Raw genomic sequence first — 72089 nt, 5'->3', positions numbered from 1 at the left:
TTTTTATTATAAATTAACATTTCCATAGATAATTGTAACAACTGTGCGGTAGCAAAGGTTTGGTTTCCAATTCTCAGTCTAATCAGAGCAAAAGGTTATAGTTTAGGAAAGTTGCATTTAAATTTAAACTTTGGAAGCTAGATTTTATAGCATCATCACCTTGCAAGCCAGCAAGTAGAAGCTCTCATAATATTTTTACATGCAAGTTCATACAATGCTTGCAATAAAACAAATAGATCAATTTAACCCCAAAAGTAGACCAGTTACCAATGAACAACAGCCACTATTTCTAAGATTTTAAAACTCAAGCATTAATCAAATATCCTCCCTAACTTGAACTTGGTAACAAATTAACTTGAACTTGGCCTAAAGCAAGAGGGCTTAAAACACGCATTAACTTAGCAATATGATATGCACTATCTATTCATTGCAACAGATTGGGAATAATAAGGATGAAAAACACGCATATCAACTTGATTAAGGCCTTAAGCCAAATAGAACTTCTTCTTAAAAATTATTAAAAGCAAAATATGAACAAGGTTTTTTAATAAGCTGTTAGCAAATCTCATGTTGGTTAAATAGTCAATCAATTTAGAAAATATCTTAAAATGATAAAATGGAACTAGTTTGCCCCCACTTTAAATATAGTAAGTGTTAAACAATCAAACACATTAATACCCTGATTTTATTCATAGTCCTTGCTTTAACCGGGTTTCAAGAATAATTCCAAAAGCATTTTTAGTAATACAACTCTTCATTGACGGACCTTCTCAATGGGTCCACGGCTCCCAAAACCTTTTTTTTTATTTTTAAATTTTATATATTAACAAGTTTTAAAGATTTTTAAAATTTTTGAGTTATATACAACATATATTAAAATTTATGAAAATTAAATTAGATATATTTTTATTTATTTTATAAAATGTAACATTTAATAATGTTAATAAATCAAATATAAAATCAAATATAATAAAGAATAAAAATATCTATTAATATATTTTTTATTTTCTTTTTGTTGTCTTTTGAGATTTCACATATTGTATTTACTTTTCACTTGTATCTTCTTCTGTTTTTAAGAAAAAAAAGTTAAACATAAACTCACTATTTTTGCTCTCATCTCTCATATATTTTTTCTATTCTTAAAAGAAAATCTTTCTTTCGTCTACCTTGATAGTGAAATATTAGTCCAATACTTAACATTATTTTTTTATTTATTTCACGAGTCTTTGTATATCATTTTTCATGAATATAGAAGAAAAAAATAATACATTTCATGTGTTTTTTCATAACTAATTTTTAATTGTGGATTGATACCAAAGTTTTCTTTTAGTAATTATTTCTCTTAATTTTTATTAGGTATTTTTATTAGGTTGTGATAAATTATTTTTAACTTTTTTTAAATAGGTGTATATTAATGAAAAATAAAAAAATAAATTTAATTTTTTTTAAAAGTAATAATAAAGAAGTATATCAACTCATCTTCTCTGTGGTCATCCTCTCCTAGTATGGTAATGATTGTGTTTGTAAAATACACTCAAACACTTAAATCAATCAAATATATCAACAAGTAATGTAATAATTAATGAATTAATCAAAATATGTTATTTATATTACTGTTAATAATAGACCCTAAATTATCATGATTAACTGTGAATTATTTTGAGTAGATGAGTTGCGTGATGTGGTTTTAATCGAAAATTGGAATAGGCCGAGTACATGAGGACGTAATAGTTCAATATATAATCGGCCAAGAACGGATCCCACACCGAGAGATATATACTTGGTATATTGAGTACCCTTTTATTTCATAACACACCACCACAAACAAATCCCTTTTTTCCTTTCCCATACTAATTTCTACCCTGTGCTCCCCCTTTGTGTTGTCATAGATTTTTCAATGTTCTTTAATTTTCAATATATTCAAAATTTACCCATTAGTAAAAAATTATGACCCCTAGATTAGGCTCGATCACGTTCAGCCAATTTCTTTGAACTATCTTGAAAAGAAATTGAATGAACTAATTCTCTTAGTTCAGTTTTTGAAATCAAAACATCTCTAATTTAAAATAAATTTGTAATTTGTGAAACTAAAAAAAAATATTTATTTTAAACCATTGAATTTAATTCCTGGTATTTAAGAGATGGAAGCTGGGATTAGAAGTTACTTGTCTTGGGGATTTGATTGTCACAGCAGAAGGCAAGAGGGAACTAAGATTTGAAGTATTTTAACCGTTGAATCTCACAAGTAATGATGATCGCTTCTTTGATTTCCAACACAAGAGATGATCCAAGGAAACACAATAACCACTTGAAGAATGTATCATTTGTGACAGTAGCCCAATCCAAATCACTGAAACCTTTAAGTTGTACACTTAGATTACTTGGAAAACACGGTCCTTGTTTATAAGTTATTTGGATTGAGGTGTAGCAGCTCAACGCGAACTTTGTCAACCCCGGCTTCACCTAGATCCAACCTGAACCACTTATTTAATTTGATCTCGGCCCAAACCTCTCTATCTTAACCAAAGATTGATTCACATACATTAGTTTATGGATTCACTTTGACCCATGAGACTTTTGTTCTTCTTTTGGTTCTCGGGATTTTTTTTGTGTGTGCTTCTTTTACCATGATCTATATAAGTCAGGATTATGTCATGTGGGTTAGACTAAATTGACAACTCTAATTATAATGATTAAAATTGGAAACGCGTAAAGATTGATTCGGAAATGGTCGAGAAAATGTACTTAAAAACTTTATTTAAATAATTTTTAGGAAATCTTTCAGTTTTTGAAATATATGTCATATAAAAATATATAAAAAAAAATTAGTTATTATTTAGATTTAGGAAATCAAGATTGTGATATTGTAAATATTTTATATACTTAAAAAATTTTATTCTATAAATAGAGTACATATGAATAAAAGGAAATAATAAGTTTGTCCATATAACATCTCTTATATATCCAAAATATATTTTAAAATCCCTAAAAATTTCAATAGTGGTATGAAGAGTCATTGTTCATAGGGAAAATAGAATGAAATTTCTCACAAGTCATTATTCTAATAATTGATAGTGAAAGTTATAATCTATGAGTTATGAGAATGTAGACTCACTACAAAAAAAAATCAATTTTCCAATGGCCAAAATCCATATGTAAAACCCCAAATCTGTATGTAATTTATCAATACCAACAGACTACATACAAAAAAATCAATATGTAACTATCGTATGTAATTTTATGTACAAAAGAATTATGTATGTAACGTTACATTGATAATTGTCATTATTATTGTTTTTATTATGTTTATTTTTATCTTTTATTGGTATTTTTATTACTTTTTTAAATAATTAAGATTTGGAAAAATGAGTATTTGGAATCTCATAAGATTAAAGAATATATCAAAGATTATCATTTAGTTACAATTTATTCAAGTACATTTTACAGGCCTAGTCAATTTCGCTCAATTTGTCAAGTTTGAGTTGTAGGATTTAGTACTTAAACATGTTTTCACGAGGATTTTGATAATCTTACATGTTTTCATGACTGTAAAACGTTTAATGTGATGGAGAGATGTTTGTGAATACATAAGAATAAAGTGAATGAAATCTAGTTTTGACAATTATAAATACTCTATGTTAAATTTTTTTTACGCACTAACTGTTTGATAAAATTAAAAAAAAAAAGAGTTTATTGTGTTCTTTTTTAATTTTGTTGTCTAATTAAGTTGTGAATGACGAGACTTTCCAATTCTGTTGGACTTTCCACTTTATTATTTGTACGATTTTACATACGTAACAAATTTCGTATGTAACGTTATATACAGAATATATATGTCGGTAATGTGACGTGGAAAATCATCCACATATAATGTTTTTACATACGAAATGTTAAATATATATCAATTAAGGGTATTTCTAATGAAAAAGTGCCATATTACATGTGGAAATATGATCTATATATAACAGATGAGTACATTACCTAAAGAATAAATTCCTATGGAATTTTGAACTTTACATAATGGAATATATATGAAATTGATTTGAACTTTACCCACAAATTAAATTTGTATGTAACCGTTTCCCATTGGGTTCATGTTTTCATGTTTTCCATCAGAGCTTGAGCTACTCTCTTCAATTTGGAAAAAAAAACCCTAGGATTTCAGAAATGAGAATTTTGAACCTGCAAATAACAAGATCGATCGGTCATGGGGAGAAACATGGGGAGAAACAATGAAAGGGGTTAATGTAACAATAAACACCAACAAAAACCTAAAATAAAACTTACTCCAAGCTCCAATTTCTCATTGGGTTCCCTCGTGAATGTCAGATGAGCTCCAATGAGAGAGAGATGCGAGAAAGGCAGTGAGCATTTACAATAACCTTCCAACCAACGAGAGGAGGAGAGCAACCTAAGTAAATAAGAAAAAGCTTCAAACCAACGAGAGAAATAGAAACATAAGCAAATGAGAGAGTTCGAACAAGAGAAGACACAAAAATAAGCACTGACTAGCAAAAATAATTTTAAAAATAATTTTTTTTAATATTTTATTTATATTTAAATTCTGTGTGAAAGATATGTCTTCATTTACATACATATATTAAATATCTGTGAAAGGAAAAAGTGAGGGTAGAAGTAGAGTGAAATTTGTAATATCCCATTTAATAGTTTTTACACTACTAAATAAAATATTATATCATGATAATCCAAAACAGATAGTAGGAAAGAGACTGATATATATAAAATACCAATACAGTCATCCAAAATAACTATATACGAACTAGTTATATTTACAGCCAATACTAGAAAAGGGTTAACAAAACACCCAAGGTTTAAATGGAACATGGAATAGAAACTACTACTAGATATCCACTGCCACAGATCAACTCCTATCCAGGAGGGGAGTATCTTCACCTGCACTTGTATCTGCTCACACCAGAATAGACGATCATTGCAAAAAGAGAAAAAACACAGAGGGAACAAACATAGGCAAGAAGGGTAAGCTAACTTAATTAAGAGAATTCATGTAGTTCAATAATAATTATAAATCAGAACTTATCACATCCGTCATAATTAATTAAGCTCCCATAACACAGTATAATATACATGACTCTATACTCAATATCCCGATTATGTAAGAGACATTGGAGCTCTTGGTGGCTTGCACATGTGACGGTTCCCAAACTCTACCGAGTTTGGACACAAGGGGTTATCACCCAACCGCTCACAGGGTAAGTCCCCTTCGCGTCTAAAATTGATCAAGTCCAAAGACTAGGACCTCCTACTACTCCTCACGACATAATTCATTTTGCTCTACCTAAACATGAATGATTATTGGAGTTTCAGGATACCAACCAAATTAGGAGTCTTCATGTCCTTACACATACACTAACTTATTCTCTAGCTCTAGAATTTCCCTTGAAATTCTAGTGCAACCACACCTTCTGATGATCTGATTTCATACAATTCCACCACATGTACTACCAGTCACAATAATCCAAGCATAGTATGAACAAACATCACCTTATATCATTTATTATAGCTTCCAATAATTAAAACAAAGGAATAATCAAAAATTCTGCAGAGGAACTCGCTCAAGCTAGACGGTCTCGCTTGGGCGAGAGGGTCATCCTCGCTTAGGTGGGTCACTATCGCCTGAGCGAGACTCAAACAGTGGGCAACTCTAAAACTGAGCGAATTCTCGCTCAGGCTAAGCTGTTTCGCTTAGACGAGAGCGTCTCTCGCTCAAGCGAAATCAGCTCACCTAAGCGAGACCTTGCGCAGTTGCAGGGGTGATGAAGGATTATCTTGTTTCCTTTTAGAGTTATGAATATGGTGAAGTTGTTTAAGAAAGATTTTTGAAAATTCCCGCTGGACATTAAGATAGCATGCTATCTAGATGTGAATGTTCATTTCTCAAGCTCATGAAAGGAAGAAGAGAGTTGGATTCAAGCTTAAACACACACGGCAATAACAACACTAAAGAGCAAAATGAAAGAAGAAACAATAAAAATGGAAAGCATAGAAGATGAAGAATGGAAGAAGCACGCCACTCATAGGGGTGGATCTAAGCCAACCAAGCCCTAGAGATGAGTGATGGTGCCGCCACTTGCAAGCAAGATAAGGCAAAGGTAAGTTCACTTCTAGGAAGGAGAGCTCACGAAAATTGGTGGTTGAATGCACAAAGTTTATAACAAAATGATCAACCCTTTTACAAGACAAGGAGCACCCTTTAAATAGGAGTTCATAGGGGTCCTTTAGCAAATACAAAAACATGAAAAATGATTAACTAGCAAACCCTAAACCTCTTGACCAAGTGAAGGGAGATGATTGGTGGAGGCATTCCCATGAGGATTCTATGCCAAAAGAGGAAGGAGACCAAGTGACCTTCTAAGACATAAACCACAAAGGCAAGAGGAGACAAGGTACATGTCTACTTTTGCTTTTGCTTTATGCTTTTTGCTTTCCTCTCTCTTCCACTTCATCCAAGTGCTCCAATCACCAAGTGCCGCCTAGCCATGCTCTACTTTCTCTTAATTACCTACAAAACAAGACAAACAAGGATTAGTATGTTGGTTTAAGTTAATCTAATCTTGGTCAAAGGTCAACTTTGGATCAAAGTCAACAAGTCAACCAAAATAAAACAACTAGAAACCAACTTAGGGAATTCAAACTAAAGTAATGCAAAACAAAGATAAAGGTGATGGAATAAAAGACTCCCCTCTAGACATGCTTCTAGTGATCCTTCTTGAGGGAGCTTCTAAGGAGGTGGTCATGCCTTCATCAAGGGGTGAGTTCCTGGTGTTTTCGCTCAGGCGAGAACTGCTCGCTTGGGCGAAAATATCAGGTTCCCAATCTGTTTCAACATGCAACAACACAAGGTTTTGCACAATCCACTCATACATTCAATCACATCGTTCAAGCTCTCATACAACACTCAATCATGCAATTCAAAACCATTAGAAAGACTTCTATGCAAAAAATTAAAGAAAATTGACTAGCTTCCTTACCTTTTGAAATCACCAAAAAGCAATACTGTTTTTAGCAATGGAACCCCTCAAATGCATAACCTAAGAAACTGGAATGTATGAACTTAGAGTGAGAATAAGGCTTTGGTTAGGTTTTAAAGAAGGAGATGCTCCAACATTCGGATTTGCAGAGAAACGAAAAAGAATTAAAGTGGACTTACGTGAATGGGAAGGAAGAACGACTTGAGGGAGAAGTTTTGTTCCAATCTCAGTGAGTGTTGCCGGCTGCAACAAGAAGAGAGGGTGGATCAGAATGGGAAATTCAGTTTTCTGGTTGGAGAGGAATGGAAATTTAAAGGTTGAGGCAGAGTGTGAGTATTTAAGAGAGTGTGGTTTTTGTGTGTGGGCAGTGGAGAGAAGGATGAGAAATAAATGGGTTTCACAAGATTAACCTATTCTCATTCTATATTGGATTTTATCCACCTCTATTGACCTTTATGCATGCAACCAATTAGAGAAGGAAAACTTATTAATGAAAATAAAACCATGCATGCATATATCATGCACTTAAAAGTAAAAGAGAAAAACCACAAAAAAATTGAAAGCATTATAACTTTAATATACTTGATAAGAAAAAAAACTATTAAATAGACAAAAGAAAACAGAAATAGAGAAGAAAAAGAAAATGAAAATCTGAAACCCAATGTTAACTATTTTTATATTTTAGCCTAGTTGAGATTAGGTTCCAATAATAAATTGTATCTACCACTTAATAATGTAAGGAGTAAAATGATAGTGCATCAGAATACATTAAATATTTTTTTAAGAAAGCATATCAAAATAAACTTATTGTATATATCTGATACAAGTGTACAAAGACTATATAGAAAGATAACATAAATAATTTTTTTATGTTAAAAACATGTCTGGACTCTTGTCATTAATATTTTGGTGACTCGGATAAATTTGCAATTATACAAATATTGTGTAAACAGATTAAATTATATATTTATATATTTGTACGGGTTTGTACAATGCTTTAATTAATTTGATATATATAGTTTTTTAAATCGAAAGATGTGTGACTAGGTGGAAAGTGAAACAAACAATATAAGATATCGAAAGAATGGGATGGTCACCCAAGGGGATAGATTAGTGTCAAATATATTAATGTTTTGACTTGTTAGTGTCAAGAAACAACATCTTACATTTTTTTTTCTCACTTGAAAATTTTACTGGAAATATGATTTTTGAAATGTCAATTTGTTTATGATTTAATAATAAAAATTGTCCTTCTACTTAAAAAATTAATAGTAATAAATGTCAACACTTGTATTCAGCATTTGGAAATCCATCTGGTCAGTGTTTGAAAAATTAAAATTTTCAATAAATAACTAGCATCCTTCGTTTTTGTCAAATAAATTTATATGGGATTTGATTAGTTTCATGGGATAGAAATTCTGCCTAAAGATGAAAATAAAAACAAAAAATATCTACTTAAATCATAAGATAGAAAAGCAATTCTTAAATTTCGGAATTATTTCTTATTGTTGCTAGTTCCTAAATTTTGGAGGTATCCTAATTATTAAATTTTGAGCTTTCCCTTCCTAATTCCTAAAATTGGGAGTATCTCTTACTCTTTCCACTTCCTACACCTCACAAGTATATATTTTTCTTTCTAATTTGTAAGTTTCAGAGATATTTATTATTTACATCTCTATACCTACAATATTGGAGTTGATGGATTGATATAAGTTTGAGTATTCTTCCTACACCTTAGATGTATTTATTGTTTACATCATTACACATTGTGCCTACAATATTGGAGTTGATGGGACTGATATTAGTTTAAATATTCTTCCTCTCTTAAACCTCAAAAATTTTTATTATTTACAACACTACAGTATTCTTGATAATACTGAAATTGATGAGACTTATATAAGTTTAAGTAATATATATATATATATATATATATATATATATATATATAATTGATAAGGAAAATAGAGAGAAATAAATAGTTTTTCTATCCTAATAAAGAAAGACAAAAAAAAATGTCAACCCTCGAAACAATTCTGAATTCTTCTATTCTTATATATAAATACTTCAGAGCAGGGTTCATTAGTTTGAAGATCTTAGAACGGCATTATATCAAAATATTACATATTTTTAGGAGGAACACATCATTACCAATGCACAAATGTAGAACTCCTCAACCCATAGTTTTATTTTCTATGACAGAACTATTATTGTGTTCTTTCTTCTTTTCAATTTAAAAGAAAATTTTTATCCTACCTAAATATCTAAAAAATATTTATGCAACTAAAAAGTTGTTTTTAATATGTTTTTGTATCTCATGCTTAATAAACTCAATTATAAAAAATCCTAATTAAAATAATATTTTAAAGTATAAAAACCAATTAAGAATCCAATGTTAAATGCTAAATGATGACATCAATATGAACTCATCAGAGACACTATTGGAGTGTGGAGCAAATATCAAGAACCTTGGGAGCCACCTTATTTCTAATCTATGGTTTCAAATATTTCCTATTCAATTTGTAAACCCTAGGTTCTCCATCATAGAGAGATGGCATCTGCCACCTTTTCACCTCCCAAAACCTATTAAGATTCTAGCCTTAACATTGTTCATCATGGAGAGATAAATATATTTATGCCGATGGTAGTAATCTATGTTTAATGTTTGTCGTGGTTTGATCACTCATGATTTGATTGTTGGTTCTTTAGGTGTTGGAAATATCTTTTGAACTTAGAACTGAAATTAAGTACTCTATGTATCTTTTGCTGTGCACTAACTTTTTGATAAAAATACAGAAAGAATTTCTTTGTATTTTTTGAATTTTATTGTCTAATTGAGTTGTGAATGGCGAAAGTTGTCTAATTTTATTAGACTTTCCACTCTTCCACTCTATTACTTGTTTCGTATGTAACTTACACAATATTTGTCTGTTGTCCGTCAGTAATGTGACGTAGAAAATCATCCAGAGATGATATTTTTACATACCAAAAGTTAAGTATGTATCGATTAAGGGTATTTTCAATGGAAGAGTGGCGTATGAAATTTGTCAATATCTTTACCTATGAAAATAAGATCTCTAACATATGAGGACATTACTTAAAGAATAAATTTGAATGAAATTTCAAACATCTTTACATACATAATGGAATTTGTATGGACTTTAAAAAATGAGAATTTTGAAGCTGCAAAGAATGAGATCGGTCAGTCATGGGAGAAACAATAAAAGGAGTCAATATAACAACAAACACAAAAATAAAAACTAAAAGAAAACTCACTCCAAACTCCAATTTGCTTCGCTCGACAGAGTCAAATGAACTTCGATGAACGAGAGAGCAAGACGGCGAGAAAGGCAATGAGCATTTATAATAATAACCTTCTAACCAACAAGAGAGGGAGAGAGCAACCTGAACAAATGAGAGAGCTTCAAACCAACAAGAGAGATTAAAAGTGAGCAAATGAGAAAGTTCAAATAAGAGAAGACACAAACAAACACCCACTAGCAAAAGCAATTTTAAAAATTCAATTCTTTTAATATTTTATTTATTTGTAAATTTTGTGTAAGGTATATCTTCATTTATATATAGATTTTAGGTATGTAAATTGTGTGAAAGGAAGAAGTGAGACCCAACAGAAGCAGAATGAGATTAACCTACCCTCATACCATGTTGGATTTTATCCATCTATTGACCTTTATGCATGCAACCAATCATAGAAGGAAAACTTACTAATGAAAATAAAACATGCATACATTAAAAGCAAAAGAGAAAAAGAGAAAAATCACAAAAAAATAGAAAGCATTATAATTTTAGTATACTTGATAAGAAAAAAAAAAAACTATTAACTAGACAAAAGAAAACAGAAATAGAGAAGAAAAAGAAAATGAAAATCTGAAACCCAATGTTAACTATTTTTATATTTTAGCCTAGTTGAGATTAGGTTCCAATAATAAATTGTATCTACCACTTAATAATGTAAGGAGTAAAATGATAGTGCATCAGAATACATTAAATATTTTTTTTAAGAAAGCATATCAAAATAAACTTATTGTATATATCTGATACAAGTGTACAAAGACTATATAGAAAGATAACATAAATAATTTTTTTATGTTAAAAACATGTCTGGACTCTTGTCACTAATATTTTGGTGACTCGGATAAATTTGCAATTATACAAATATTGCGTAAACAGATTAAATTATATATTTATATATTTGTACGGGTTTGTACAATGCTTTAATTAATTTGATATATATAGTTTTTTAAATCGAAAGATGTGTGACTAGGTGAAAAGTGAAACAAACAATATACGATATTAAAAGAATGGGATGGTCACCTAGGGGAATAGATTAGTGTCAAAATCAATTTCTTTTGTTTTTCTTCTTACACAGTAGCATACCAAAAAATACCAAATATTTTAATGTTTTGACGTGTTAGTGTCGAGAAATAACATCTTAAATTGTTTTTTTTCACTTGAAAATTTTACTGAAAATATGATTTTTGAAATGTCAATTTGTTTATGGTTTAATAATAAAAATGTTCCTAGTACTTAAAAAATTAATAGTGATAAATACAACACTTTTATTCAGCATTTGAAAATCCATCTAGTCAGTGTTTGAAAAATTTTCAATAAATAACTAGCGTTGTTCATTTGTTTTCTTTTTTAAAATAAATTTATAAGTGCCATGGGAGGATAGAAATTCTGCCTAAAGATAATAAAAACAAAAAAACTATCTACCTAAATCATAAGATAAAAAACCTAAATCCTACGAATATCCACTGCTAGAAGTCATAAATCATAAGATAAAAAACCTAAATCCTACGGATATCCACTGCTAGAAGTCATGACACATTGGTATCATGGGAAACTTAAGAGGAAATAAAAGTGATTAGCATGTTCAAGCATGTTTCACACAGAAGGATCAACAATGTTTAGTTTTAAATTTTTGTACATAAATCGTTAAATCATGCTGTTGTTCATCAAGTTAACAGGTTCATACTGTCATCCCATAAAATTTAGTTAACAAAAACCATTTCTAAATTCGAAACAATCAAAATTCCAAGCAAGTTCAGCATCTTCATAACTCCTGACAGTCCTTCATTTGTGCATCATTGCAAGTGACTCAGCTGCACGGAACAAAACTTGGAGTCATCAGAACATTTCCATTTAAAATAGATCAATATAAGATAAACAAAACAACTACACATGCAAATAAAACATACTAGGAGAGAAATAAAATAAGTAGCTACTTCCACTTATAATTATAAATTAACATTTTCATAGGTAGTTGTCAAAATGTAATTGTAATCCGGAAAGTGTCATCCCTCTATCTGTCAATCTCAGTCTCGTGCAAAACAAAAGGTCTTAGTTTAGGAAAGTTGCATTTAATTTTTACATCATATGTGCCAATGCTAGCAATTTGACAATTTAGAAGTCAATGATCTATTTCTTACTCAATACATAACAGAAAATTATGACATGGCCAGGGTTATGTAACTAACCACTTCCCTAATGATAAAAAACATAACTGTTGTCATAACATGATAAGAACCTTGGAGAACCTTGCAATTAGATCATAACATTCCTCCATGTACTGCAGCTCCTACCACCTCCTATGATGACTGTGCACTAACACCCTTGACTAATATCATACAAAGCCAGAAGTTGAAGCTCTCATAGTATTTGATAAGAACCTTGACAGTACCACACGACAAAAGCTAGTGGTTATAGCTGGAGAGTTCAAGGTCTTACAAACTCCACACTTAATCTTGTATTTCTAACATGGAACTCAAATCTCCATACCTTGCAATTGAATCCTAACACTGGACTCAAATCCTCCATTCCTTGCAATTGAATCCTAAGAGCATCTCCAATAGTGAAACTAATTTTGGCTTCTTAATACACTTTTGTGATCCCTCAATGTCATATAAGATTTAAGAACTTTGTCTATTTTTTACTCCAGTATAAGAACCTAACATGGATTCCTAATTCACCTTACGTGGGTTCCACTTTTCTGTTTTACTGTTTGATCAAGAACCAGTTTTTATGGGTTCTTGTAGAAAAAACTAGCTCTCCACTTGGCATCTCATTAAGCCTAAAAGACACATTAACAATGCAACTTTTTAAGTTGAGGCCATATTTTTACACGACTAAAAGTAAGTAAAAATTGCAGTGCTTGCAAAACAAATAGATCCATTTAACTCCCAAAAGTATACAGCTACCTATGAACTACAGCCACTGTTTATAAAATCTGAAAACAATATAAATTTTACATTCCATGTGCTGAGCATTAATCAAATATCCTCCTGAATTTGGTAATGGCAGAAATTTCATATAGGACATTATGCTAGTGTCTTCATAATGGCTTCTAAGGAAGGAGACTTCAAATACACATTAACTTAGCAATATGATTTAAGTCATATTAACAAGTTTGTGCAGGTAGATATACAAATAGATATGAATAGCATATAGCTCCAAAAAAAAAACCAATCAATCAAGCCCTCAAAGAGTTATCAATGTGCTACATCCTTTCTGACTTCCGACTTCTGTTCATAAAGTTGAAAACTTCCTTCTACTACTCTCCCAAAAGCTAGAATAAAACCAGAAACATTAACAATTAAATCAATGGTTGCAGAGAACAAATGACAAATTACTGGTTTGTAAGTGTGCCCTCTCGGTTTAGGCTGAACCTCATGTTAGTTTTATTATTCTTATTCGGTCTTTTTAGTGTTGTCTCGGGTTGTGTATCCTCTCAGATTTAGACTGTCGTCATACATCTTCAATACAATGACTTATCACCATATGTTGGACCTGTTCTACAATACCTCTTGGGACCTTGGTCCACGAGAGAGTATTTTAACTATTATCTAAAACATTTGATAGTTAATAATATAAGATTGAAAATAACAAGAGGGTCCAATAATTCAAATAACTGTGAACCTAATCAAAGTTGAAAGACCCTCTGATCGCAAAAAATCAGGAGAGAACACACTTTTGAATGGACTGATCATAGGAAACCTTGAGGTCATTCTCTAAAAGGTTTGCTCACTTTCATCTAAACCATTGAGGCTTGTAGCTCTATATAATCCACCCATACCAAGATGCAACAAAAATAACATCCCAACTAACTGTGGAATCATGTAGACTATGACTTGAGGAGTACACCATATTAAATGTATAGACAGATTATGCTACTAAATCAGCCGCAATAAAGTAACATCTCAAATATTCCCATACTATATACACAATACCTGTTATACCAAAAAATCTTAATATTATTTACATTTAAAGGCCAAGAGACACATTATTCATTGTCCCATCAGATCTGGGCAGTAGGGACGAAAAATATGCAATATCTAATTATGTTTACTTGTGAAACATGGATATCAAGCTTGGACCACATATCAACTTGATTAAGGTATCAGGCCAGTAGAACACTAGTTATGAAAATTTAGTAATCAAGTGTATACTAATAAGCTGTGAACAAATCTCATGCTGATTAAACAGTCAATCAATTAAGGAAATATCTTAAACTGATAAAATATGGAGGATATGAGCCACATTGCTCGCTATTAAAATGGAACTAGTTTATCTCTACTTTAAATATAGACTACCTCCACCAGCTGCCTCAATTATTATTATTATGACCTTAGCAAGGGTTAAACATTAAAACACATACGTCAATAACATGATGTTATCCTTAGTCCTTACAAAAACAAAGGTCAAATTTTCAGATAGAAAATAAAGTTGTCACCTTATGAGTTTTTAACCTAATGATGAAATATGATAATCTCTAAAATGTGACATGCCACCATTAATTAAACTCAAATGAACATCTATATTATATAAAAAGGCTCCAAACATATAATATTTTATACTCAAATAAAAATTATTATTCAGTTTTTCTTATAATCATGGTTACATTGTTTCATCCAAATCTAAAATAAGAGGGACATTGTTGTTAAATATTTTTATATATGTAACTAAAAAAATAAAAATAAAAATATATCCTTATTAATTTTTTTTTACAAGAATATAATTATTCAATATTTTTCGAATTTTTAGTTCCTTATGTTTTGGAATTTTATTTTACTAAATTCTATTTTTATTTTTATTTTTAGTTTCTTGTATTTTTGTGGGATTTTATTTGACTAGATTAGTTTTAAATTTCCATTGTATCTTGTACTCTTACTAATTTCTAAACCAATGAGTATCTTCCTAATTACTAAACTTCGGAGTTATCTCTTACTGTTCCTAATTTCTAAACCAATGAGTATCTTCCTAATTACTAAACTTCGGAGTTATCTCTTACTGTTCCTGATTCCTAACTTCGAAAGTATCTTTTAAGGTTCCTACTTCCTAAACTTCGGAAGTATCTGTTATTGGTCCTAATTCCTAAACTTCGGAAGTATCTAATACTGGTCCTAATTCCTAAACTTCGGAAGTGTCTGTTATTGGTCCTAATTCCTAAACTTCGGAAGTGTCCGTTACTTGTCCTAATTCCTAAACTTCAGACGTATCTCCTTTTGTTCCCAATTCCTAAACTTCGGGGTATCTCTTTCTATTCTCAATTCCTAAACTTCGGAGGTATCTCTTTCTCTTTCCAATTCCTGATTACTAAACTTCGAAGGTATCTCTTACTGTTCCTGATTCCTAACTTCGAAAGTATCTTTTAAGGTTCCTACTTCCTAAACTTCGGAAGTATCTGTTATTGGTCCTAATTCCTAAACTTCGGAAGTATCTGTTACTGGTCCTAATTCTTAAACTTCGGAAGTATCTGTTACTGGTCCTAATTCCTAAACTTCGGAGGTATCTTTTCTCTTCCTAATTCCTAAACTTCGGAGGCATCTTTTCTCTTTCTAATTCCTAAACTTCGGAGGTATCTCTTACTCTTCCTAATTCCTAAACCTCAAATGTATATATTTCTCTTTCTAATTCTTAAACATCGGAGGTATTTATTATTTACATCCCTACATCGTGCCTACAATATTGGAATTGATGAGACTGATATAAGTTTGAGTATTCTACCTAAACCTCGGAGGTATTTATTATTTAAATCGCTACACATTGTGCCTATAATGTTGGAGCTGATATTAGTTTGAGTATTTTTGCTTCTCCTAAACCTCGGAGGTATTTATTATTTACATCACTACACTGCCTACAATAATGGAACTTATGGGACGGGACTGATATAAGTTTGAGTAATATATATAATATATATATATATATATATAATATATATATATATAAATAATTGAAAAGGAAAATAGAGACAAATGTAAATAGTTTTTCTATCTTAAAAAAAAAGAAAAAAAATGTCAACCCTCAACACAATTCTGAATTCCGCTACTTTTATACATAAATACATCTGAGCACGGTTCATCATGGTAGAGATCTTGAGTAGCACGGCATTATATCATAATATTACATGTTTTTAAAGAGGAACACATCATGTACCAATCATGTACCAATAGATGTAGAACTCTTTCTTTCAAAAAATAATATTATCAACCCATAGGTTTTCTTTCTATCAAAGAAATATTATCAACCCATAGGTTTTCTTTCCATTAAAGAAATATTATTGTGTTCTTCCTTCTTTTCAGTTTCAAAGAAAATTTTTATCCTACCTATTTTTATTCTATCAAACATATGAAGATTCAGATTTTTTATCCTACCTATTTTTATTCTATCAAACATCAGAAGATTCAGATTTTTTGTTATGTTCTCAACTTATTTATTCTATGTCTGCATTTCATTTCTTCTTTCTCTTTTTTTTTTTTTCTTCAAGACCAAACTGGACATAAGTGAGAAGTCAGTTATGTACCTCTGGCCATCAATGCTCCCCTGCGCACCGGCTCCGCCTGCGCCACCGTAGGACGCGTCGTCGGCAGCGGACTGCCAGACAGACTGCCAGGCCTGGGACGGGGGCTGGACGTAGACTCCGGTGGCGGGATCAACGGCGGGACGGCCAATCATCATGCCGGCAGGCTGGCCAATGGGGGGGTAGTAGTAGGGCACGCCACTAGCAGTGGCCCCGACGAGCGCAGCGTCGTCCTTGATCTCGTCGCGAGGAACGATGTCAACAAGGAAGTCGAAAATGTCGGTGCGGGTGATGGCGGCGGCGATGTCGTTCTTCTGGAGGGTGCGGCGCTTGTTCTCCTCGGCGTGGAGCCAGGAGCGGATGGTGAGCTCAAGGATGAAGAGCTCGCATGCCTTGGCGAAGAGGATTGGGGCCTCTGCCGAGATCATGCGGACGTCCTCATCGGCCTTCATAATCTTCTTGATGCGAGCGAGGGGCAGCTGGTGGTTCTTGAAGTCGTTGACGTGCTCGATCTCTTGACGCTGGTAGGACCAGAACATCTGCAGCTGCTGCTGCTGCTGGTGGAGGAGATGCTGAAAGGGGGGCGCTCCTGCACCTGCACCTGCACTTCCGGCAGCCGCGCCGGGGTACGCTCCCGATTGCCCTTGGCCCCCTTGCTGGTTGTTTTCCATTCCCCTAATTCTCAGAATTTCCCTGCTGCTCAGAGCCTTTTGTTGTTTTGTTGTGCTGTGTTTTGAGTGTGGTGAAGTGAGTGATTCAGAAAATGGGAAATAAAATAGACGAGAGCGTGATGTGTGATATGATGTGGTGTGGTGGGATAAGGTAAACAAAGAAAGGACCCGACCTACCCTAAGCCAACCAAGGGATTCATTCAATTCAACGGAACAACAACCCCTCACTCACTGCGTAACCCAACCAAACAACATAACATTATAAATGCCTTTTCCCTTTTTTCCTTTTTTTTTTTTTTCTTTTTTCAACTTCCAATATTACTCTGCTCTGCTCTGCTCTGCCCTTCTCTCAGCTCCATCCTCTTCTAACATTTGGCATCATCCCAACCCAATCTTTCATTTCTCTCTGTAATTCTTTTTCTGCAATCTATTTACTTTTTTTTTTACTTCAAATCATTTATTCCTAATATCATTTCCAATCCTTCATAACTTGCGGCAGATGAAACGATTACAAATTTAACAAAGAAAACAGTTTTACTTTTACATGAGATTAATTTCTAATACTGAATAATTAATTTCAAAAATGATAAATACGACTTCGTATTTTGTAGATACTAATAATGTTATCTAACCGTGTCAAAAAAAAAAAAAACAAAATATTATTATGACAACGCATATTAAAGAGAGCTTTGTGAATAAGAATTCTGAATGAATTAACCTTGAAAATTTATTTATGTAAAGGATAACCTTACTCAGACTAAATTAAATATTTTCCTTAAAAGACGTTGGTTAATTGAAAGAGCATTTACTTATAAGGACAACAGTAATAACAAAATTGAAAATTGATATAAGGTTAAACTAATTATGAAATTTTACAAAATTCATTCATTTTGTGACTAGATTTTTATAGTTTCAAATTGTGATTTCCTGTTTATACTTTAAAAATTAGATAAATAAATAAACTCGTGCATCTTAATCACATTACCATCTAAACTCCGTTAACCTACTATATAGAATGTCTTATTTAAAAAATAAATATGCACGAAACTGTTTGATATATAGCATAATTGATTAAGTTCACATAATCTATATAAATTCTTAAAAGAGCATCTTCAATTAACAAATTTAATAACCAATAGTACATAAGAACATAGTTGAAAGATTTCGAACTACAAGAACGCATTAACTTTTTCAACTATGGAAACAAATTTTAAAATGTGGCAAAATTACAAGTGTAGAAATAGTGGATCCATGAACAACAATTCAACCACGTAATGATATAACAAAAGACCCCTATCTCAAGCTCTCTCAAAACAACTCCATAACGAACTAGAGCTAAGAAGAGCATCCAGCTTCCCAAATGAAAAAGAAAAAATTACAGTTTAAGCATAATCTTATTATTATTATCATTTGAGATTTTTTCTTAAAAGAAAAAAAAAACTGAATATATTATTAGTATTGTAAAGGCTTAAGATTTGTTCAAACTTATCAGAAGAACGGAATTCATGAGGAACTTCTAAAGTATAAATGCTTTGATCCGTGAGGTGCAAGAAAAAAAAAGCATCTTATGGTGCATGATTTGACCCGCTGTATAGCAGGATTCTTTAGAAAAAAATGAATTTCTGAACATGGAGATCAATGTTCCCAGTCAAAAGAGTTAAAAATGATGCTGAAATTTATTGGCATGAAGAAATTAATAACTACCGTACATTGGCATTTCATATATTTTCATAGATACAACTGAAATAAGTCCTGAGGGGGCAATGGCAAAACTCAAAGCAAAACTGCAGCCCCGCCAATATACAGCAAAAACAACAAAAACTGTTCTAATGTATGTTGAGTTGGTGACTGTAAGCTATAGTTTTGTTGACTAATTAATTTGCTATCTCTGGCTAATGGAACACAAAATCTCTTCCCATCATTAACATTACTTTAATTAACATTTCACAGCTCTCTTTTCCCCCAGACGTCTCCGCTTATATACAAACAAAATCTCAGGCTTGCTTCTCTTCTCTCCTAATCCTGCATCAGAACCTTCTTCCTTGGTTGTCTGGCACCCCTTAAGCGAACCCTCCTCCCTGGAATTCTCTCCGTGCTTCAATTCATCTTCGGCAGATTTTTCAGTTGTCATTATTATTTCTTGCTCCAGATCTTCAGCTAACACCTGAAGAAGCTCCATCGGTGTAGCAGCAGGATCAAGCTCCAAGCAACCTTTAGGAGCATTGGGACCCTCTTCACCAGTAAGCAAGTATGAAGGTACTTGGTGTGAGAAACGAAACATCTGCGCCTTTGAAATATTCCTGACTTTTATTGGATCAACATTCTGGCGGAATACCGTCTTGAAACCTGCAAGCTTGACAAGTGGGGCAACACTCACCCCTTGCTCTTCACTGTAATCTTCAAGCACCTCCACCATGTCATATTTCTGTATGATTTCATCTTTAGTGAATTCATTCCAGTCAAGGGACCAGTTCCGATACAGTGCCCATACATCACCTTTCTTCGGATATATATGGACAACCCCTCTCGAACCCTTTGTCCATTTCACCCTGTGCGAAAAGGAGTTAAGAGTGCTATAGGACACACGCTTTCCTATTCTGAAATCTCCACTGGTCTTAAGAAAGCCAGAACTGATCCACTTTATTGGGGCCAATTCATCATTGCTTTTCGTATTCAACCAGCTTATCCTCATATTGAAAGGATTCTTTGAGATTACATCATGGATTAAACAATAGAACCGGGGCATGCCATCATCATTGTCATACGCAGCCCACACCTGGTTCTCACCAAAAGCATTTTCAATACGGTCTCCATCAAAATCATGGAAATCTGGGTCTGGAACATTCATAGAGAGAGAACCAGGAAGCTCAGGATCTGGATGAACAGAAAAACACTTCTTGCCGGCAGCCTTAGAATCAACAAATTTTAGTGCACCAGGCTTTAAACCATTAATTTCACAACTTTTCCCCCTCTCACTGATTTCTGTGTCAGTATTCTTTGACTTGTTTAGAATCTTTGATGCAAAAGAAGCTTTCAATTCACCAAGATTTTTAAGAATCTCCTTCCGAGCCTTTTCCATCAATAGGTGCTTCATTTGAAGCTGTGATACGTCCCTAACACCATTGCGTTTGTAATTTCCAGCAGCATTAGCCCTTCCTGACCCAAATTCATTAGCCAAGTTTGTTCCTTCAGTTTGAGATACTGTTTTGCTTTCCACATCTCTTCCATCTCTACATACTTTATGTTCATCAGTGGACCTTCTCTTCCTTGGCTTGTCACCTTTCATAATAGAATATGAACCAAAACCAGAGGACTGAAAAACTGAACCAGCACCAGTTCTCTCAGCAGCATGAATTTTCCCAATTTGGGCATTCTCCAAAGACACAGTTGAATCTTCATGCATTCTCTTCAAATTTTCAGAAGGCATCCTAAAAGCACCAAGAGTTTCTGCAGCACTAGAAACTGATGTTGGTACGCGAAAACTGCCACTGGGCATAGAGAAAGGACCTGACCCGTGTGCTGAATTGACAGCAGACATTGATGTCCTTCCGGGAACATGATTTCCATTACTTCTTTCCATTCTGCTTAAGTTGAAGTTATGTTGCTTCATCTGAGAAATTCTTGAAGAGGATGAACCATTTCTGTATACAGGTGGAGGTGATGTCTCAGAAGCCACAAATGGCTTATGGCAACATGTACAGACAAGATCAGAGTTAATATAAACATTATGGTACTCAAACTTTGTCTTACAGGAATTGCAAATGGTCCAAAATGTGGGTTTCAACAACATAGGACTGAAGAAACTACTGTATAAAACATTCTGAGTAACTGGCACAGATGGTTTCCCACCAGGATTTCCATGATATGTACGCCATAAGTTGTACTTTTGGTCATATGTGATCCTCTTGTCTTTATCAGATAATAAACTCCAAGCCTGTGAGATAAGGTTAAACGCCCCATCTGCTCCTACAGATTTATTTTTATCAGGATGTAGAGTAAGAGCCAGTTTCCTATATCGTCTTCGAATTGTTTCTTCATCAGCCAAGGGTTGCACACCAAGGATCTTGTACCAATCAACTTCTCCATTAACCTTTTTATCCGCTGAGATATACACCTCAATAGTTGCCAGAAATCGAGGAAGGTCATCAAGATTGGGATATAATTCTAGAGCCTTCATTGCAAGCATTCTTGCCCCACCAAAGTCCTTCTGTAAAAACATCTTCTCTGCAAGTTCTTTTGCCCTTAAGGCACCATCCTTTTTACATTCCATGCTAGCCAGTTTGTTTCTGCAAATGGCCACTAATTACTCTTCTTTATTTCCTTCCTTAGAAGTATACATCAAGGTGATACCAACAAGGAGGGAGGACAATGCCCAACAATAAAATTTAGACCCAGAATCTGACAGTTCCACATGCACAATGGAGACGCTTCCTTCAATTACAGAAGCCCCAAGTAAACCCTATAAACATTAAAAAAGTGATACATCTACATTAGCACAAAGGAAAGACAAAACAAAACAACCATGCATAATGAATAATGGAATTTTTGAATGCTTATTTTCTCTACATTGATTTCCAACATGTTCTCTAAACAATAAGGTAACTAAAAACTCACTATACATATTAGAGTACTGAATTTTCAAATTAAGCTTAACAATATCATGATATTAGATTTCCATCACATTTTCACATCGTCAGTCGCTTGCAACCTTCCCAAACCACAATCCAGGGAACAACCAAACCTTTGCTGATCGTGGAGAAGGAAATTGCAAAAGAAAAGGATCATGTTGTAATAAAAAATGCGCAAATGCCAAACCACAGTTTCTACTTCCAATCACTTCTTTCATTATCAGGGTAGCAAAACCAAACATGGTTCTTCCTACAAGTAAATTCTCGCTCATGCAACTCTTCAAATGAACAGCTTTAACAAACATCCACGATTAACAACAAAGGAGATTAAAAACTAAATGTAAAATCTAAGGGTATATCCGATTCCATTCCACCTTTTGTTTTTTAAAACTTGTTCTCAAAAACAATTCCATTCTGCTCATTACCAATTTATCATCTAAATCTATCCAGTTTTTAAAATTGTTTCCAGAGAAAGTCTTTTAAAAAACCAAAAATCGAAAAAAAAGGAAAATAGTTTCTCATCTTCATTTTCAATTTTCATCTTTTGCAACCTCTCATTCTATTCCGCACCCTACTTTGTGCCGCGCACCACCCTTGACAAGCTGTCTGAGCAACCTTGCGTAATTGAATTCTGAAAACTACAAATATTTTTGAAAAGAAAAAAATAAAACAAACCCTAAGCCTCCCACCAAAAAAGGGCGAACCACTCATGCAGCCCTTCATATGAACAGACAAAAACCGCAAGAAGGAACAATCAAAAACAGAAGAAAAAAAAAGTTCAAAATTTTGAATACTTCTAATCACATAAAATTCAAGGTTTCAAAATTGTCCACAGAAATGGGTTGCCACACCGCACCGTCACGGTCGTGACAGCCACATTGGAGGTTCCGTTACGGTAACAAAAAAAAAAAAAAAAAAACAAATATACAAACACAAACACCACCCAAGAAACAGAAAATCCCTTCAACATTGTTTCCCCAATGGAATCTACTACTACCACTACAGATATCATAAAACTGAAAACCCAAACACAATCACATAATTCAAAACTACATTGATTCAGATAAAGAGAAAGCACAAGGAGAATCAGGTAAAGGCTTAACCTGTAGGCACACGAACGAAGCGTAGCGGGCAATTGAGTAGAGAAAGCTCTTTGTGTTTTGTGAATAATTTGGAAAACGGTGGCTCGAGAGTTGAGCGAATTTGGGCTCCGATCAGAGTTTCAAAGCTTACTCTGTGCGGTGCATGTTAGGCCTTCATGGTGAGAGGTTTTTATACTGTTTCTCATTCACCTCTGAAATTTTTTAAATAAGGCAAATATTTTTTGTTTTGACCTGATATATTACCATAATAATAAAAAATAATAAATAAATAAATAACCTACAAAAATCCATCAGATTCATACAAATCTTACCTGGTTTTGATTAAGATAATAAATTAATATCATTATTATTACGCGTTTCTAATGAATGATTTTCAATTCAAATTTATTGTGAGAGGACGACAAGTAATGTCATAAGTTTAAATTCGAAGCCATATAATTTTTTTTCTATTAAAATTTGAAGATATAGATCATAATCATGAAAATATATATTTTTATCTTAGCAGTGTATATATATATATATATATATATATATATATATATATATATATATATATATATATATATATATATTAGTAAGTATTATAAGATGTTATATTAAAGTAAAAATTATAGAGATTTTAAGAATGACATGAAACATTTGGATAGAGATATACTAAACTGTATTAATACGGTTTAAGTGGTTTGGTTTATCATGGATACATTTAAAAATAAATCAACTTAGTTTTATTCATTTTCTGGTGAATTATAAATTTGATAATCTCATTTAATCATTATTATTTAGTAGATTAAGTGAGTTGATTCATTTAAGTATATTTTATTCTTCAAATTTATTTTTTATATTCGTAAGATAAAGATCGATTTAACTCATTTAGTTATAACATTATAATTAAAATGCTCACTTATTTCACCTAAAAATAATTACAATTAGAAAATGGTATCATAAAAATAAAGGTGTGTAATTATATAATTGAGTAAATAAATAAAGTATTTGAATCTATTTAATAACATTTGAGTATTTAAAAATATTAAATTGTCAATTTATATAATCAAAAATAATAAAGAATTATAATAAAAAATGACGAAATGTATAATACAAAACTTAAAGAATTACAAAATGGATTATGATCTATCCATATACAATTGACTCTAGTATATTTAACCTATAGTTAAACAAGTCAAATTTGATTTAATTTATATGTTAGAAACTTATTTTTTTTAATTCAATCCAATTCAAATATGTAATGAGTGAGATTAACTCATATATTTAAGTCTATTTTAACAATTCCATGAATAAAATTATCCAAAGAATAAATTAAAACCGCGTATAATTAATTCTTCATAAACCATTTTTTAATCTTTACATTAATTTTGTTTATTTTTATTTTGTGGTCCTGCCAAACTTATAATTATTAAAACATCATACTCAGTTTTACATTTTTTTTTATAATAAATTTCTGTAAGTTTCAATAAATTGATATTATTATATTTTGTTAGAACTTTCACATTTATTAGAGATAACATAGATTCACAGTGTATAAGTGAGTGTGAACCTCACTTTATAAGCTGATTTTATAATGTCAACTTGTTCATATAATATTATAATCATGGATTAAAGTCTATCGTAGCGAAGTGTGTTGTTTGTTGAAGTTATTGTTTCATCCACTGTCAGGTCCACTCTCAAAACACTCATTAATATTAGTGCCACGTTCAAAATGTATGTCTCGACATGAAAAATGTGTATTGGATAATACACATAGACTAGAGATACGACAAATTCATAGTATATAAATGTGTGCAAACCTCGTCTCACATACAAGTTTTATAATATTAAATTAGATTTAAGGTTCATTTGTCAACATATTTTTATTTGATTATATTTTAAACAAATTCGTTAAAAAATCCTTTAGTTTTATAGATGAATTCATGTTTTAGCTTGAAAGGATTGTTTTTCTAAATAATGATTTTTTTTAGTTAAACGAACGAAGTGTATCAAATAGGATTTTTAATACTTTGTTGCATTGTCTCAAATAACTCATTAAGAAATTAATAGCATAAAAGCTTTTAGTATTATTATACAACATTATCCTTATCATTTTTTTTTCTTTTATAATTAATTGTTTTTCAATGTTCTAAATGAATATTGGAAGAGTATACCATCCTTAGCACCACTATATTACCGTGACAAATACGATGTTGATGTAATATTAGTTCACTGAAGTCATTTAAATGATGTCGCAATTTCGATTTTATGAATAAAAAAAGTAATTAGAATGAGATACTCAACTAAAAATTTTAATCTATCCACAAAATTTATCAATTATATTGTACTAATTACATTGTTAAAAAAGAAAACATTATCTTAGCATGTTTTTCTGCTTGTATTGTGTAAGGTAGTTTCTTAAAAACATGCTAAAAAGGTGAAATAATTATTATATGCTTGTATTTCTTATACATGTTAACTTCAATTAAAGACAATTTTTTATTTTAAAAGATAAACAATTAATGCTATTAATTATATCTCCCTTATATTTTATTTTTCCCTCTTTTTTTCGCTCTGAGACAGTATACAAAAATACTATAAACGCATATCCTCTGACAAATGTATCATGGATTGGCTTTATATTTGTATTAATTTGTTTACATATTTAAAATGAAAATGGAAATTTTAAAATTCTTTATCACATAACACTTTATTGTTTGCATATCAATGTGTTTGTGAAACGGTGTTGTTTTGTGAAAGAATGTTTCAACTTTCAATGAATTAACTAGTAATTAAGGTCATAATATTTTTGTATGATTGAATTTCTTGTATAAGGTGGCTTCAATAAAAGATAATTTAGTTTTATCAATAAAAGGTAGTCCAATCAATAATATTAGCCTCATAATTTATTTTATTTTCCTTTTTCTTCACCCTGCATGAGCCATTATGCAAATAATATAAATACACATTCCTGCTTCAAATTAGCCTTACTTTTTTTTTTTATTGACTTTACATATATTATATCAATATTAATTGAAGAATTATATTGCCTTGTGTGTAGGGTGAGATAAATTTGTGTCGAGAAATGAGGCTTCTTCAACTAATTAATTCTTGAAGTAATTGTTGTATAATTGAATTTCTTATAAACAGTAACTTCAATTGAAGATATTGCTATTTTAAAAGATAAAAATAGTAATGTTATTAATATGATTAGCCTTATATTTTATTTTCCCTTTTCTTCACTTATATGAGACATTATACAGATATTACAAATGTACCCCTATTGCATTTATAAAAAAATTAAAAAATTAAAAGAAGAAGAAATAAATTAAATTTACTTTTTAGATTTATTTATAGAATTTTCTAAGAAAATAATTTTTATATAGTTTAATTTTAATTTATTGCTAAACTTTTTTTTTGTTTTCCTATTTCGGAAGTATTTTTTTAGTTTACAAATAATCACAACATGCATGCTATAATGTATCATTAATCTTTTTTAACACAGTGATAAATATAGGTATATAAATATGCTAAAAGTAACTTTTATACATAATTACGGTTTGAGAAATTTGTTAATTTAACTCAAATGCTATAGGATCTTCTTTTATAATCGGAAGCTATTGATATGTCAAGAATCCTAACACAAATAATGTTAATTTTTATTGATAAAAATTTAAAATATTCTGCATAGATTTCATGACCATCAAATTCACAATGAATGCTCAAAATTTAAAATATTCTGTGTAGATTTCATGACAATCAAATTCACAATAAATGCTCAACATGCATGATAACTATTGCATGTGGCATCAATTATCCAATGGCAAAGACTGACTGGAATGGGTCACAATCGAATTGTGACGTTTAGACTGTTACACTTTTAAGTAAAAAGAATTACGCCCTAACTATTGACTATAACATTTGATCTAGTGATAAGTGTTCAATCCTAACAATTATGTATTTAGAGCCAAGGGTCACGAAGAGAACCTTAATCACTGTGTCAAAGTTTTTATAGCTCACAAAGACAAATTAAAAACATTATCTTATGGCTAACATGTTATATATTTTTCTCCTAATAAATGTATATTCTTTTTTCAAATAATTGGTTGCTACATATTATGAAAAGAATTTTACACAAAAGTAATGTTAATTTTTATTTGAGATTTTAAAGCATTCTTCATAAATTTCCTAGCAGCCAAATTTATAATAAAATTTATATTTTAATATATATTTTATATTAATAAAATATTATATAGTTTTAAGTCTCGGATTTATCTTTTTCTTTTCCTAAACTATAGAGGTATCTTGTACTCTTCTTATTTTCTAAATCATTGAGTATCTTCTTAATTCCTATACTTCAGAGTTATTTCACCAGTGCAGAAAGGACTTTCTGCCCCGGTTATTTTCCACATTTTACCTCGGGTCTGGAACCGAGGCATATTGGAGCGAGGCCAAAAGGTACATCTTTTGGCCTCGGTTATCACTCGAAGCCATAGACCCAGTTTTTTGCCCCGGTCTTGGTAAGAACCGAGGCATATTCCTTTACTCTGCAAATTGGAAGGTCGTCCTGATTCCTCATCACATCCTTCACCTGCAATTCAAATTCGCAATTCAAATTCCAATCAGACAATAAATTAGGGGAAAACAAATGGTGTGAAAAGAGAAAATGGTAAGAAAGAGATGAAGAGAGAAAACGTAGTGATGTTTCCATGTCCATTGCAGGGCCGGCCCATGCTGAAGCTCGCAGAGCTTCTTGCTCTTCACCATCTCCATGTCAATCTCTTGCTCTTCTTGCTCTTCTTGCTCACTCGTTACGGTGACATTCAATCTCTCTCAGCCTCCTACCCCACGCTCCATTTCAACACCATTGCTGATTGCTACAGCCATGGCCACCGCGCCATTATATGCTTCGGTTCCTGGCCAACCGAGACATATAAGATGAGGTAAAATGGACATTCTGCACTAGTGTTTCTTACTGTTCCTAATTCCTAAATTTTGGAGACATCTTTTTCTCTTGATTTCCTAAACTTCGGAGGTATATATTTCTCTTTCTAATTCTTAAACTTCAAAGATATTTATTATTTACATCTCTACATTGTGCTTCCAATATTGAAGTTGATGGGACTGATATAAGTTTGAGTAATTTTTTTAAACCCCAGAGGTATTTATTATTTATATCACTACACATTGTGTCTATTGAAGCTAATGAGATTGATATTAGTTTAAATATTTTGCACCTACAATAATAAAATTGATCAGACTGATATAAGTTTGAATTTTATATATATATATATATATATATATATATATATATATATATATATAATTAAAAAGGAAAATAAAAATAAATGTAAATATAATTTTTTTTTCTATCTTAAAAAAGAAGGGGAAAAAATGTCAACCCTTAAAACAATTTTGTATGGTATAAAATTCGAAGCCATATAATAGTTTTCTATTAAAATATGTATGGTATCAAAATTGAAGATATAGACCATAATCATGAAAATATATATTTTTATCTTAGCAGTATATATATACATTTTAGTAAGTATTACAATGTGCTATATTAAAGTACAAATTACAAAGAGATTTTAAGAATGATACGACACATTTGGATTGAGATATATTAAAGTGTATTAATACGGTTTAAGTGGTTTGGTTTGTTATGGATTGATTTAAAAATAATCAATTTAATCTCATTTGGAAATCTAATTTAATTAATTTTATTTAGTATTTAGTGGATTAAGAGAGTTGACTCATTTAAATATGTTTTATTCTTTAAACTTATTTTTTTTTTTATATTCACAAGATACCTATTTAAATTAATAAGTATCTTTCTAATTCATAAACTTTGGGTTTATCTTTTATTGTTCCTAATTTTTAAATTTCGGATGTATCTTTTTCTTTTTCTAATTCTTATATGTTTCTTTCTAATTCCTAAACATTCGAAGGTATTTATTATTTACATCTCTACATTGTGCTTACAATATTGGAGTTGATGCGACTGATATAAATTTAAGTATTCTTCCTAAACTTCCAAGGTATTTATTATTTACATCACTACACATTGTGTCTAGCTTATGGGAGTGATATCCAGATAATTACAGTAATCATAATCACTTTTATCACTGTAAGCAAAAAGATTATAAAGAGACTTCATAAACTTGACAACTAAATCCAAAGAGAAAAACTACAAATCCTGAAAAACTCTCTTTAACCTTTTCCACAACCACATAGCAATAGAATAATTAAAAAAAATGAGAGAAACATTCACTATTGTTACCACACAAAAAACACATAGAGTATAAAATCACACCCCTATTTATAACCTCCAAATCAATAAACAACAATACAACACATTCCAAAAACAAAAGTTGTACCTGGTGGCACAACATGGAACCAAATCAAATTCTTCCAAACTACACATTCCATTCCAAAAGAGAAAATTTTTTGCAACTTTTTTGAGAAAGCACATCAGTATCATTCAAAATCAAATTAGACACATCCTCATCCTCAATAACCATCAAAGAAGAAAAGTCACATAAATTACCAATAAAAGAAGGAAAGTTCCAATAAGTATTTGTCCAGGCTGAGCTAACAATAGGGTATAACCTTACTCTGTCAAAATAAGAAATTATAGTCATATAGATATGCGAATGTTATAACAACAATGATCATCGCAAAGATTAATACAATCACTAGTATTTTTAAGAACAACATCATATGCATTTTTAAAATGCAAAACTGATGGTGAGTTGAAGAACGTTATATATTTCTGATACTTAAACTTAAGAAGTCATAGACGTGTAACATACCTATTTCTAATAAACTGTATTATTTATTTTAAATAAAACACTTAAAAAATCTTCTATTTTTACTAATGTTTTGTATTTTATTATGATATAGTTTAAACATTAAAAATATATTTTATCATGATGTAGTTTTTACTCATTAAAAATAACAATAAGAAGAAAACAAAACTAATAAAATATGTATATATAAAAAAAGGTTTAATTACTCGTATAGTACCCAGTTTGAGGCTAGTGTGTCAAATAGGTACCTGGTTTTAAAAAAGTGTCAATTGCATCCCAACTTTCGAAAATTGCTTCAATTAGGTCCCTTTCAGACAAAGTTGACTAACGCCGTTAGTCAACGTGCCACGTGTCAATCTGTGGCTTTTTTTATTTTTTTAAAAATTTTTATTTTTTTAATTTTTATTTTTTAATTTTTTAAAAAAAATTAAAAAAATGCCACGTGTCAAGTCCTTGTGTGACACGTGGCATTGCAATGCAACGTGTCAGTATCACTATCAAATGTCATTGTGTTGATTTCGATTTAGTCCCCATTTATGTTTTTTCGTTTTAATTTAGTACCTACTTATGTGTATTTGATTCAATTTTGACCTAATATTTTTTAATAATTAAAATATTTTTTAATAAAATTAAAAGTAATTAAGTATAAAAGTTTTACAAAAATTAAGTATTTGATATTTATATTAAAATTTAGTGGTAAAAGTCATTTTATAAAGTCATTTTTAATAAAAACAGATTAGTATAACATTCATACCAATAGAAATTTCGATTTAAAATTAGTAAGACACAATATTGTTCTATTTTGAAAAAAAAAATTAACAAAACATGAGTACTTAATAAAAAAAGTAATTAATAAAGTAATATGTTAAAAAGTCGTTTTTAATAAAAAATATTAGTATGACATTTATATAAATAATAAATTTGGTCTGAAATTGAGAGAAACATTATAAATATTAGAACTTAATTTTGTAAAAATATTTATACTTAATTATTTCTAATCTTATAAAAAATGGATTACAAAAATATTTTAATTATTAAAAAAAATTGGGACAAAATTGAATGAGATACACATACTTAGGTACTAAATTGAAACAAAAAGACATATATGAAGACTAAATCGAAATCAACACAATAACATCTGATAGTGACACTGACACGTGACATTATAATGCCACATGGCACTAACAATGCCATGTGTCACACATAGGGACTTGACATGTGGCATTTTTAATTTTTTTTTAAAAAAATTAAAAATTAAAAAAATATATAATTTTTTAAAAAAAAATCAAAAAAACCACAGATTGACACGTGGCACGTTGACTAACGGCGTTAGTCAACTCTGTCTGAAAGGGACCTAATTGAAGCAATTTTCAAAAGTTGGGATGCATTTGACACTTTTTTAAAACCGGGTACTTATTTGACACACTAGCCCCAAAATAGGTACTATACGAGTAATTAAACCATAAAAAAAGTGGCTTTTATATATATGTATTGTATCACACCTAGTCGTTTCCGCTAGCTTACCAACATATATCATCCTTGACCGACAACCCATATCGGACAAGGCTGGGAGACTGGTGTACCGTACCTAGCCAAACTCAACCAAGTAAAAAGTGTGCATATCAAGACAGCCAAGTATCCAGCCTAGGTCGGCTTAGCCTAACCTACATCAACGTAAGCTATCAAGACAAATAGTCGGCCTAGACCGACTACTCCAGCATATCCGCTAAGTTTAGAACCTAGGCCGACCACTCTAATGAACTCAACATAATGGAGACATCCACGTCCAATAAACCTTAAGGGCCTGGGTTTGGGCCCTGGCCCACTCACAAGCCCTACCTAGAGCCCAAGTCAAGGCCCAGCCCATGAAATGGTCAAACGTCATTAATGCTCTATAAATACATGTGGACCCCATCATTTAAAGGTACGCATTCATTAATCCCTAATTTGACTCTCTGAGAGCTTTGACTTACTTGAGCTTCGGAGATTCTTCTGCAGGTAACCCCCTGGGTCCAAGCTGACATGTATCGACCGGGAAGAGGCCAACTGAAGAGATAGCGGACTACATAGTAAGGTGACGCTCGTGTCTAACCTCTTATTTGTTCTCTGCAGGAACAATTGGCGCCCACCGTGGGGCACGAGACGAGCACCTTTAGTACCCGTTTTTCTCCGACGATGGTTTCTACCCGTAGCAAAGCTGGAGCTAACAAGCAAATGGACGCTGGTCCCTCTGGACCTTCTGGCATCACCCCTGACTTGGCCGCCATCCTAGACGGCCAGGTAAAGATGCAACAAGAGCTCACAGACTTGAAGAAGCGCAGCGCTAAGGAAATGGAAGCGCTAAAACAAGAGAACTCCCGCCTCAGGAGAAAGATCGAGACAGACGCCAACCTGAAAGGAAAAGCCAAAGAAACCTCTGAAGCTGTGAGGTCTCCGGCCTTCCAGCCTACAGAGGAAGAAAGTGAATACAATCCCACCCTCCACACCTTCACCACCACCCAACAAACACCCCCTGCCTCCACACATCCCCATCACCTTCCATCCGGTCACCCAGGCCTCACAGCACCCTCAACCACCCACGCTCCCCATAACATACCCCCCGCTCTCCACACCACATACATTCCACCCTACAACCCACAATATCTTCCCACAACCCACATCCCTCCTCATAACATCACATCCACCTTTCCTGCTATGATCCACCACCCACCCCCACCCCACATTCCCCCCCTCACCAGCCCAGACGCTGCCACCCGTTTACCGATTTTATCGCTAACACCCCTCTCCCGGCCTAGTGGGAACCCTTCAACCTCGATCGCTACACGGGAGAAACCGACCCTGACGAACATCTGAAAGTCTACATCACCCACGTTGCCCTATACACATCCCAAGACGCAGTCTTCTGCAAAGCTTTCCCCACCACCCTCAAAGGCCCCGCCCTAGAATGGTTTACCACCCTCCCACCCTACTCCATTGATAACTTCGACTCCCTTTCCCACATGTTTTCCACATATTTCGCCGGCAGCCGCCCACATCAAACCACCACCATATCCCTACTGGGTATCAGACAGGAGCCCAATGAACCACTTAGAACATTCATCGATCGCTTCAGTAAAGCCGCACTTCGTACACCACACCTCAACCAGGAAATGATACTTCAATGTATGACCCTCACCCTACAACCCGGCCCTTTCGCCAACAACGTCTACCTCCACCCACCCACCTCCATGCACGAACTCAAGCTGCGCGCAGCTGACTACGTTCGCATGGAAGAAATGCAAACTCTTCACACTAAATTCTGTAACGACTACACCGCCAACACCTCCAACACCACCTCCAATCCCACCCCATAGCCTCACCCGCGCCCTGACACCCGCCCACGCGAACCCCGCCAACCCCGCTTCACCAGATACGCTCCACTCACAGTAGCCCGCTCCCGCATCCTAGACGAGGCCCTCCAAGCTGACCTCCTTCCCCCACCACGAAAGACAACCACCCCTCCTAACGCCGACATGACCAAGTATTGTCGGTACCATCGCAACCACGGTCACACTACAGAAGAGTGCAAAGCGCTCCAGGATAAGATCGAAGAACTGGTACGCGCCGGCCACTTTCGCCGCTTCATCCATAGGGATGACCATTCCTCCTCCTCCCGATCCCGTCACCCTCCACGGCATGACCACAGACGACAACCAAACAATGCCCACCAAAATAACCCCACCCAACCCAACAACCAACAACCAGAGCCCGCCCACACCAACATTATCCCTGCCGAACCCCCCTTACGAGGCACCATTAACACCATCTCTGGTGGCTTCGCAAGCGGAGGCTCCACCTCGTCCGCCAGAAAGAAACACCTCCGCCATATACAATCCATCAACCACATCACTCAATCCCATCACAGACGACGTATGCCCCCCATCGTATTCACAAACGACGACTTCCGCGGCCTCGACCACCAGCAGGACGACCCCATGGTCATCACAGTTGAAATCGAAAATTACGCCGTTAAGAAAGTCCTTGTGGATCAAGGCAGCTCAGTTGACATCCTCTACTGGGCCACCTACCAAAAGTTACAACTTCCTGACACCGCCATGATACCATATGATGAGCCCATATACGGTTTTTCCGGCGAACAAGTATCCACCCGGGGCTACATAGACCTCAATACCGTCTTTCGAGAAGGAACCCAAACCAAAACCATCCCAATCCGCTTCCTTATAGTCGATGCGCCCACATCCTACAACATACTCCTGGGCCGTCCCTCCCTCAATACCCTTGGTGCAGTCGTCTCTACCCCTCACTTGGCCATGAAGTTCCCAGCACCATCCGGCGATATCCTGACCATCCACTGTGACCAACGCCTGGCACGCGAGTGCTACATGGCAAGCTTAAGACCGCAACTCCCAATCCAACAAGCAAACCACATCGAGCGGCCATCTAATTCCCGCATAGCCCTATCCGGCGAGGACCTTGACCCTAGAATAGGCCGGGATGCCCGCCTCGAACCAGTCGAGGACACTACTCCCCTGGAACTCCCCAATGGCCATTCCATTAACTTGGGCACCGGTTTGAACTCTGATGAACGTGCCACAATCACACCCATTCTCACCAGTAACACAGATCTTTTCGCCTGGTCAGCCGCCGACCTCCCTGGGGTAGACCCCAAGGTCGCATCCCACAAGCTCTCCATATACAAAGAAGCCCGCTACGTATCCCAGAAAAAATGCAAACTTGGAGAAGAACGCAGACAAGCAGCCAAAGTAGAGGCTGAGAAGTTACTGAACGCAGGGTTCATAGAAGAAGCACAATACACCACCTGGCTTTCTAACGTTGTCTTGGTGAAGAAAGCCAATGGCAAATGGCGGATGTGCGTGGACTACACAGACCTGAATAAGGCATGCCCTCGCGACGCTTACCCCCTACCCAACATCGACCGACTCGTAGACGGCGCGGCAGGAAACAAAGTGCTTAGCTTTTTAGATGCATACTCAGGTTATAACCAAATACCCATGGCCATAGCAGATATGCCCAAGACCGCCTTCATCACCGACGACGCCAACTACTTCTATAGAGTCATGCCCTTTGGCCTTAAAAACACTGGGGCAACTTACCAGCGGCTAATGGATAAAGTCTTCAGCCATCTGACAGGACACTGTGTCGAAGTCTACGTCGATGACATGGTCGTCAAGTCCCCAAGCCATCATCAACACGCTAAAGATTTAGAGGCAGTATTCTCCGCCCTGCGCCAATATAATCTCCGCTTAAATCCCAACAAATGTGTATTCGGTGTCGACCGGGGTAAATTCCTTGGTTTCATGTTAACCCAGCGCGGCATAGAAGTTAACCCCAAAAAATGCAGGGCCATCATCGAAATGCGCAGCCCCACCACTGTCAAGGAAGTCCAACGACTAATTGGCCGCCTCACGGCCATTTCTCGCTTCCTACCAAAACTAGCAGAACAAACTCAACCCATAATCCAGCTCCTAAAGAAATCCGCCCGGTTCACGTGGACTGATGATTGTGAACAGATCTTCCTGAAACTCAAAACATCCCTAACCTCACCCCCATACTCCGCAAACCCGACATCAGCCAACCTCTGCTAGTGTACATCACGGCCACCGATCACACCGTCAGCGCTGCCCTTGTCCAAGAAGCAGAAGGCACGCAACATCCCATTTATTTCGTAAGCAGGACACTACAAGATCCTGAAACCAGGTACCAAATGGTAGAAAAACTGGCCCTATCCTTGGTCCACGCCGCACGCCGCTTACGCCCGTATTTTCAAAACCACACCATAACCGTCAAGACCGATTACCCAATCCAAAAGATACTACAAAAGCCGGACTTAGCTGGACGCATGTCATCATGGGCCGTGGAGCTCTCCGAATTCAACATCCGCTATGAATCCCACGGCTCCATCAAAGCCCAGTGTCTCTTAGACTTCGTCAATGACCTGCAACAAACACCTGTTGAGGACCAATGGACGCTTCATGTAGATGGCTCCTCGAACCCAAGGGGTGCCGGCGCCGGCATCGTGTTGGAAGGCCCCAACGACATCCTCATTGAGAAGTCTCTTCACTTCGCGTTTAAAACGTCGAATAACCAAGCCGAATACGAAGCTATCCTCGCTGGCCTCTCCCTAGCCCGTGAAGTCGGCGTCAAAAAGTTAACATGCAAAACCGACTCCAAACTCACCGTGGGCCACCTGAACGACGAGTTCCAAATTAAAGACCCCATCCTTCAACAATATTACCATCTGGTCCGCGCAATTATTCAATCTGCCTTTGAACAGGTCCGCGTCGAACATATCCCCAGAACCGACAATGTCAGAGCCGACATCCTTTCCAAATTAGCCAGTACCAAACTAAAAAACCGTAACCGATCCCTGCTACAGCAAACACTAGCCACACCTTCCGTCACGCACACTTGCCAAACGTTAACCCACACCCCATCAAACAGCATCACCCCCTCTCAAAACCCAAACTGGACCACCCCTTACATTCAGTACCTCAAAACCGGCAACCCCCCTCCCGACGCGGACAAAACTTGGCTGGCCAAGGCCGCCAGGTACACTATGGTAGGCGAAGACCTCTACAAACGCGGATACGGCCAACCCCTACTTAAGTGTGTCACGCCAGAGCAAGCCCAGTATATCATTAAGGAACTGCACGAAGGAATCTGTGGTTATCATTCAGGTGCACGCACCATGGCCACAAGAGTTCTCAGAGCCGGATACTTCTGGCCCACGATAGAGGCGGACTGCCAGGACTACGTCAGGAAATGCAAACCATGCCAGAAGCACGGCAACCTGATACATCAGAAACAAGAACAACTACACCACATACTGTCCCCCTGGCCTTTCGCTAAGTGGGGAATGGACATCCTAGGACCCTTCACACCCGGCAAGGGACAAGTCAAGTTCCTAATCGTAGCCGTTGACTATTTTACCAAATGGATTGAAGCAGAGCCATTGACCACCATCACGGCCCAACAAGTCCAGCAGTTTGTGTGGAAGGACATCATATGCAGATATGGTGTACCACATACCATCATAACAGATAATGGCCGACAGTTCATCGACAAGGAGTTAGCAAAATTCTACACCGGCTTAGGCATCAAACACATCACAAGTTCTGTAGAACATCCACAGACCAATGGACAAGCGGAAGCGGCAAACAAAGTTATTCTCGTAGAGCTACGTAAAAGGTTGGATATCGCGAAAGGCCGATGGCCAGAAGAGTTAATCGAAGTGCTGTGGGCCTACAGATGCACCCCCCAATCATCAACAAACGAATCCCCATTCAGCCTAGTCTACGGCGCAGACGCCATGATACCAGTAGAAATTGGCAAACCATCCCTGCGCCGAGAACTATACGACCCAACTCACAACCACCAAAACATGGCCTTACATCTCGACCTCCTTCCCGAACTCAGAGAAAAAGCCCAAATACGCAATCTAGCCGCCAAACAACGAGCTGCCAGGAAATATAACGCAAATCTACACCCACGATCGTTTGTCATCGGAGACCTAGTATGGAGAATGGCCCGCAGTGCTAGAAAGAAGGATGGTAAGTTCTCCGCCAATTGGGACGGCCCATACCGCATACGAGAAGACACAGGAGGTGGGGCTTATCGCCTAGAACAATTATCTGGGGAAGAGATCCCCAACACATGGAACGTATCCCACCTCAAGTTCTACTTCAGCTGAACATGTATCATAGGCGAATCAATACTTGTAACCATGGGTGTACTCTTTTTCCTCACTTGGTCTTTTTTCCCTAAGGAGGGTTTTGGCCAAGGAGGTTTTAACGAGGCACCCCAATTTGAATAAATAAAAAGAATGGTTCCCTACTTTATGACTTTATCCCTTTAACATGGTTAATTCGTTTTAAGTTCCCCACCCTTACCCCAAGTAAGCGGCCTGGGTCGAACACCCTTTAACATGGTTCATTCGTTTTAAGTTCCCCACCCTTACCCCAAGTAAGCGGCCTGGGTCGAACACCCTTTAACATGGTTAATTCGTTTTAAGTTCCTCACCCTTACCCCAAGTAAGCGGCCTGGGTCGAACACCCTTTAACATGGTTCATTCGTTTTAAGTTCCCCACCCTTACCCCAAGTAAGCGGCCTGGGTCGAACACCCTTTAACATGGTTCATTCGTTTTAAGTTCCCCACCCTTACCCCAAGTAAGCGGCCTGGGTCGAACACCCTTTAACATGGTTCATTCGTTTTAAGTTCCCCACCCTTACCCCAAGTAAGCGGCCTGGGTCGAACACCCTTTAACATGGTTCATTCGTTTTAAGTTCCCCACCCTTACCCCAAGTAAGCGGCCTGGGTCGAACACCCTTTAACATGGTTCATTCGTTTTAAGTTCCCCACCCTTATCCCAAGTAAGCGGCCTGGGTCGAACACCCTTTAACATGGTTCATGGGTTTTAAGTTCCCATAAAACGATCAAAATACAACAACCCTGCACAATTATCCATACCGCTAACACAAACAAAATCATACATATTAACACCATCTAACATAGCATACACAAGGCATTCATCATTTCAAAGGCAAAGTAAAATAATGTACGAATTATTACAAACAAAAGTTCAAGTCTCAAGATAAATTGAATTAACTAAACCCCCTCGTTCTCCTCACCCACCACAACAGCTCCCGAGTCCTTCTCCTCCCCTGCCGCCTTCTCCCCCACCTCCTCCGCACCCTCCTCATCCTCCCTCACCAACTTCCCGCCAACTACATCCTTATCCACGTCAAATCTCGAATCCAAGGCATCCACATCCTGATAGAAAAAGGCCGCCTGCCGCAACCCCTTCTCGAAACCATTTATATGCTCTTGAATAACGTTGTTCTTCAAATCATCCAACTCCCCAACAGCCCCGTCGTACTTGTCCTTCAAATCCTCGTAGTCTTCTTCCAGCTCCCCTATACGCTTATTCAATTTTTCCTCAGAGTCCAAACAACGCACTCTCCATGATGCCAGCCTCTTCCTCTCCGCCTCCCACCCTTCTTTCTCCTTTTCCAGGGCCGCCTTCTCCTCCTCAAGCTTGTCCAATTTACCCTGCAACTTCCCCACCTCCTTTACTTCCCCTCTGTAAAGGGACCCTACACGCCGACCCAAGACTAAAGCCTTGCTTCCAAACTCCACCATTGTTCTCACGATATGATCAACCTCCATGTTATCAATGGAGTTAACAACAGTGTCTGGAAGGTTGATCGAGATATCCTTCCTCACAGATATCTCCGGCAACTCGATCAGCCCGGCCTCAGGTAACCTCTCTCCACTAGCCGATCCCGCCCCGCTAGCCGACCCAAGAATAGCCGCCCTTATTTTCTTTACATCTTTACCCTTCCCAGGTTGAGGCGGGAGTTCAGCTTTCCTTTTCGTTCCGCCGTGTACATGTACTTCCACAACCGAGTCCTGTAGGTTAGGAACATCAGCTTTCCTAGCTTCCTTGGCCTTAGCGGCCATCTCCTTCCTCAGCGATTGAAAGAGCGCCAAATTCTTCTTACCAGATTGCACCATATGCCCTGCAATAACATATCATAACTCGGATCAAAACAACTTAGCATCATTAACACAACTTAAGAAATAAACAGATACCTTCAATATCTATTATCGGATGCACTGAATTATAAACCCTAACTAGACCCTTAGTGGACAACTTATCCACAAATCTCAACAACATCCCCACCACCTCCTGATCACCAGCCGACAACTCCTCCACTCCCATGTCTTTATAACGAGACGGATTGTTGGTCCAGCTAAAGGGAAACTTGGTACTCCCATCCGCATTCAAGAAATGCGGCTCACCCCCCTCCTTCACAACGACCTTGAAGTATCCGTCTTTGAAGTGCTTGAAAGATTGGGAGAACGCATCCAACCTGCTGATGCTAGGACGGCTGATTAAAGAAAGCCAAGTAGTCGGCCTTCGGGGTCTAGTGTCATAAAAATACAAGAATGCATAGGGAGTAGGCTCCAAGTACAAAGACTCGCACAAAATGCGGAAGGCCTGCAAGTAGGCCCAGCTGTTAGGATGAAGCTGAGTAGGCGCCACATTCAACGCCCGCAACACACCCATAGTAAAGTCGTCAAAGGGTAGTCGTACATGGAGCTGTGAAAAATGGAACATATACATGAAAAAGAATTTCTCGGTAGCCCCCTCCTGCCCGTGGCATACCCGGTCGATGGCACTCACCCTCTCCAGCGAAACGATATCTCCGCTGACACCCTTAGACATAACGGGTGTACAGTTTAGCCAAGATTTTAACAGACGGGACCACCTAAATAATGATGACTAGTCACGAACATCAGCAGCGACCCATCCATAGCCACCCTTGGCCGGCCAGTTACTCTCCTCCAACTCCTTAGGAGGATCCTCTCGAACTTCCCTCACCACCTCCATCGGCATTCCGCTTGTAACAACTCCGGAACTTGCACCTTCTCCGCCAAGTCGTCCATCCTTACTCCTATCTGACTCGGTACTTTCACTACTACTAGACGTAGACACGCTACTATTACTGGACATACCTGATTTCATTTTTTACGGAAAGATGTCGGTCGAGATAGAGGACTAGTCGGACACTTTTACGCGCACAAGGTCTTTAAATTCAGAAATCACAAATGAAACAGGTTACCTTTTATCTGGTTTCAAGCACATATTTATAGCCTGTGATCCCAAACGACGAACCTCTTCCCGCCAAAACCATATCATAGATCAAGCGACACCATCATTACGAAAAACCCACTCCAAAATGACGGCGCCAAAAAAACTTTTTTGATATGACCAACTGACGCCCCTTCACCTACCTTCTGACAGTTGCAAATTATAAGCCTTAACACTGTTCATCACACTTAAAGGTTGGGGGACTGGTGTATCACACCTAGCCGTTTCCGCTAGCTTACCAACACATATCATCCTTGACCGACAACCCATATCGGACAAGGCTGGGAGACTGGTGTACCGTACCTAACCAAACTCAACCAAGTAAAAAGTGTGCATATCAAGACAGCCAAGTATCCAGCCTAGGTCGGCTTAGCCTAACCTACATCAACGTAAGCTATCAAGACAAATAGTCGGCCTAGACCGACTACTCCAGCATATCCGCTAAGTTTAGAACCTAGGCCGACCACTCTAATGAACTCAACATAATGGAGACATCCACGTCCAATAAACCTTAAGGGCCTGGGTTTGGGCCCTGGCCCACTCACAAGCCCTACCTAGAGCCCAAGTCAAGGCCCAGCCCATGAAATGGTCAAACGTCATTAATGCTCTATAAATACACGTGGACCCCATCATTTAAAGGTACGCATTCATTAATCCCTAATTTGACTCTCTGAGAGCTTTGACTTACTTGAGCTTCGGAGATTCTTCTGCAGGTAACCCCCCCTTGGTCCAAGCTGACATGTATCGACTGGGAAGAGGCCAACTGAAGAGATAGCGGACTACATGGTAAGGTGACGCTCGTGTCTAACCTCTTATTTGTTCTCTGCAGGAACAATTGGCGCCCACCGTGGGGCACGAGACGAGCACCTTTAGTACCCGTTTTTCTCCGACGATGGTTTCTACCCGTAGCAAAGCTGGAGCTAACAAGCAAATGGACGCTGGTCCCTCTGGACCTTCTGGCATCACCCCTGACTTGGCCGCCATCCTAGACGGCCAGGTAAAGATGCAACAAGAGCTCACAGACTTGAAGAAGCGCAGCGCTGAGGAAATGGAAGCGCTAAAACAAGAGAACTCCCGCCTCAGGAGAAAGATCGAGGCAGACGCCAACCTGAAAGGAAAAGCCAAAGAAACCTCTGAAGCTGTGAGGTCTTCGGCCTTCCAGCCTACAGAGGAAGAAAGTGAATACAATCCTACCCTCCACACCTTCACCACCACCCAACAAACACCCCCTGCCTCCACACATCCCCATCACCTTCCATCCGGTCACCCAGGCCTCACAGCACCCTCAACCACCCACGCTCCCCATAACATACCCCCCGCTCTCCACACCACATACATTCCACCCTACAACCCACAATATCTTCCCACAACCCACATCCCTCCTCATAACATCACATCCACCTTTCCTGCTATGATCCACCACCCACCCCCACCCCACATTCCCCCCCCTCACCAGCCCAGACGCTGCCACCCGTTTACCGATTTTATCGCTAACACCCCTCTCCCAGCCTAGTGGGAACCCTTCAACCTCGATCGCTACACGGGAGAAACCGACCCTGACGAACATCTGAAAGTCTACATCACCCACGTTGCCCTATACACATCCCAAGACGCAGTCTTCTGCAAAGCTTTCCCCACCACCCTCAAAGGCCCCGCCCTAGAATGGTTTACCACCCTCCCACCCTACTCCATTGATAACTTCGACTCTCTTTCCCACATGTTTTCCACACATTTCGCCGGCAGCCGCCCACATCAAACCACCACCATATCCCTACTGGGTATCAGACAGGAGCCCAATGAACCACTTAGAACATTCATCGATCGCTTCAGTAAAGCCGCACTTCGTACACCACACCTCAACCAGGAAATGATACTTCAATGTATGACCCTCACCCTACAACCCGGCCCTTTCGCCAACAACGTCTACCTCCACCCACCCACCTCCATGCACGAACTCAAGCTGCGCGCAGCTGACTACGTTCGCATGGAAGAAATGCAAACTCTTCACACTAAATTCTGTAACGACTACACCGCCAACACCTCCAACACCACCTCCAATCCCACCCCATAGCCTCACCCGCGCCCTGACACCCGCCCACGCGAACCCCGCCAACCCCGCTTCACCAGATACGCTCCACTCACAGTAGCCCGCTCCCGCATCCTAGACGAGGCCCTCCAAGCTGACCTCCTTCCCCCACCACGAAAGACAACCACCCCTCCTAACGCCGACATGACCAAGTATTGTCGGTACCATCGCAACCACGGTCACACTACAGAAGAGTGCAAAGCGCTCCAGGATAAGATCGAAGAACTGGTACGCGCCGGCCACTTTCGCCGCTTCATCCATAGGGATGACCATTCCTCCTCCTCCCGATCCCGTCACCCTCCACGGCATGACCACAGACGACAACCAAACAACGCCCACCAAAATAACCCCACCCAACCCAACAACCAACAACCAGAGCCCGCCCACACCAACATTATCCCTGCCGAACCCCCCTTACGAGGCACCATTAACACCATCTCTGGTGGCTTCGCAAGCGGAGGCTCCACCTCGTCCGCCAGAAAGAAACACCTCCGCCATATACAATCCATCAACCACATCACTCAATCCCATCACAGACGACGTATGCCCCCCATCGTATTCACAAACGACGACTTCCGCGGCCTCGACCACCAGCAGGACGACCCCATGGTCATCACAGTTGAAATCGAAAATTACGCCGTTAAGAAAGTCCTTGTGGATCAAGGCAGCTCAGTTGACATCCTCTACTGGGCCACCTACCAAAAGTTACAACTTCCTGACACCGCCATGATACCATATGATGAGCCCATATACGGTTTTTCCGGCGAACAAGTATCCACCCGGGGCTACATAGACCTCAATACCGTCTTTCGAGAAGGAACCCAAACCAAAACCATCCCAATCCGCTTCCTTATAGTCGATGCGCCCACATCCTACAACATACTCCTGGGCCGTCCCTCCCTCAATACCCTTGGTGCAGTCGTCTCTACCCCTCACTTGGCCATGAAGTTCCCAGCACCATCCGGCGATATCCTGACCATCCACTGTGACCAACGCCTGGCACGCGAGTGCTACATGGCAAGCTTAAGACCGCAACTCCCAATCCAACAAGCAAACCACATCGAGCGGCCATCTAATTCCCGCATAGCCCTATCCGGCGAGGACCTTGACCCTAGAATAGGCCGGGATGCCCGCCTCGAACCAGTCGAGGACACTACTCCCCTGGAACTCCCCAATGGCCATTCCATTAACTTGGGCACCGGTTTGAACTCTGATGAACGTGCCACAATCACACCCATTCTCACCAGTAACACAGATCTTTTCGCCTGGTCAGCCGCCGACCTCCCTGGGGTAGACCCCAAGGTCGCATCCCACAAGCTCTCCATATACAAAGAAGCCCGCTACGTATCCCAGAAAAAATGCAAACTTGGAGAAGAACGCAGACAAGCAGCCAAAGTAGAGGCTGAGAAGTTACTGAACGCAGGGTTCATAGAAGAAGCACAATACACCACCTGGCTTTCTAACGTTGTCTTGGTGAAGAAAGCCAATGGCAAATGGCGGATGTGCGTGGACTACACAGACCTGAATAAGGCATGCCCTCGCGACGCTTACCCCCTACCCAACATCGACCGACTCGTAGACGGCGCGGCAGGAAACAAAGTGCTTAGCTTTTTAGATGCATACTCAGGTTATAACCAAATACCCATGGCCATAGCAGATATGCCCAAGACCGCCTTCATCACCGACGACGCCAACTACTTCTATAGAGTCATGCCCTTTGGCCTTAAAAACACTGGGGCAACTTACCAGCGGCTAATGGATAAAGTCTTCAGCCATCTGACAGGACACTGTGTCGAAGTCTACGTCGATGACATGGTCGTCAAGTCCCCAAGCCATCATCAACACGCTAAAGATTTAGAGGCAGTATTCTCCGCCCTGCGCCAATATAATCTCCGCTTAAATCCCAACAAATGTGTATTCGGTGTCGACCGGGGTAAATTCCTTGGTTTCATGTTAACCCAGCGCGACATAGAAGTTAACCCCAAAAAATGCAGGGCCATCATCGAAATGCGCAGCCCCACCACTGTCAAGGAAGTCCAACGACTAATTGGCCGCCTCACGGCCATTTCTCGCTTCCTACCAAAACTAGCAGAACAAACTCAACCCATAATCCAGCTCCTAAAGAAATCCGCCCGGTTCACGTGGACTGATGATTGTGAACAGATCTTCCTGAAACTCAAAACATCCCTAACCTCACCCCCATACTCCGCAAACCCGACATCAGCCAACCTCTGCTAGTGTACATCACGGCCACCGATCACACCGTCAGCGCTGCCCTTGTCCAAGAAGCAGAAGGCACGCAACATCCCATTTATTTCGTAAGCAGGACACTACAAGATCCTGAAACCAGGTACCAAATGGTAGAAAAACTGGCCCTATCCTTGGTCCACGCCGCACGCCGCTTACGCCCGTATTTTCAAAACCACACCATAACCGTCAAGACCGATTACCCAATCCAAAAGATACTACAAAAGCCGGACTTAGCTGGACGCATGTCATCATGGGCCGTGGAGCTCTCCGAATTCAACATCCGCTATGAATCCCACGGCTCCATCAAAGCCCAGTGTCTCTTAGACTTCGTCAATGACCTGCAACAAACACCTGTTGAGGACCAATGGACGCTTCATGTAGATGGCTCCTCGAACCCAAGGGGTGCCGGCGCCGGCATCGTGTTGGAAGGCCCCAACGACATCCTCATTGAGAAGTCTCTTCACTTCGCGTTTAAAACGTCGAATAACCAAGCCGAATACGAAGCTATCCTCGCTGGCCTCTCCCTAGCCCGTGAAGTCGGCGTCAAAAAGTTAACATGCAAAACCGACTCCAAACTCACCGTGGGCCACCTGAACGACGAGTTCCAAATTAAAGACCCCATCCTTCAACAATATTACCATCTGGTCCGCGCAATTATTCAATCTGCCTTTGAACAGGTCCGCGTCGAACATATCCCCAGAACCGACAATGTCAGAGCCGACATCCTTTCCAAATTAGCCAGTACCAAACTAAAAAACCGTAACCGATCCCTGCTACAGCAAACACTAGCCACACCTTCCGTCATGCACACTTGCCAAACGTTAACCCACACCCCATCAAACAGCATCACCCCCTCTCAAAACCCAAACTGGACCACCCCTTACATTCAGTACCTCAAAACGGGCAACCCCCCTCCCGACGCGGACAAAACTTGGCTGGCCAAGGCCGCCAGGTACACTATGGTAGGCGAAGACCTCTACAAACGCGGATACGGCCAACCCCTACTTAAGTGTGTCACGCCAGAGCAAGCCCAGTATATCATTAAGGAACTGCACGAAGGAATCTGTGGTTATCATTCAGGTGCACGCACCATGGCCACAAGAGTTCTCAGAGCCGGATACTTCTGGCCCACGATAGAGGCGGACTGCCAGGACTACGTCAGGAAATGCAAACCATGCCAGAAGCACGGCAACCTGATACATCAGAAACAAGAACAACTACACCACATACTGTCCCCCTGGCCTTTCGCTAAGTGGGGAATGGACATCCTAGGACCCTTCACACCCGGCAAGGGACAAGTCAAGTTCCTAATCGTAGCCGTTGACTATTTTACCAAATGGATTGAAGCCAAGCCATTGACCACCATCACGGCCCAACAAGTCCAGCAGTTTGTGTGGAAGGACGTCATATGCAGATATGGTGTACCACATACCATCATAACAGATAATGGCCGACAGTTCATCGACAAGGAGTTAGCAAAATTCTACACCGGCTTAGGCATCAAACACATCACAAGTTCTGTAGAACATCCACAGACCAATGGACAAGCGGAAGCGGCAAACAAAGTTATTCTCGTAGAGCTACGTAAAAGGTTGGATATCGCGAAAGGCCGATGGCCAGAAGAGTTAATCGAAGTGCTGTGGGCCTACAGATGCACCCCCCAATCATCAACAAACGAATCCCCATTCAGCCTAGTCTACGGCGCAGACGCCATGATACCAGTAGAAATTGGCAAACCATCCCTGCGCCGAGAACTATACGACCCAACTCACAACCACCAAAACATGGCCTTACATCTCGACCTCCTTCCCGAACTCAGAGAAAAAGCCCAAATACGCAATCTAGCCGCCAAACAACGAGCTGCCAGGAAATATAACGCAAATCTACACCCACGATCGTTTGTCGTCGGAGACCTAGTATGGAGAATGGCCCGCAGTGCTAGAAAGAAGGATGGCAAGTTCTCCGCCAATTGGGACGGCCCAGACCGCATACGAGAAGACACAGGAGGTGGGGCTTATCGCCTAGAACAATTATCTGGGGAAGAGATCCCCAACACATGGAACGTATCCCTTTAACATGGTTAATTCGTTTTAAGTTCCCCACCCTTACCCCAAGTAAGCGGCCTGGGTCGAACACCCTTTAACATGGTTCATTCGTTTTAAGTTCCCCACCCTTACCCCAAGTAAGCGGCCTGGGTCGAACACCCTTTAACATGGTTCATTCGTTTTAAGTTCCCCACCCTTACCCCAAGTAAGCGGCCTGGGTCGAACACCCTTTAACATGGTTCATTCGTTTTAAGTTCCCCACCCTTACCCCAAGTAAGCGGCCTGGGTCGAACACCCTTTAACATGGTTCATTCGTTTTAAGTTCCCCACCCTTACCCCAAGTAAGCGGCCTGGGTCGAACACCCTTTAACATGGTTCATTCGTTTTAAGTTCCCCACCCTTACCCCAAGTAAGCGGCCTGGGTCGAACACCCTTTAACATGGTTCATTCGTTTTAAGTTCCCCACCCTTACCCCAAGTAAGCGGCCTGGGTCGAACACCCTTTAACATGGTTCATTCGTTTTAAGTTCCCCACCCTTATCCCAAGTAAGCGGCCTGGGTCGAACACCCTTTAACATGGTTCATTCGTTTTAAGTTCCCATAAAACGATCAAAATACAACAACCCTGCACAATTATCCATACCGCTAACACAAACAAAATCATACATATTAACACCATCTAACATAGCATACACAAGGCATTCATCATTTCAAAGGCAAAGTAAAATAATGTACGAATTATTACAAACAAAAGTTCAAGTCTCAAGATAAATTGAATTAACTAAACCCCCTCGTTCTCCTCACCCACCACAACAGCTCCCGAGTCCTTCTCCTCCCCTGCCGCCTTCTCCCCCACCTCCTCCGCACCCTCCTCATCCTCCCTCACCAACTTCCCGCCAACTACATCCTTATCCACGTCAAATCTCGAATCCAAGGCATCCACATCCTGATAGAAAAAGGCCGTCTGCCGCAACCCCTTCTCGAAACCATTTATATGCTCTTGAATAACGCTGTTCTTCAAATCATCCAACTCCCCAACAGCCCCGTCGTACTTGTCCTTCAAATCCTCGTAGTCTTCTTCCAGCTCCCCTATATGCTTATTCAATTTTTCCTCAGAGTCCAAACAACGCACTCTCCATGATGCCAGCCTCTTCCTCTTTGCCTCCCACCCTTCTTTCTCCTTTTCCAGGGTCGCCTTCTCCTCCTCAAGCTTGTCCAATTTACCCTGCAACTTCCCCACCTCCTTTACTTCCCCTCTGTAAAGGGACCCTACACGCCGACCCAAGACTAAAGCCTTGCTTCCAAACTCCACCATTGTTCTCACGATATGATCAACCTCCATGTTATCAATGGAGTTAACAACAGTGTCTGGAAGGTTGATCGAGATATCCTTCCTCACAGATATCTCCGGCAACTCGATCAGCCCGGCCTCAGGTAACCTCTCTCCACTAGCCGATCCCGCCCCGCTAGCCGACCCAAGAATAGCCGCCCTTATTTTCTTTACATCTTTACCCTTCCCAGGTCGAGGCGGGAGTTCAGCTTTCCTTTTCGTTCCGCCGTGTACATGTACTTCCACAACCGAGTCCTGTAGGTTAGGAACATCAGCTTTCCTAGCTTCCTTGGCCTTAGCGGCCATCTCCTTCCTCAGCGATTGAAAGAGCGCCAAATTCTTCTTACCAGATTGCACCATATGCCCTGCAATAACATATCATAACTCGGATCAAAACAACTTAGCATCATTAACACAACTTAAGAAATAAACAGATACCTTCAATATCTATTATCGGATGCACTGAATTATAAACCCTAACTAGACCCTTAGTGGACAACTTATCCACAAATCTCAACAACATCCCCACCACCTCCTGATCACCAGCCGACAACTCCTCCACTCCCATGTCTTTATAACGAGACGGATTGTTGGTCCAGCTAAAGGGAAACTTGGTACTCCCATCCGCATTCAAGAAATGCGGCTCACCCCCCTCCTTCACAACGACCTTGAAGTATCCGTCTTTGAAGTGCTTGAAAGATTGGGAGAACGCATCCAACCTGCTGATGCTAGGACGGCTGATTAAAGAAAGCCAAGTAGCCGGCCTTCGGGGTCTAGTGTCATAAAAATACAAGAATGCATAGGGAGTAGGCTCCAAGTACAAAGACTCGCACAAAATGCGGAAGGCCTGCAAGTAGGCCCAGCTGTTAGGATGAAGCTGAGTAGGCGCCACATTCAACGCCCGCAACACACCCATAGTAAAGTCGTCAAAGGGTAGTCGTACATGGAGCTGTGAAAAATGGCACATATACATGAAAAAGAATTTCTCGGTAGCCCCCTCCTGCCCGTGGCATACCCGGTCGATGGCACTCACCCTCTCCAGCGAAACGATATCTCCGTTGACACCCTTAGACATAACGGGTGTACAGTTTAGCCAAGATTTTAACAGACGGGACCACCTAAATAATGATGACTAGTCACGAACATCAGCAGCGACCCATCCATAGCCACCCTTGGCCGGCCAGTTACTCTCCTCCAACTCCTTAGGAGGATCCTCTCGAACTTCCCTCACCACCTCCATCGGCATTCCGCTTGTAACAACTCCGGAACTTGCACCTTCTCCGCCAAGTCGTCCATCCTTACTCCTATCTGACTCGGTACTTTCACTACTACTAGACGTAGACACGCTACTATTACTGGACATACCTGATTTCGTTTTTTACGGAAAGATGTCGGTCGAGATAGAGGACTAGTCGGACACTTTTACGCGCACAAGGTCTTTAAATTCAGAAATCACAAATGAAACAGGTTACCTTTTATCTGTTTGCAAGCACATATTTATAGCCTGTGATCCCAAACGACGAACCTCTTCCCGCCAAAACCATATCACAGATCAAGCGACACCATCATTACGAAAAACCCATTCCAAAATGACGGCGCCAAAAAAACTTTTTTGATATGACCAACTGACGCCCCTTCACCTACCTTCTGACAGTTGCAAATTATAAGCCTTAACACTGTTCATCACACTTAAAGGTTGGGGGACTGGTGTATCACACCTAGCCGTTTCCGCTAGCTTACCAACACATATCATCCTTGACCGACAACCCATATCGGACAAGGCTGGGAGACTGGTGTACCGTACCTAGCCAAACTCAACCAAGTAAAAAGTGTGCATATCAAGACAGCCAAGTATCCAGCCTAGGTCGGCTTAGCCTAACCTACATCAACGTAAGCTATCAAGACAAATAGTCGGCCTAGACCGACTACTCCAGCATATCCGCTAAGTTTAGAACCTAGGCCGACCACTCTAATGAACTCAACATAATGGAGACATCCACGTCCAATAAACCTTAAGGGCCTGGGTTTGGGCCCTGGCCCACTCACAAGCCCTACCTAGAGCCCAAGTCAAGGCCCAGCCCATGAAATGGTCAAACGTCATTAATGCTCTATAAATACACGTGGACCCCATCATTTAAAGGTACGCATTCATTAATCCCTAATTTGACTCTCTGAGAGCTTTGACTTACTTGAGCTTCGGGGATTCTTCTGCAGGTAACCCCCCTTGGTCCAAGCTGACATGTATCGACCGGGAAGAGGCCAACTGAAGAGATAGCGGACTACATGGTAAGGTGACGCTCGTGTCTAACCTCTTATTTGTTCTCTGCAGGAACATGTATATATATATATATATATATATATATATATATATATATATATATATATATATATATATATATATATATATATATATATATATATATATATATGGAATGACAGAACTAACGTGAGAAAGTGAGAAAGAAAAGAGAGAGAGAAAATTTAGAACAAAATATTATTAGTGTACTCTTCAATCAATAAGGTAAAGAGGGAGTGAGGTTAAGCTTTTTTTTATATTAATCTTGGTAAACTTATGAGTGTTATATTAATCTCTTATTTATTTTGAATCATATATTATTTTATTTACTTCCATTTAACTTATTTTCATTTACTATCCTCTTATTTTTATTTAATTTATCTTCAGTTATGTACTAATTTGTTCCTTTCTTTTATTTAATTTATTTTCAGTTATGCACTGATTGTGTCTATTTAATTTATCTCCAGTTATGTATTAGTCATGGTCATGGTCATGTTTATTTAATTTATTTTATTTAATCTCCAGTTATGCATTGGTCCTATTTATTTATTGTATTTTTATTTAATCTCCAGTTATGTATTAGTCTTGTTTATTTTTTTTATTTAATCTCCAGTTATGCACTATTCCTATTTATTTATCTTATTTAATCTCCAATTATGCACGAGTATTGTTTATTTATTTTATTTAATTTATCTTCAGTTATGCATTGATCCTATTTATTTATTTAATTTAATTTAATCTCTAGTTATACATTGGTCTTATTTATTTATTTTATTTTATTTATATCTAGTTATGCACTAGTCCTATTTATTTATTTTATTTTATTTATCTCTAGTTATGTAGTGGTCGTGTTTATTTAATTTATTTTATTTAATCTCTAGTTATGTATTGATCCTATTTATTTTATTTTATTTTATTTTATTTATCTCTAGTTATGCACTAATCTGTTTATTTATTTTATTCAATTTATCTCTAGTTATGAAACTAGTTCTTTTTATTTATTTCATTTACTGGTCCTTTTTAATTTATATTTTTATTATTATATTTATTTATAACATTCTAATCCTTATGTAATTATTTATTTAAAGTTCTTGCTTTGATTCTTATTTTATCATTATTTTATAATTAAAAAAATAAATGAATGTAAAGTAAAAGTAAATATTATTTTATTCAATGAGCTTGGATAGAAGAAAATTACATGTACATTTTATTTTATTTCATATTCTTTGTGTATAGTTTATACAATGACATGATTTGATAGTCATCACATTTTATGACCTTTGAAAATATCCAAGAGTGTGTCAATTAAGTCTGGTTTCAATAAGTAGAGATTAAACCAGTGTCAGGGTGTTTATATTTGGGAAGTCATAGTTTGGTACACTGTGGGATGAAAGGTAGGGACCATGGTGGGGTCTAAGGAAGTTTTACCAAGTAGAAGAATATCTGGATAGTTCAGAATAGCGCACTGGACTAGGATATTCATAGGCCAAACTTGGGACTATCTAATACCTGCTCGACATGGCCAAGGTTAGGTAGTGAGTATATATCTCTTTTTATGGGCCTATAAATGGCTAATATTCTCAAGAAAGAAATAATTATGATTGTACCAATGGTTTATGAGAAATACTCAACTACCTAATCACTTCCCAAAGTAACTTTTGATTTTCATAATGGATCATCAGAAGTGGAATATGAATCCATATGTCTGGTAAAACAAGATCAAGTTTTATGGTTGTAGGTCCAATTCTAGGCCCCAATGTTTGTATTGTTTGTTGAGTTTATTAAGATTGATATTTAAGGCTTATAAAAACCTCACTCCTTTCATATTTTTCTTTCATATGTACCTGTTGCATGAGTAGAAGGGGAACTTACTCATTGAGAGTTGTTCGGGATATTATTGGTGGATCTTCTGAAGATTTATTCGTCGATAAATTATATTAATATCTTGATGAGTTATTAAAAATATAAATAATCTTCTATTCTGATATAGAACTCTTAATATTATACAAATACATATTTTTCTAATATTTCATGAACAATTACAAAGATGTAACTATTGATATATAGTTGGATATGAAACTATGTTATTGTTGGTATCCTCTTAAGGAAAATCTTATTGTACAAAAAAAAGTAATTCCATCTTTTTATCAAATAATAATTATTCAATATAGTAGTTGGGGCGTCACAAGACGCATTAGTTAAGTCCAAGTCATTTTGCCATAGGCAAACTCCTAAGCTTAACGTAACCTATAGGCTTTATTTTCCAATTGAATATTAGTCACCTACAAATCATCATTCACCTTAGAATCACACAAGATATACCATTTAATAGTGAGCAATCCTCATTTATGTGTATCTTAGTTCAAACAAAATTTTGACTTCATCATACCATCTCAATAAAAATACTAATAGACCATTTATAAACTTGGAAGTTATAAAACAACAAGCCAACAATATTTAAATATAATTGAGTATATATGTTTTTGGTCCCTCAAGTTTCAATAAATTTTGGAATTAATCCTCTTCGAAACTTTATACCAATTTAGTCCTTCATTTTTAGAAACACGTGGATTTAGTCATTCTTACCAAATTTTATTAGGTTTATTTGACATTTTAAACGCATTTTATGATAATATTTGAGTTAATATTAAAGCGAAAATGTGTCAAACGGTGTAAATAATTCAAATACCATCATAAAATGCGTTTGAAACGTTAGATAAACTTAATAAAATTTTGTTAAAGATGAAGGACTAAATTGGTCAAAAGTTTTGAAGATGGACTAATTCCAAATTTCACTGAAACTTGAGGGACCAAAAACATATTTAACCTTAAAAGTTATAATAAAGTATGTTTAAATAAATGTAATAAAATATTTATGCATAATTCATCTATAACAATATATAAAGAGAATTCCCTCTTTTTTGTCCACATTTCAAAATTCCAATTTTACCCTTTAAAAGATAATTATTTATTAAATTTTTGAAAATTGAATGTTATTTTTACAAGCTTTTTATAAAATCGTCTATCTCTGGTTCTTCTCTTTTTCCCTATTTATCAACCGTTATTCTCTCATCTTTTATGATATATTTCATATAAATTTAAATTTTATATAAATTTTACAATGGTATTTTTATTATAGTTGATATTTTTAACAAAATTAAATTTATTTAAATGTATATTTTGCACTAATATTTATTTAAATTTTATTTTAAATATTTATATATCCATAATTTATAGATAAATGTTAGAGTTGCTTTAAAAATAAAAACTTTATAAATTCAAATATAAAATTTAAAAAAAAAATTATAACAATTCTAACATTTGTCTATAAATTATTGATATATAAATATTTGAAACAATATTTAAATAAAGTTCAATGCAAAATATACATTTAAATAAACTTAATTTTGTTAAAAATATCAATTATAATAAAAATACCATTGTAAATTTATATAAAAATTAAATCTGATATAGGGATAAAATTGATTCAGTTTTAAAAAAATTGGGACCAAATTGAGACAAAATAATAAATACGGGGACTACATTGAGACTTTTCACATCCAATATTGACATGTGGCACTGCCACTGCCACATCACCCTGTCTTTGCCACGTGGCACAATGTCAGATTGACACGTGGCAATTTTAATTTTTTTTAAAAAAAATTATAAAAAAGAATTAAAAATTAAAAAAAAATTAAAAAAAATTAAAAAAAATTAAAAAAAAACCACGTGCTGACACGTGGCACATAATTAGCACCGTTACTGGTCAACTAACGAAAAGGAACCAATTGCATAGAATTTTCGAAAATAGGGACTCAATTGAGTAAAATAAAAATGGGGGGACCTACTTGAGATTTCGCTACAAAAATGGGGACCTATGGAATGATTTAACCATTAACTTAATAACATTACAATATCATCACCTATTAATATAATATTATGTATATATAAAAATTGTATACACAATCACGTTTGAAACGATGTGGTAAAAAGCAACGTGCAACTTGAAAGACATGATTAAATTAGGGGTGGATTCTGATATCCGCCACTTTTTCTAATGTTTTACAAACGAACATGCTTTTGACTTGACAAACAATAAGGTCTAATCGATATGACTTAGGAGTTAATGAAATCTTTTACAAAAATCAACTACTATTATCAATTAATCCCAAAAGTTTATGTTATTATTAAATTGAACTATGATATTTGATTTGTCAAATACATCATTTGTATCGCATTTTATTTTCAATTTTACCATTTAAATACAAGTTTTTTAAATTAAAATAATTATGTTTCATGTTTTCACCCCGTAAATACCGCTCTATGATATTTCTGTCGGTTGTATTTTTAATTTAATTGTAATTTCGATTCATATATTTTATAGAATTTTCAATTTTGGTCCTTATTCTTTATTTTTTTCGCAATTGTAGTCCTTTATATTCTAATAATAAGCTATTTTGATCTTTAAATTTTGTTTTACACAATTTTAACCTCTTAAATTTTAATTATTTTTAATTTTGTCTAATTTCCAGTTCAATTTCTTGTAACTTGTTTTAGTATAATATAACATAGTGAAATTGGAAAAAAAGAAATGCATGATAATTATGAAAAATAAATTAGGGGCCAAAATTGTGAATCTTATAAAATATAGGGCCACAAATTATAATTAAACTTATATTAGTTATTACGCATAATTTTAAAAAACTATGATATTTATATTTCATCTTTAAAAGTTAAAAGTAAGTAATGCTTGCACTTTTATTTATAATGTTAAATATAATTTGAATATACAAATTGTTTTGTTTGTTTGTTTTTTTAAATTTTATGTCTGTATATCAATAATATCTGAACCACTGGAATTCTTTGTTTTCTTTCATCCTGTGTGACGTGAACATTATTATCTTCAATTTTGGTAAAACGTGGTCTTTTCTGAATTTTTCTGAATAGACAGGAATGTCAAATTTTGTTTTGCACACAATAATTATGAAGAAGTCGACAACACTATCCTCAACAAACAAAGCAACAATATGGTACTCTCATAACAACAATCAATTTTAGATAAATTTCTTGATGAATGTTTTAAAAATAATAAAAACTCTGTAAATTAGTTTTATTTATGAAAAAGTGAATTTCAATTTTGTTTTTCTAAATTCTTTGTGAAAAAGTTTCTCATAACATATCCTAAGTCATAGGAGGTTCTAGAAGATATGATCTTATAAAATTAGACCTTTTAAATTTTGCAAGCTATTCAAACTTCCATGGTGAAAGTGAAATTATCTTAGGAAACAATTGTAAAGAGTAATGTATTTACTGTATAAGAGGAGAGTAAGCAAGGACCGCATAGCGCAGTGGATTAGCGCGTCTGACTTCGGATCAGAAGGTCGTGGGTTCGACTCCCACTGTGGTCGTTTATTTTTTCCTTTTAACCAGTTTTTTTGTGTGCCGTTCTAATATTGGGTTTTTTTTTTTTTTTTTTTTTTATTTTTTTTTTTTTTATCAGCATTGGCTTTGTTTGTTGTTTTTTCCTGTAACCAATTATTTTTTTGTTGGTGCCTTTAATATTCCTTTTTAACCAATTTTTTGTTTCATAATTAATATTTGTATTTGCGATTTAGAAATCCGTAAAAGAGATTATAGTAAGTGATTCAATTCGTTTGCATAGTAAAGTAATAGAAAAACATTTTTATACATCGCAGAATCAAGAACAATTTAATATGTTTTCTTTTTTCAACACTCCAAGATGTTTTTTCCGAACAAAATAATAATTGACCTTCGAATTTTAAAATGAATAACAGTTTAAATATGACTATTAATCTTAAAAATACCATCTTAATGAACTGAAGTCAGAACATTAATATTATGTGAGAATTAAATATTTCAAAGACAATTTTGAAATAATAATTAAAATAAACTAGTTTAAAATGTTATTTTAATATGATAAAAGTCTTTATATAATTATTAAAATGGAAATCTTAAAACGGAATGTAACATATAATTTAATTATGGTTTAACTGATTTGCTCTTTATTCATTGAGTTTAATCAATTTATTCATAATTTATTTTTACTTTTTTTTTCAATTTAGTCTTTTTTTTTGTCAATTTTCTTTAATTTGGTTTTTTTCTAATGCCATTAGATAATCAACAGAATAATGTTTCGTACCTATTTTTATTGGTTCCTATTCTTTTTTTTTTCTATTTTAAAAAAATGTTTTTGTGTCAAGCAAACTTTGTTTATGTGTCAGAGTCAATATTTTTTTATTCAATTTGATTATTATATTCATTATTTTTGTTGATCTAGTCTCAATATTTTAAAAAAATTGGAACAATTAACAATTTTGTTCATTTCCAAAATGAAATTAAATTTAATCTTTATATAAATATTATACTGATATTTTTATTAAAATTCACATTTTTTATTAAATATTTTTAGTTTATGGTTATAGTTGGTTTAAAATTAGAATGAAGATTTTAAAAGTGGAGAGTAACATCATTGATTTAAAATTTTAAAAGGTTAAAAATCACGTAAAGTAATGGTGTTACTCCTCATCTTATAAAGTAACGGTGTTACTCCTCACTTTTTAACTTCTTAAAATTTTAAAATTCACATGTGATTGTTTAACCTTTTAAAAATTTTAATTAATGATGTTAGTCATCATTCTTTATAATTTTTCGTTCTAATTTTAAACCAAATCTAATCCTAAATTAAAAATATCTAATAAAAATATAAATTTTAATACAAATATCAATATAACATTTATATAAAAATTAAATTTGGTATTAATTTGGATAGGGACATAATTGTTTCATTTAAAATAAAAAAATTGAAGTAACACAATTACTTTATAAAGTGGAGAGTAACGCCATTACTTTATATAATTCTTAGCCTTTTAAAATTTTAAAAAAGTAACGCTACTCCACGTGACAAGATATTGATTTAACATGTGGATATTTTTATAGAATTAAAAAAATTAAAAAATATAAAAAAGCAATGAACTCACATATTAGTGTCCATTAATTATTTAAACAACTTTTAAAAAAATCAAATTAAAAAAAATTATGAAAATTAAGACCAAATTAATATTTAAGCATTTAATTATTTAACCATTTTTTTGGTAGGTTAAGTGAAAGAACGGTTTTTCATATTAAATAAGAAGAATAACTTAAAAAAATTAGGTATAATTATTGATTTGATTTTTTGAGTTTGTTCAATTTGATCCCCGAATTTTTGAAAGGTTCAATTTAGTCCCCAAGTTTTTAGAAGGTTCAGTTTCGTACTTTTATTATTTAAAGTGGTTCAGTTTGGTACCTCCCGTTATATTCTAATTAAATGTTGTTTGTATACCGGTGAACTATCATTGTGCAATAGAAACTTGGGTGAAGTTGTTAGTTGGATTGATTTGTTTGTTGGTTGTAGTTAGGGATGGCAACGGGACGGGACGGGGACAGGTTTAACTATCCCATACTCATCCCCGTAAAAAAAAATCATCCCCATCCCCATACCCAAACCCAACGGGTATCAAAGTTTTATCCCATCCCCATCCCCACCGGGTAGCGGATATAATCTCGTACCCATACCTGTACCCGTTTCCTTACTAGTTCAATATAAATTTTAATTAATTTTTATAAAATAATAAAAAATTATGGTAAAGGAAACATAATATTATCAAATATTCAATATTAGGAGGATGGTTGTTTCTTCGATATCAAATACTTTGAAATAAATTATAATTGTTTACATTTTATATTGGAATACCAAATAAAATTTCATGAGAACTAAAATATTTATTAAATTTGTAAACTGCAAACATTAATGAAACCAAGTTGATAAAATTTAAAAATATTTTTAAAAAGATTTAAAAGAAAAAAATATTCAAATTAAAATGTATTTTAAATGTTTGTTTACTTTAATTTTTTAAATTCTAATGAATCTCTTTTTTTTATACACTAATAAAAACGATAATGCATCACTTAATCAAAATGACGCAAATAACAAATAATAAAGATAATAAAAAATTTCAACATGAATATTGTATCTTTTGAACTCCAATATATGTTGGATGGTGATAAAAAAATATTCATGGCAATTACATTAAATTTTTATATTGTAGTAAATATAAGTTATTTATACAATTATAGTGAAAAATTACAGTATGATTGATATAATGAGTTAGAAAATAAAAAATAATTAGATAAAATGTACTGAAATAGTATTCTACATGATGAAAATAAACAACAAATAAAAATATTAAAAAATTAACAAATGTATGTCTTAGAAATTATTGAAAGAAATCGTACAAAGAAAAACAAATGTATAATTAAGGATATGATAAGATGAAAAATTCCTTAGACATCTAAGAACACTTTTCAAATATCAACACATATACTCAATAGTTGAGAAATAATTGTTTTAGCGAAACAAAAGAGTTCTTCAAATGAAACAAAAAGTTAATAAAAATAAGTAAAAAATTTATTTTATATTACCTAATAAATGAAAGGTTTATGCTATTAAACACTTAAATTGAGAGTATTAAACATACTCATGTGCAAGGAAAATATACAATAAATAAAAATATTAAAAAATAATAGAAATATTCAAATATGAGACATAAAAAAATTTTAATTGACATACATCATTTAACATAATTACATAAATGTTATGATAAGATGAAAAATATATTGGAGATGTGAATGAGTTTCATGACAAACAAAATAATTAGAAGAAATAAAAAATTAAAAAAATGATATATATATATATAGGGTTACTTAATTAATTGTGAATATTTTAATAATTTAAATGATGACAGAGATATGGCGGGGACGGGTTATAGCAGGAATATGTACATCCTCATAACCATCCCCATACCCAATTGAAAAAGTCGGGGATTCCCCATACCCATACCCAGTCAATGTGGGGATTCCCCGTCAAAACGGGGACGGGTTCCGGCAATACCCACGAGGACGAGTTTATTTGTCATCTCTAGTTGTAGTTAACATCATTTTAGTCTCTTTGTTGATGTATCGTTGATCAAGTGTATTCGGTATGGTACTAAATTAATCCATTTTAAAAAATAAGGGTACCAAATTGAATATTTCAAAAATTTGGGAACCAAATTGAACAAACTAAAAAAATTAGGGTACCAAATCAATAATTATACCAAAAAATTAAAAATTTTAACTTTGGTTAGTTATTTACATATTTAATTGATTATAAAAAAATATTTAAATTTATTAATTAAACGTCATTTATATTTTATATTTTAAAAATTTAATGAGCTAACTCACACGTTAAATTTGGTATTAAAAGATTGTAACTTACGTAAAGTAAACTAAATTAAAGAAATTTGCTTTTAAATGAACTGATTATAAAGTTAATCTTTTGAGACATTTTAACGTATAAATATTCTACAATTACTTTTATTTAACTTTACAATAAGATGAAAAAAAAGAGTTACATTAGTCCGTGTAAAGTCCCATTTAATTAATAAACGTAATTAAAAGAAACGTCACACACAAATAGTACGACAGCGCAGTCCTGGGGTTCTTAACCCAACCCCTACAAAGCTAGGCACACCACGATGCCAAAAGAAAAACAGTTGAGAGGTCTAACAATTACAGGTAGAGTAATAAAGCATATAGCAATACATGGGACAAAGCCCTAAAGAAAGCCCAAAGAAACTAAGATTCAGCCCATGCAAATTATGCAGCAGAACCATCACCTCCCTGTTGCCTGCGGGTGTTCCTCGCATCTGCCTGCGGGAAAATTAATTAATTAAATAATTAATTAATTAATAAATGCGGGTAGAAGGCTCCTTTATGGCTTTAATTGTTGTTTATTGTGATGTGGAAAAGTACTAGCTCAAGTGGTTGAGAGTACTTTGGTTTGTGTGAGAGGACTTGGGTTTGAGTCCTAAGTATGCCAATTATGTGTGATTGTTTTGTTATTGATTTTTAAGAATATGAATGAGTAGGTGATTGGTATTGTAAACTATTGTTGATTTGTGAGTATCACCAAATGTGGTTTGGTATAGTGGTTGTGCTTTGGCCTTATAAGTGGAAAGTCACAGGTTCAAACCTTAGTGGGCAAAGAATAAGCTTTATTTTTGCTAACTAATAGTTGTGGTATGAATGTGAAGGGGTAAAGAAAAGCCTAGCAGAATGGGGCAACCAAGGGGCTGAGAAATTATCAAATACGTAACATTGAAGAGGAATTAAAAGCCCAAAACTTTTGGGTGTGCAAGGGCTGAATTATGTGCGTTTACTTGAGTTGTATTTTTGTGTGGTGTGCTCAATTGGGGTCTGAATTTGGTATGCTTTTAGGGGTTGTATATGCAGTTGTGATTGAGTAATTGTGTATTATTGCTGTTGTGCAATTTCTGGAATATAACACGTAAGTGTATGTGGGTTTGGGGTTTTTACGTAGTTCTTTTGGGGAAGTAATGAGATGGTGTCAAATGAGATGAAAATTCAATTATTAAGCATGATTCTGATGTACTTGTGCAACTACGTTGTGTTGATAATGGTTGGTTGATGTTTTGGTATGATTTTGGACGAAGTGAGTGCGTGAACAGACTCGAAACCCTGCAAGTCTCGCCCAAGCGGGTCCATCTCGCCTAAGCGAGAGTTGCAGAGTTCCACGTAGAGTTCTGATTCGTGGGTCTCGCCTAGGCGACCAATGAGGGGTTTGAGCGACATGGTCTCTCGCTCAGGCGAGAGGCACTCGCCTAAGAAAGTTCGCGAGGAGAACTTGGAGGTTTGAGCGCGATTTCTCGCCCAGGCGAGAGGCTTTGGCGTTTTGAGCGACTGACACTCTCGCCTAGGCGAGAGTGGTTCGCCTAAGCGAGTTCTCGAAGTGTGTTCATGTTGGTTTTGTCGCTTTCTCGTCTAAGCGAGGTTTGTTTGTTATTGGGCCAACTGTGGAGGATTTCCTATGCCACAAGCCAGCAGAGTTCACTGGCAAGGCCTCCCCTGATGAAGCGAATGCATGGCTCCGCAAGTGCGAGAAGATTTTCAGGGTGATGAACTGTGAGGATGAGCAGAAGCTGCTCTGTGCTACCTATCTGCTGAATAAGGATGCAGAGTATTGGTGGACAGGTATGCAACAACAGATGGAGACTCGGAAGGAGCCGGCTACTTGGGAAAACTTCAGGACTCGTTTCCTGGAGAAATATTTTCCAAACACTGTCAGACAGGATCGGGAGGCAGAATTCCTTCCACTGCAGCAAGGAGATATGTCAGTACAGGAGTACATCAACAAATTTGAACACTTGGCGAGATACTCCTCACAAAATATGACTGAGGAGTGGAGGTGCTTGAAGTTTGAGCGAGGACTCAAACATGAGTTGAAGAAGGTGGTGACGCCTCTGAGAGAGAGGAGATTCCCGGTCTTGGTGGAACAGGCCAAGAGTGCTGAACATTTAGAGAAGGGCCCCAGTCCTATTGTGAGCCGACATCAGAAGAATGTCACGGAGGCTAGGCAGATGAAAAAGCCGTATAGCCGACCTCAGACATCTCAGGGTCCCAGTTGCTACCAGTGTGGCGGACCCCACCTGAAGAGAAATTGTTCACAGCTGGCAGGTGGAGTAGGAGGGTCAGAAGACCATCGCAAGTGTTTTATATGCGACAAACCGGGACACTTCACCAACAACTGTCTAGAAAAGAAGAGTCTAGTCACGAAGAAACCTGCAGCATCGCCAGCAGAGCGAGCTAGGGCAGCGGGCAGAGTCTTTGCCTTGACCACCACAGAGGCTACACAGTCAGGTAATCTTATCCTTGAACCTTGTATGCTGTTTGGTAATTTAGTGTTGGTATTGTTTGATTCCGGGGCAACCCATTCTTTTATTTCTAATGTGTGCGTGGGGAGATTGCAATTGGTGACACGTGATTTGGGATGTGAGTTGCTGGTTTCAACTCCCTCCTCAGGTCAAGTGGCTACCAGTTCGGTCTGCGTTGGGTGTTCTATGGAGGTGGCAGGTCGTAGATTCAAGGTGAACCTGGTGTGCTTGCCTTTGTATGGATTGGACGTAATCTTGGGGATGGACTGGCTGTCTAACAATCACGTCATAATTGATTATGGACGACACAGTTTGGTATTCCCAAAGCATGAAGGACTGGAGTTAATCTCGGCTTAGAGGGCGATAAACGAAGTAGAAGCCGGAGCCACCTGCTTTATGATAGTGGCTCATACAGAAAAGAATAGTACCACCAAGAAGATCAGTGTGATTCCAGTCGTGGAGGAGTATGCCGACGTATTTCCAGATGAAATACCCGAGTTGCCACCGAGTAGGGATGTGGATTTCTCCATTGATCTCATCCTTGGGGCTGGTCCAGTATCCATGGCGCCTTATAGAATGGCACCCGTAGAGTTGGCAGAGTTGAAGAAGCAAATAGAAGATTTGCTTGAGAAGAAGTTCATTCGGCCGAGCGCATCACCTTGGGGAGCACCGGTACTGCTAGTAAAGAAAAAGGATGGCAGTTCGAGGTTGTGTGTTGACTACCGTCAGTTGAATAAGCTGACCATAAAGAATAAGTATCCGCTGTCGCGGATAGATGATCTGTTGGATCAACTGAGGGGAGCCGCAATGTACTCTAAGATTGACTTGAGGTCTAGATACCATCAGATCTTAGTCAAACCGGAGGATGTGCAGAAGACGACGTTCAGGTCACGATACAGCCATTACGAGTATGTAGTGATGCCATTCGGGGTGACAAATGCTCATGCTATTTTCATGGACTACATGAACAAAATATTCCGACCGTACCTTGATCAGTTGGTTGTCGTGTTTATTGACGACATATTGATATACTCAGAGGATCGGGTTGTACATGCATATCATTTGAGAGTGGTGCTAGGAATTCTTAAAGAGCATAAACTGTATGGGAAGCTGTCAAAGTGTGAGTTTAGGTTGGATGAGGTATAGTTCTTGGGTCATGTAATCTCAGCCCAAGGTATATCGGTGGATTCAGCGAAGACTGAAACAGTGGTGAAGTGGGAAAGGCCACAGATGGTTACTGAGGTGAGGAGCTTCTTGGGTCTGGCGGGTTATTACAGGCGGTTTGTGAAGGGGTTCTTCAAGCTGGTGAGTCCCTTAACTCAACTCACTAGGAAGGACCAACCTTTCTCTTGGACAGACGAGTGTGAGGTCTGCTTTGAGGATATCAAAAGGAGATTGACTACTGCACCCATATTGGCTATTACTGACACCTCCAAGACGTTTGAGGTATACTGTGATGCTTCATACCAGGGTCTAGGTTGTGTGTTGATGCAGGAGAAACGGCCTATTGCTTATGCATCTCGTCAGTTGAAGGTGCATGAGAAAAACTATCCTACACACGATTTAGAATTGGCGGCGGTGGTTTTTGCTCTAAAAACATGGAGGCACTACTTGTATGGGGCACAATTTCAGGTATTCAGTGATCACAGGAGCTTGAAATACTTGTTTGATCAAAAAGAATTGAATATGAGGTAGAAGCGCTGGATGGAATACCTGAAGGACTACGACTTTGAGCTATTGTACCATCTTGGTAAGGCTAATGTTGTAGCAGACGCTTTGAGCAGGAAGAAATCTCATGTGTCGGCCATGATGATTAAGGAGTTGAAGTTGATCGAGAAGCTGCGAGATATGAATCTGGGATTGGATATGGAGACAGATCACATACGGTGCAGCATGTTGAGGATCACTAATGAATTCTTGGATGAGGTTCGGGTGGAATAGGGTAAGGATCAGGAATTGCAGCATATCATTAGTGAATTGGGCACAAAGAAGAGAAAAGACTTCAGGATGGGTAGAGATGGCATCCTGCGATTCAGAGAGAGGGTGTGTGTACCCAACAATCAGGTGTTGAGGAAAATGCTCTTGGATGAAGGGCATAAGAGTCGTCTTAGCATACACCCAAGTTTGACTAAGATGTACAAGGACTTGAAGGCGACTTTCTGGTGGACTGGTATGAAAAGTGATGTGGCAGACTATGTAGCATCTTGCCTAGTGTGTCAGAAAGCGAAAATAGAGCATCAGAGGCCAGGTGGTACGTTAGAGCCTCTTGAGATTCTTCAGTGGAAATGGGACAACATTTCCATGGATTTTGTTACCCATCTACCGAGGTCAGTGAGGGGGCATGATTCTATATGGGTAATAGTGGATCGATTGACGAAGTGCGCTCACTTTCTACCTATTAATCAGAAGATGTTCCTAGATAAGCTGGCAGAGTTGTACGTCAGGGAGATAGTCAGATTACACGGTGTGTCTGAGAGTATCATATCGGATAGAGATCCGAGGTTTACCTCGAGGTTCTAGCAGTCGTTGCAGAACACTATGGGTACTCAGTTGAGGATGAGCTCGACATATCATCCTCAGACAGATGGCCAATCTGAGAGAACCATACAGTCTTTGGAGGACTTATTGAGAACATGTGTTTTGGACCACCTCGGGACTTGGAGTGATGTGCTACCACTAGTGGAGTTCACTTATAATAACAGCCACCATTCCAGCATCGGGATGGCACCGTACGAGGCCTTGTATGGCAGGAGGTGTCGAACACCTTTGTGTCGGTAGCAGGATGGGGAAGCTGTGGTACTTGGTCCAGAGTTCTTACAACAGACCACGGAGAAGGTCAGGGTAATACAGGAACGAATGCGTGTAACTCAAAGTCGGCAGAAATCCTACGCAGATAAGAGGAGAATGCCACTCGAGTTTGAGGCGGGTGACCATGTATTTCTCAGAGTTACACCTACAACAGGTATTGGGAGAGCATTGAAGTCGAGGAAGTTGACCCCTCGATTCATCGGTCCATACTAGATTACGAGGCGAATTGGACCGGTGGCGTATGAGATTGCATTGCCACCTCACTTTGGAAACCTGCATAATGTTTTCCACGTATCACAGTTGAGGAAGTACGTGGCGGATCCTACTCATGTGTTGGAGCAGGATGATGTTCAGGTGCGTGAGAACCTGACTCTAGGAGTTGGACCGGTGAGGATTCTAGATTCTCAAGTCAAACAGCTCAGAGGGAAGGAGATTCGGACTATGAAGGTTCTCAGGGACGAGGCAACCCAAGAGATGACTTGGGAGATGGAAGATCTCATGAGGAAGTCCTATCTTCACCTCTTTACTAGTAAGTTCTATTTTCGAGGACGAAAACTTTTAAAGGTGGGGGAATTGTAAGACCCGGGAAAATTAATTAATTAATTAATTAATTAATTAATAAATGCGGGTAGAAGGCGCCTTTATGACATTAATTGTTGTTTATTGTGATGTGAAAAAGTACTAGCTCAAGTGGTTGAGAGTACTTTGGTTTGTGTGAGAGGACTTGGGTTCGAGTCCTAAGTATGCCAATTATGTGTGATTGTTTTGTTATTGATTTTTAAGAATATGAATGAGTAGGTGATTGGTATTGTAAACTATTGTTGATTTGTGAGTATCACCAAATGTGGTTTGGTATAGTGGTTGTGCTTTGGCCTTATGAGTGGAAGGTCACGGGTTCAAACCTTAGTGGGCAAAGAATAAGCTTTATTTTTGATAACTAATAGTTGTGGTATGAATGTGAAGGGGTAAAGAAAAGCCTAGCAGAATGGGGCAACCAATGGGGCTGAGAAATTATAAAATACGTAACATTGAAGAGGAATTAAAAGCCCAGACTCATTTTAGGTAAAAGGAAGGGTTTTGGCATTTGTGGTGAACTGCTATAGTGAGGGGCACAAAATTGAGAGTGTGTGCGGAACTTTTGGGTGTGCAAGGGCTGAAGCAAGAGGGAGGTTGGAAATCAAGGTGTTGTCTTCTCAATTTTGAGCACTAATTCCAGGTTAGGGGTCTGAATTTTGTATGCTTTTAGGGGTTGTATATGCAATTGTGATTGAGTAATTATGTATTATTGGTGTTGTGCAATTTCTGGAATATAACACGTAAGTGTATGTGGGTTTGGGGTTTTTACGTAGTTCTTTTGGGGAAGTAATGAGATGGTGTCAAATGAGATGAAAATTCAATTATTAAGCATGATTCTGATGTACTTGTGCAACTACGTTGTGTTGATAATGGTTGGTTGATGTTTTGGTATGATTTTGGACGAAGTGGGTGCGTGAACAGACTCGAAACCATGCAAGTTTCACCCAAGCGGGTCCATCTCGCCTAAGCGAGAGTTGCAGAGTTCCATGTAGAGTTCTGATTCGTGGGTCTCACTTAGGCGATCAAGGAGGGGTTTGAGCGACATGGTCTCTTGCTCAGGCGAGAGGCACTCGCCTAAGCGAGTTCACGAGGAGAACTTGGAGGTTTGAGCGCGATTTCTCGCCCAGGCGAGAGGCTTTAGAGTTTTGAGCGACTGACACTCTCCCCTAGGCGAGAGTGGTTCGCCTAAGCGAGTTCTCGAAGTGTGTTCATGTTGGTTTTGTCGATTTCTCGTCTAAGCGAGGTTTGTTTGTTGTTGGCGAAAGTGTGACTCGCCCAGGCGAGGGGATCTCGCCTAAGCGAGATAACGTGCTGTGGTCACTGTTTTAAGCTCGCTCAGGCGAGGTGAGCTAGCCCAAGCGACGCAAAAGGCTTAACTTGGGCGAGTGTCCCAGGCTTAAGCGAATTGATGCGAGTTGCTATGTTTTACATGTGCTTGTGAGTGCATTTTGGCTGATTATGCCAAGTTTAGATTGTATGTGCATGTGGTGGGATGTCTGGGCTTGAAGGACTAAGTCCAATAAGGGTCTGGGATGTGCTCGGTGGTTGGACACATGATGGGCATGGAACTGGTTGAGTTCCCGTCGGCTACTAATGGGCGAGGAGTCCTTAGTATGGTGATTGCATGTGTCAGGCGCACGATGGGCAAGGAACTGTGATGTTCCCATCGGTTACTATTGGGCGAGGAGTCCATAGTATGGTGATTTCGTGCGTGCCAGGGTCCAAGTGTGAGACTTGGATGTTTATACTACAGGCGAGGAGTCTGTAGGGCAGGACTATGAGCGAGATAGGCTCATAGGGTTGGACCACGAATGAGTTAGTTTCGTGGGAGCACAGGGAAGTCCCAAGACCTAGTTCATGCATATGACTCATGAAGGACTATGAGGTCATGGTTTGGGTAATTTGGAAATTATGAAGTTATTTATGTTATTTTGGGTTGGGAAATATACTCATAAGCATGTTTATTTCACATACATCTGTTTATATTTTATTGTGCATAGCTCACCCTATCTATGTGTGTGGCAATGATCGGATATCTTGTTATCCGGGAGCAGATGATGTGACAGATGGGCCAGGAGATGCATAGACTCGGAGCGAGGGCTAGCAGGGGATATTTTGTATATACATATAGTATATGTTGATGTTTTTGTTTTGAGAACCTCATGTAAATTTGGCGGGAGCCATTGTTTTTAATTCCTTTTCATGAAATTTTGGATTCTTGGTTTATGACTTTATATCTATTAAAGTTTTAAATTTCCCGTGTTTTTGGGAAATAGTTTATATTAAATGTGAACTTATTTGTAATTCCGTTATTATTTATTTATTATCAAGCATTATTCCTTAGGGATGTTACACCTCGCCCAACACCTCACTTAGGCTGAAGGGTCTCGCTCAGGCGAGAGGCTCTTGCTCAGGCGAGAGGCTCTCGCTCAAGCGAGCCCCCTTCGCCTAGACGAGGGCTAAAAAAAGGGGAACAATAGCTCACGCGGGATCTCGCTTAGGCGAGACCCCTCTCGCTTGGGTGAGATGCTTGCTCGCTCAAGAGCAAAGTGGGTCGCTTGAGCGACCGCTCACGTGAAACATCTTGGCCGAGCCTCTGTTAATCTCGCCTAGCCGAGACAGGCTCGCTTGGGCGAGAAAACCAGAGCTCACCACTGTTCTCTCGTGCATTACTACACAACAGATCACCAATGGCACAAAAATTATCATACCCCAGTTCGTACAACATACCAAACATATCTAAACGGCAAAACAGAGGCACAAACAATATCACTCAAAAGAAAAGGGCAAACCCTAGCTTCCCGTTCCTGGAAATGGGTTACCCGAGGCTTCGACACGAAACCACGGAGCATAACAGCTCGAGAGGTAGACTAGGAAACTGGTGGAACAAAGGAACAGTAGGAAAACAATATTATTATCGAACCCTAAACAGAGGAATACGAAAAAGAGCTTTAGGGGGTAAGGGTAGTAGGTTTAAAATCACTTACATGGAGCAGAAAGCAATAGTTGAGCTTTGAGCGGACTGGTTCGAGATGGGAAAGTAAACCCTAGCAGAGCTCTAGTGGTACAATTGAGAGAGACGGCTGCCAATCTGTGAATGAATGAAAGTGGAAGCGTTAGAGCAACTTGGGATCAGCTTTATCCTTTGGGCCAGCTCCTTGGCCCATCAGATTTGGGGCAGCCATTTTTGTTAAAAGGGGTACAAAAGAATAGGGCCTTACAGTCCGTTTTGATTGATCCCTCGTTAGACTACAAAATTGGAAAAAGCGAGGTGATTATCATCTATAACAAAAAATATATATATATATATATATATATATATATTTTTTTTTTTCATATTTCGTTATTTTAAATTTACTTTTAATTATTTTTTAAAAAATTAATTATTTATAACAATATATAAAGATAATATATTCTCTTGTATACATATTTTATTATTTCAGTTTTATTCTTAATTATTATTTTAAAAACTTTTTTTTATTTTTAACCATATTAAAAACTTCTTTTGTATATATTTTATTTTTCTAATTTTATATTTAACAACTATTTTCAAAATTAATTATGTATTTTTTATTGATTTTAATTCAAATTTATTTAAAAATTAAAAAATACGATAACTGTAACGCCCCATTTAATTTATATACATAAAATTAAAGGAAACGTCACACAGAGATAAATCAACAATGCAGTCCTGGTGTTCATAACGTCACCCCTACAAAACCAGGCACACCACGATGCCAACTAAAAGTAGGATAACCGATTACTTAAGAGTTTACAATATAACAACTACGAATACAGGGGTCATAGCCCTAAAGAAAACATGAAAAGAAGAAGCGTGAGATCTAGCCCAGATGGCTAAGCTACCGGATCACCGTTTCCCTGCTGACCACGAGAACTTCGCCCATCTGCTCCCATCAACCAAGTCGATGATCATCGCAAGAAAGAACAGCCACATACATCACAACCATGCAACAAAACGGGTAAGCTAGAGCCAAACAACATATTCAACATGCAAATCAAATATACTTTCATCATCTCATCCATAGAGCAACCAAACATATTATGACTCTTCATTCAATACACTACGACTCGACTCGACTCATCCGGATACGTATAACTTGGTCGGATTCAGCGGATGCTTGCACTTGTGTGGATACCTCTGCTCGAACCTGAGCTGCTCGATCCCTGAGCTATGTAATACAAGTGTTATGATGAATCAAAATCTCTCCCACCACAAGGTTAGCCCTTAATGAGTTTCAGACCTCCTGCTACTCCCACCACAAGAGTCAGTCCGCTCTAAGTGAGACTAACTGACTCCTCGGAGCGTCAGGATGCAACCTTACCTTGAATCCTTACCTAGTTATACAGATGGGGCACCACCATGAATACCCACTAGCAGGGGCCATAGAATTACGTCCCGACCACTGAAGCGCGACCCCGGAGGTCTCACCTAGAGACCCCAAGGAAATTACACGCTGACACGGACCAACATTCGTAAAATCAGCAATAAAAGAATATTAAATAATATTATCAATTCCTTATCAACCCTTGAAGTTAAATCCTCATATCAATCACATCCCAAATCCATACCTCTGATCATCACCACCCCAAAGAGTCTAGGGTCTCATCTCATGTCAAAATCATGTTCTTTTAAATTCCAAACCACACATTCATTTTACATGCTAAGTCTCATACCAACCCATTCATCCACAATTCATGAATCATGCCAAAAAAATATACTTCATACTCCATTACATACATGTCCATTGTCATACAATCATACTCAACCAAGATAAATTATTCGGGAACCCTCAAACATCCAAAACACAGCACTGTCTCGCCTAGCACCTCGCTCAGGCTGAGGGATCTCGCTCAGGCGAGACGTCTCGCTCAGGCGAGCCTCCCCCTCGCCTAGGCGAGAGCACAAAAACAAGTGTGTGGGCATCACGGGATCTCGCTTAAGCGAGATCCCTCTCGCCTGGGCGAGTTGCCTGCTCGCTCAAAAGATGAGCGAGCCGCCTAGGCGAGCTTTCGCGCAGGAGCTCTATGTGAGCTCCCTGTTTCATCTCGCTTAGGCGAGACGGACTCGCCTGGGCGAGATTAACAGGTCTCGCCACTGTTTTTCACTGTACAACCATGTTTTCCGGCCAAACCACACATGCAAAGCACTCTCACACATCCATACGACAGATCCAACCGCACAAACAACAAATAACTCATAAACAGTTCAAAAAGGGACTCGAAACTAGAACCCTAACTTCCCGTACCTGGGATTCAAGCTAGCAAACGCTCCGACACGGGACCCCGAGATGCACCAACTCAAAGATGGCTCGCAGAACTGGCTGGACAGCGAAAAAGAATCAAGGAAACTGAGTCAACAGAGGCTCGTTAACTGGAAATATGAAACAAGGTAGCGAAATGTGAATCAGTACGGCTGGGGAAGGCACTTACATGGAGTAGAAGCCCCTTTTTGCTTACGTGACAGTCGAACGGAAACCCTAGCGGAAAGGGGGTGGCGGCTGCAGCTCAAGGCAAGGCAAAACTTTTTCTGAAAATGGCAAGGAACTCTAGGTTTAGGGCAGACCTAAGAATTTTATACATTGGGCCGGCCTTAGGCCCACTCACAAGGGCAGCCCATCAACTTTAAGGCAGAATATGAAAATGGGGCCTTACAATAACACTTGTATTTTCGTTAGTTATATATAAGCACAGTTAGTTATACAAATGTTTTTAAGTTTTTTATTAGTTAATTAATATTAATAATTAAATAAATAAAAGAATTATTATATTTACTCATATATAAAATTAATTTATGATAATTAATTATTAAAATTTAATGTATGAGCTAATAATTTAAGATGTAATATTATTATATATTTATATTCTTTAAATAATACGATATAGAAAAAAAAATAATTTTTTAAATTCTATTTTATTTTAATTTTTAATTTTAAAAATATACCAACTTGTCCCGTTTATCTTTAGTATAATGATGTAATAGGTAAAACACGCCATAAACAAATAGATGGGTTAAAAAATAGGATAATGATTCAATGTCTTAGTTTTTTGACCCAAATTTTACTCGCCTACGTGGCATGAGTTATTTTAATGTTTTGTAAATATGAAAAGAGAACTGACGTGTGAGGTTATGAATGGTTTGTAGGTCACGCGCTTGCACAGGAAAACTGAGAAAAAACAAGTGAAGACTGTGGTTTTGGGAAAACAGAGA

The 72089-nt window shown here is 37.3% G+C and overlaps 3 protein-coding genes and 1 non-coding gene across 4 annotated transcripts; 2 read left to right on the top strand and 2 right to left on the bottom strand.

Moving 5' to 3' along the window:
* Window positions 1-11892: 11892 nt before the first annotated feature.
* LOC114195967 (nuclear transcription factor Y subunit C-1-like) lies at window positions 11893-17749 on the bottom strand. The gene is made up of 2 exons (XM_028086421.1): window positions 16831-17749; window positions 11893-12133 (listed from the first exon to the last, which is right to left on the bottom strand). Exons 1-2 carry the CDS (start codon window positions 17496-17498, stop codon window positions 12130-12132), a joined length of 672 nt encoding a protein of 223 aa, XP_027942222.1. The 5' UTR covers window positions 17499-17749; the 3' UTR covers window positions 11893-12129.
* Window positions 17750-19194: 1445 nt separating this feature from the next.
* Window positions 19195-23379, bottom strand: LOC114162855. Its single transcript, XM_028046836.1, has 2 exons — window positions 23230-23379; window positions 19195-21957 (listed from the first exon to the last, which is right to left on the bottom strand). Exon 2 carries the CDS (start codon window positions 21766-21768, stop codon window positions 19435-19437), a length of 2334 nt encoding a protein of 777 aa, XP_027902637.1. The 5' UTR covers window positions 21769-21957; window positions 23230-23379; the 3' UTR covers window positions 19195-19434.
* A 32660-nt stretch (window positions 23380-56039) lies between these two features.
* TRNAR-UCG lies at window positions 56040-56113 on the top strand. Its single transcript has one exon. It is a non-coding gene; the product is annotated as a tRNA-Arg (tRNA).
* Window positions 56114-61395: 5282 nt separating this feature from the next.
* LOC114163526 lies at window positions 61396-62833 on the top strand. The gene is made up of 2 exons (XM_028047833.1): window positions 61396-61455; window positions 61592-62833. Exons 1-2 carry the CDS (start codon window positions 61396-61398, stop codon window positions 62831-62833), a joined length of 1302 nt encoding a protein of 433 aa, XP_027903634.1.
* The last annotated feature ends 9256 nt before the right edge of the window (window positions 62834-72089 follow it).

The sequence above is a fragment of the Vigna unguiculata genome, chromosome 9 (assembly GCF_004118075.2).
Source record: "Vigna unguiculata cultivar IT97K-499-35 chromosome 9, ASM411807v1, whole genome shotgun sequence".
Classification (NCBI taxonomy): domain Eukaryota; kingdom Viridiplantae; phylum Streptophyta; class Magnoliopsida; order Fabales; family Fabaceae; genus Vigna; species Vigna unguiculata.
Note: the sequence above shows the minus strand (reverse complement) of the source record. Positions and strands in the feature narration are given on the sequence as shown.

Coding starts and splice junctions, on each gene's coding strand:
- LOC114162855 (XM_028046836.1), bottom strand. CDS start 21,768: ATGGAATGTAAAAAGGATGGTGCCTTAAGGGCAAAAGAACTTGCAGAG.
- LOC114163526 (XM_028047833.1), top strand. CDS start 61,396: ATGGTCTCTCGCTCAGGCGAGAGGCACTCGCCTAAGAAAGTTCGCGAG. Junction 61,456..61,591: donor TTCGCGAGGAGAACTTGGAG/GTTTGAGCGCGA, acceptor TTCTCGTCTAAG/CGAGGTTTGTTTGTTATTGG.
- LOC114195967 (XM_028086421.1), bottom strand. CDS start 17,498: ATGGAAAACAACCAGCAAGGGGGCCAAGGGCAATCGGGAGCGTACCCC.